This window comes from Pholis gunnellus (assembly GCF_910591455.1).
Source record: "Pholis gunnellus genome assembly, chromosome: 2".
NCBI classification, from domain to species: Eukaryota; Metazoa; Chordata; class Actinopteri; order Perciformes; family Pholidae; genus Pholis; species Pholis gunnellus.
The window spans coordinates 1,156,485-1,228,573 of record NC_136536.1 but is presented as its reverse complement, the minus strand read 5'-3'; the positions used below and the strand labels follow the sequence as shown (position 1 = coordinate 1,228,573).

The window sequence follows — 72,089 nt, the reverse complement described above, 5'->3', positions numbered from 1 at the left end:
GACCGGAGGTCCAGAGTGGCAAGTTAAGTACAAGTTGTACTGGTTTGTGGATTGACGTTTTGAAGACTCGAGTTCAGTGATTTGGCCGTCGCCATCTTGTTTTTTTTTGCAACCAGTAAACAGGAAGTGAGCACATCTGGACTGAGGAGGAGTGACGTAGAGACCTGTCAATCACTGTGTAGCCCCGCCCCTAAAGCATCCCCTGCTTTATGGTCTGTTTGACTCTAAATGGACCATCGTTTACTAAATGAACATCATGCTGTATTGAAGAAGACTTGAAACTAGAGATTGAGACCATAAACTCATGTTTACAATGTTTACTGAGGTAATAAATCAAGAGAGAAGTAGAGTCATTTTCTCATAGACTTCTATACAACCAGAGGAGTCGCCCCCTGGTGGACACTAGAGAGAATGCAGCTTTAACACATGAAGCTTTGGCTTCACTTTAAAGAAGCTGCAGGTTGCTACAGCGGTCGCTATGACAACAGTACACATAAAAAATGGCCGCCACTCCGACCATTATGCTCCTCTCGTTCTATTTCTATGTAGCCTCGGAGGTGCACGTTAGCATTAGCATCAATCACATGTTTAGTGACGGCAGCTGAACAGATACTGTGGTGAGTTATCTCATCAATGAGAGAAACAAAAATCAGCTGTTCAGACCGAATGACCTCCAGTGTGGAGGACAGAGTGTGTGTGAGTGTGTGTGTGTGTATGTGTGAGTGTGTCTGTGTGTGTGTATGTGTGAGTGTGTGTGTGTGTATGTGTGAGTGTGTGTGTGTGTGACCATGTGCATGACCCGAGAGTCATAACAGGGACCAGATGTTGAGAGAGCCTGGAGAGAGACAGGAATGTGGAGGAGACCCCTGACTATTGTTTGTGTTGTGTGTCATCACTGGACAAATAAACACACACACACACACACACACACACACACACACACTGTCCATTATATCGGTATCTTAGCAACAGTGACAAACCACATAATGGACATAACTGCCTGAGTTAAATACGTCAATCTGTTCCGGATGAGTCCACGTGTCGCTCTAGTCAGTGTTGTGCGATAGAGTCAGAGTAAACAACAGTGTGATGATGATGATGATGATGATGATGAACAGCGAGGCTCATTGATGAGCTGCTGCTTTGAGGAAAAACTCACCAGTTATTTAAATAACTCGTATTAAAATAACAAGAGTTAACTTACCGATGAGCGGACGTTTTTCTGAGGCGCGTCCTGTGGACGGAGGTCTGGCGGTTTGTTGCAGCTGGTCAGACACAGATAGACATCAGCAAACAGGATGAGCACAAGACAGACACCATCCAGTCACTACGATCGGCACTCACGTTTGAGCCAGATGTTTCAGTCTAAGTGAACGCGATATAGAATGTTTTCACCTCTCTACGCTGCTGTCAGACGGAGCTGCAGCTGTCTACTCTCTCCGGTCTCCTGCCGCCTCCATCGCTTACTTAGTGTGTGTTGTTGTGGGTCTTTGGCGTTTTAAAAGGGTGAGTTCGGTCTCACCAAAAGTTCCATAATAACTCAAACTAACTGACTGACGGAGGCGGCAGGAGACCAGAGGCTCCTGTTCTCTGACAGCTAAAGGTTCTGTCTCAGTGGATGGAGTCTGGTGGTTCTGCAGAGAGCGCAGATAACAGCTTCTCTTCCCCGTCAGAAAGATAAAAAGGGGAAAATATTCTAAATATAACTGACATTGATTGTTTCAGGAGCCTAATATACGTCCACAGCAGCACATTACTTTGTCTGGAGAAGAACCTCCTAAAAACACTCTTCTGAACATCACTACCATCCATTTAACCTGACTTCAGACAAACTGTAGCAGCAACAAATACCACGTTTTAAATAGGAAAGCAAAAATAATCTGTAAATGAATATGTTTCCTAAATTCACAAGAAATGAATATTTATAAGTTCAGTTATTCCTTCTGATAATCCCTGCAGCTGGATTTAAATGTTTCCTTCTTCCTGCACATCTTTTGCACATTTCCTCGGTATGATATGAAATATATCATTTTTCTGTTAAATTAACTAAATGTCTCACAAATCAAACTTCACTGAATCAGCGCCACGGATCTGTGGTGGATTTTACAACATTAGATAAATGATATAAGTTATAAAACTTGTTATAAAATGAAACGTTGCCACACAGTTTGTGTTGGCGTGTTCCCCGAGAGAAGTATCAAAACGTAATAAATCAAAAACAGCTACGCAATAAACTCATCATGATAATTAAAAGCAGTTTTAAAAAGGAGGAAATAAAATACAGATGGGATATGAACTGTAATAAAACAATCAATTTAATCTCATGAAGAACGAGTTTAATTGAGTCACTTCCTGTGTGAACACCTGAAGCTTCATTGGGTTTTTTAGTCAGATAAACGACTTAATGCTTCTTCCGCACACTCTCGTATCGGCGTAGGAAAGCACATCGCTATCGCCAGTGTAGCCTCAGAGCACGGTGAAATTAATTAGCAAGCTAGCTAGCTAACTAGCCAGTCACTAAGTGAGTGAAATTAAACAACTTCATACCAAAGACTATTGTCCAAAGCACATTGCTGTCCCCAGACAATCTGCCAATCACAGCACAGTAGTACTTGCCAGGAGTAACCAATCACAGCACAGTAGGGCGGGGCCGGCAATGCTGCATTCAATGATCAGTTGGAACTTGTAGTATTTTCAGTCGGGGGTTTCGGCACAATTTAAATATCTGCTTCACAATATTTTCTAGAAAAGAGGATTTAAAGTCTGGTCGTTTAGTCCACGCCAACATTTGTTCTCCTGAACTTCTGCTGGTTCTCTGCAGAGATGGGACCCGAGCCTGAAGGTGATCGCAGAGGGCTACGCCGCCAAATGCATCTGGAACCACAACCCAGAACTGGAGGACACCGGAGAGAACCTGTTCGCCGGTAGCGGGCCTCTGGACCTCCGAGAGGCTCTGGAGAAGTGGTTTCTGGGTGAGTTCCCTTGTCTGTTTGTAGAACCAAACTCTGCAGAAGCTGGTCCTCCAGCTCAAAGAGATATCTTCCTTCTGCACCAAAAAGACTAAGTTAGCATCTAGCACTCAGGTGTGTTTCTCAGTGTTTGGTGGAGACCAAAACTAGAGCTAAACTAGAGCTAAACTAGAGCTAAACTAGAGCAAAACTAGAGCTAAACTAGAGCTAAACTAGAGCAAAACTAGAGCTAAACTAGAGCTAAACTAGAGCTAAACTAGAGCTAAACTAGAGCAAAAGTAGAGCTAAACTAGAGCTAAACTAGAGCTAAACTAGAGCAAAACTAGAGCTAAACTAGAGCTAAACTAGAGCTAAACTAGAGCTAAACTAGAGCAAAACTAGAGCTAAACTAGAGCTAAACTAGAGCTAAACTAGAGCTAAACTAGAGCTCAAAGAGAGCGAACATTGGACTCAAACAAGCTAACAGGTGTAAAACACTACGTTTAATGATGCATGAATGTGTTTGAAGGTCTTTACTTCGCAAGTTAATGCATCAGTAATAATAATCCGACGATATAATAAATATGTGATGACACAACATTCTGTTAAGGGGCCATTCTGCATCATTAGTGCTTTAACTTTGAATACCTTCTACTCTTACTTCAGTACAATTATGAATGCAGGACTTTTACTTGTAATGTAGTATTTTAGTGTGATATTAGTACTTTTACATAAATAAAGGATCTGCTTCATTTTAAAGATAATTAAATATATATATATTTATATATATATAATATTGTAATGTAATTGATTCATATAGAACATCTGGACTATGACTTCCAAAACAACAGCTGTGATGAAGACCAGATGTGTGGACACTATACACAGGTCAGATACAAATACATAGACGTATATATTTACACACACATTTGTATACCTGGACAGGATCTGAACTGTGTGTGTGTGTGTGTGTGTGTGTGTGTGTGTGTGTGTGTGTGTTACAGATGGTGTGGGCAGACACACACAGGGTCGGCTGTGCCTTCCATCTCTGTAACAACATGGAGGGTTTGGACTGGGAGAGAGTCTCCTACCTCGTCTGCAACTACTACCCAGCGTCAGTACTACTACTACTACCACTACCACGACAGTACTACTACTAAAACTAGCACTACTACTGCTGATACTACAACTACTACCCAGCGTCAGTACAACTACTACTACTACCACTACCACGACAGTACTACTACTAAAACTAGCACTACTACTACAACTACTACCCAGCGTCAGTACAACTACTACTACTACCACTACCACGACAGTACTACTACTAAAACTAGCACTACTACTACAACTACTACCCAGCGTCAGTACAACTACTACTACTACTACTACCACGACAGTACTACTACTAAAACTAGCACTACTACTACAACTACTACCCAGCGTCAGTACAACTACTACTACTACTACTACCACGACAGTACTACTACTAAAACTAGCACTACTACTACAACTACTACCCAGCGTCAGTACTACTACTACTACTACCACGACAGTACTACCATTAAAACTAGCATTACTACTGCTGATACTACAACTACTACCCAGCGTCAGTACTACTACTACTACTACCACTACCACGACAGTACTACTATTAAAACTAGCACTACTACTACTGATACTACAACTACTACCCAGCGTCAGTACTACTACTACTACTACTACCACGACAGTACTACTATTAAAACTAGCACTACTACTACTGATACTACAACTACTACCCAGCGTCTATCGTGCTGCTGTTAATGATACTACACAGTACCAGTGGTAGTACTGCTGCTGTTAATGATACTACACAGTACCAGTGGTAGTACTGCTGCTGTTACACGTCTGGTAGAAGAGCTCCACCTTGTGGAATAAAAACCTTTCTTCACAGTGTTTGAACAAACTTAATATATTTAACTATAATGTATTTATGTATTTATATTTTGGTTTATGTTCAGTTTGTTGCGGTGGTCAATTTAGAGATTTTGTTCTATTTTTCTCCCATAACTTCTTTCAGACTAAAGGAAATAAAACATTTATTTGTATTATTTTGTCTGTTTGTCATTCCTCTCTGTGTGCTGAAGGTTCACACAGAGGTATGGTTTTCTTCTTTCACCTGTACTGTCTCTTTAAATGTCCTCAGAGGGAACTACGAGGACGAGAGGCCGTTTGTTGAAGGTGAATGGTGCTCCAGATGTCCGGAAAACCTTCAGAAATGTGAAAACAACCTCTGTGGTACGACTCGCTCTCTTCACTCCTCCGTCTCTCTACATTCACCTCCGTTTTCTATTCTCTCTCTCTCACGCGTGTCTTCTGCTATTTTAACAGCACAAACACTTTAAAAAAAAAGGTTAAGTTCTGGTTCTGCAGGTTTCACGTCCAGACAGCTGCTTCTTGGCATCTATGTGGTCCTGAACCAGTCTCAGTGTAGTCCTGATCCTCTATATGAACCAGTCTCAGTGTAGTCCTGATCCTCTATATGAACCAGTCTCAGTGTAGTCCTGATCCTCTATATGAACCAGTCTCAGTGTAGTCCTGATCCTCTATCAGACCTCCATCAGTAAAGAGACCATCAGAGAGAAGATGGTCTGTTTCTATAGAGTTATTCTTGATGCTCGTCATCGGAGCCACCGGGTCGGATTCTGGTGAAACCAGATGAACTCATGCAGGTTCACCAGAACCTCCTTCAGCTCAGAGTCCAGCAGAGACCGGTCCACCGTGGACAGATCCGGAGCTCTGGAGGGAGGAGGAGAGCTTAGCTCCCGGCATCAGCAGCATCTCCTCCTCCTCCTCCTCCTCCTCCTCCTCCAGGAGCAGAGCTTCTCCTCTCTGGGAGCCAACACTGACACCACACTGCTGGAGATCCAGGACGTATTGCTGGACCCGCTGGAGGGAAGGGGGACATGGGAGAACCAGGACCAGGACTGAGGGGAGCAGACTGTCAGACCTGCTGCAGTAACATGAGAGGTTTTCTAAAGCAGTGATTCTCAACTGGTGGGTCGCGATGTTGAAGACATGTCGGATGACATAAAAAGAAATGTTCCTCGATCTTGGTCTTGGCTTGTCATCGAGGGGTGACGGTGGGTCCCACAGCCAGACCAGTTGAGAACCACTGTTCTAAAAGGACTCTGGTGCTCAGAGTCCACAGGGACCAACAGAACCAACAACACATGAAAGTTCCTCGTAGTAACTTTTAAAGTTTGTTCATCATCGCAAGAAGATCCGTGAACGTTTGGAAACTTATTTTCTTCTGTTGTTCTTTGTCTAGTTGCTGACACGGTGGACGACAACGATGATGACGATGACGACGACGACGACGAGATGGACGAAGAGGAGGGGACAGTTGTTCCTCCTCCAGGAACATCTGGCCCCTCCCTCCAGCCTGAAGAGGAGGAGGAGGAAGAGGAGGAGGCAGTTGTTCCTCCTCCAGGAACATCTAGCCCCTCCCTCCAGCCTGAAGAGGAGGAAGAGGAGGAGGCAGTTGTTCCTCCTCCAGGAACATCTGGCCCCTCCCTCCAGCCTGAAGAGGAGGAAGAGGAGGAGGCAGTTGTTCCTCCTCCAGGAACATCTGGCCCCTCCCTCCAGCCTAAAGAGGAGGAAGAGGAGGAGGCAGTTGTTCCTCTTCCTGCGACAACTGACCCTCATGTCCAGCCTGCCACCACCACCACCACCACTGCTGCTACCACCACCACAGCAGAAGGCCACTCTGAGGACCCCCAACATCCACATACACCTGCTCCGGGCACCCCCCCTCCAGACGTCCCCTCAACTCCACAGGAAAAGGAGGAGAAGACCAAAGAGAAGACGGAGGAAACTTTAGATAAGGTAGAGGGAAAAAAGGAGAAAGACGTAAAACAAAACATATACCAGAACACCAAAGTTATTGATGGCGGTGCCGACTCAGCATCCTCACCTTCTCTCCTCCTGTTAGTCGGTCTGACGGGGATCCTGACTCTGAGGCTGTGAGGAGCAGGAGGAGCAGGAGGAGACACCTTAATTGACTGCACATTACCGCGTTAACCTGCCCCCCCCCCCCGTGGTAACAAACACGATCCCCGTCTCCTCAGACGTAATGTGGGTCAATTAATAATTCACACTCATCAGAAAAACAGCTGCCATGTTCCTCAACATCTGCATGTAGTCTGGGCCGAGATCCGGGTCGAATGATGTGGTGCATAACCTGCTTCAACCCGCTCGGAATACAAACGATATTACTGCCAGTAAGTCACACTAGCTGTCCCCGTTAACCGTTGATCCCGCCTACAAAGCTCTTGATTGGTCGATTGGTGAAAAACAGCCTGATTCAGAGCTCTGAGAGCAGGCTAGCTGTTTCCCTTTGCGTCCAGTCTTTGTGCTAAGCTAAGCTAATCGTATAGATTTTCTCATCTACAAAAACAATCAGATTAGTGATTGTTTGTTGGCGACTTTAAAGTCCTTATTCCACGTTTATTTTTTTTTTAACCGAAGTGGGTTTTTAAAGTTCATCATGATGCTGTTTTTGTTCAGCTCATAAAACGACGAATAAAAACACTGAAACGTCCGAAAAACAGACGAAGCTTTTTCAACCACTAATGTGTTTAATTACAGAAGCAGGACGCTGACACGTGTTTGACATTGAAATGTGTTAATCTGGTGTCAGAGCTTTGACACAGAACGGGTTGAAGAGCTGCAACGAGAGGTTACTCACACAGCACCAATACAAGGAGAGCCTCTCAGATCGCCTCCTCGCGCTCCGCAGATATAAATATACTGTTTCATCTCATGTGTTTTGGTGTTTAGTGAATGCAGGAGAAATGATTGCTGAAAAGTCTTTGTTGTTGCCGACGACCCTGCTGCTGCTTCTTCATAATCTATATCTATTGTGCATCATTTACTCTCTGACTGGATCTGCAACTGGACGGAGTCTCTAATAATTTACATGATCTCTGTCACACCGTCTTCAATAACTTTAGCAAAAGACTGCTGTAAATGTTTGTATATAAGATTAATAAAGAAATAAACAAGATTTCTTCTTTTTGACAGTTTGTTTATTTTACGTATCATCTTTGTTCACGGTTTGATTCGCTGAACTGATGTCCAGCAGTGCAGGAAGTAATCAGATACTTCAGTAAAAGTACTAATACCACAGAGTAGAAATACTCTGACAAGTAAAGGTCATGCATTCAAATTGTTGCATAAGTAATTAGAATAAAAATATATTGAAAGTACCACGAGTGTTATGCAGAATATCTCAATTATATTATTGCATCATTGTGTTCTTTAAATGAAAGATGGAGCTCATTTTAACAACGTATCTGTAACAACACATCATCACTTATTTCTTGATGATATTTAGTTTTAATGATCTGAATCTGTACAGTAACTAAAGCTGATAAATGTATGAAAGTAGAAGTATAACATGGAAATACTCAAGTACCTCAAAACTGTAGTAATACTGTGAAGTTGCTCAAATATTCTAATTAATTATTCTCGAGATGCCAGTTTCGCTCTGAAGATATCACAGCGTTCTTGTCAACCTTGTGTTTCACGATAACTAACCCATTATTATGGGCTGTTATCCTCATTTAACGAGATCATTAATAACGAGGTAAAGGAACGTAGCTCACAGCTTCAGTGAGTAACTTCATGTAACATTACGTAACCGTGCCGCTGCTGCAGGTGTTGGTGGTTTGAATAACGGCGGATCCTCGTTTACTGTGATCACAGTGAGGATGATGATGATGGTGGAAACGGACCGACGACAGGATGAAGAGGGAGGAGATTGAAAATTAAAAAGTTTAAAGAGAGGTGGAAATAGAAAAAAAGGAGAAAATACAAATGTCGAGGAGGAAGAGAGTGCTTGAAATATTCATGGCTAACTGCTCTCAGGCTATTTCTGGTGCTACATTACTGCATAGAACTCAGAGTGTGAGTGTGTGTGTGTGTGTGTGTGTGTGTGTGTGTGTGCAGCTCTTCCCTGCAGCCGAACAGCATCTCTACTCTAATAGAAAGATCTTGTCTGATTGCATTTCTCTCTGGTGTGTCGCTCTTTTGTCTGCTCTATCAGTTTCTTTATTTCACTTTGTGCAGACGAGTTAGACGTGTGTGTGTGTGTGTGTGTGTGTGTGTGTGTGTGTGTGTGTTTGGATTCTTGCTAATTTGTTTCTGATGGAAGGAGACAGTTTGGATTGTTTTATCTTCTGTGCGGTGGAATATAAAGAATCCTCATGATCATATCAGGGTGGATTACAGCGTATTTTATTGGATTGTTTAAATGCAGAAATGCAGAAATAAAGCAGCTCAAACTCAGATTCTTTGTCTACCGACCTCTGCTGTGTGCGTCCACTTACAGCGCTGCTCTCCTTAATGTTTCCCTTCTATGCCAGTAGAAATGTGAGTGTGTGTGAGTGTTTAGTGGTGCAAGTGACTCTGTGAGCTGTGACATCCGGATCGACTAAATAATGTCTCACGGAGCCACAAAGCTGCAAACTCTCCCTCAATCCGCCACTTTCACAGCTGTCACTAATTAAAGATAATTATGTCGGTAACTTGATGGTTTAAAGTGCTCTCTGTACTCGTCAACCTCCAATACTGTCCACCAGGGGGCGACTCCTCTGGTTGTATAGAAGTCTATGAGAAAATGACTCTACTTCTCTCTTGATTTAGTTTCAAGTCTTCTTCAATACAGCATGATGTTCATTTAGTAAATGATGGTCCATTTAGAGTCAGACAGACCATAAAGCAGGGGATGCTTTTGGGGCGGGGCTACACATATGGTCACTTCCTGTTCATTGGCTGCAAAAAAACAAGATGTTAACAGACAAAATGCCGAACTCGAGGCTTCAAAAATGAGGTCTACAGAACTGTATCCGGTTCTCTTTATGTTCACATCAGCTCGTCATAAAGATTACGTCCATGTTTTATAAAGTCTAACGTCCTCGGCCAAAGATTGTGAGGGAAGAAGCTCCACTCTGTGTTTTCTGTCATTTCAACAAACTCACAACAGAGTGATACGTCGTCTCTCTAGCTGGTCAGGAGTAGCATCCTGTAGTGACCCTGTCTGGGTCCTCCAGCCACAGAGTGAGACTCCCACTGCAGTGGACACTCTGATGACCTCAACAACAACCACCTTCCTCCAGGCAGAGTGTGTTTGTACTGAAAGTGTTAGAGGAGAAAGAGAAAGAGAGAGAAATGAAGAGAGATGGAGGAAGAGAGAGATTTGGGTTTCGAGAAAGTTGAGTAGGTGAAGGAGAAACAAAAATGATTAATAGTGACGTGGCCTCTTCTTCTCCTCCTGGAGCTTCAAATCTACTTCGTTAGGTTCAGACAACAAAACAACTTAGTTAGGTTGAGACAACTAAACCACTTAGTTAGGTTCAGACAACTAAACTACTTAGTTAGGTTCAGACAACTAAACTACTTAGTTAGGTTGAGACAACTAAACTACTTAGGTTGAGACAACTAAACTACTTAGTTAGGTTCAGACAACTAAACTACTTAGTTAGGTTGAGACAACTAAACTACTTAGTTAGGTTCAGACAACTATACTTAGTTAGGTTCAGACAACTAAACTACTTAGGTTCAGACAACTAAACTACTTAGGTTGAGACAACTAAACTACTTAGGTTGAGACAACTAAACTACTTAGTTAGGTTCAGACAACTAAACTACTTAGTTAGGTTGAGACAACTAAACTACTTAGTTAGGTTCAGACAACATCACAACTTATTTTTTAACTTTAACTTTCTCCTAAATTCACCAAGAGTTACCATTAGATAATGCCTTCATTGCATATTTAAAACATTGTGACTTTTTGATTCTCGTTCACCTCGGAGACATGAGAGAGACATGAGTTTTCTTTATGAAGTCAAAGTGAGTAACTGATATACAGACTGTCATTTTGTGGGTGAAGTGGTCCTTTAATCTTTGTGCCCACTAAATAGAAGCACTGATTAATAATCAGTGTCCTGTATGCTTCACATAATAGACAATCAGCCGCTCTGAGTACCAATTAGACACAGTGCAAGTTCAAATAGAGTATGTGAAGACAAGTATTAAGAGATATAACTCATCATCTTTTCCTCTTAATTTCAGTGCAGTTATTTAGCTGTAATGACAATTAAATCCTGCAAAAACATCTACATTTACAAAGTTGATCTAATTTGATCTCTTTTTTGGTCGCTACCCAAAGCTCATGACTAAAGGTGAGAGTTTGAACCAGGAGACAACCTCCGGTTCTGAAAAAGTGAATCCATGTCTTCATGTGTTAAAGCTGCATTCTCTCTAATGTCCACCAGGGGGCGACTCCTCTGGTTGTATAGAAGTCTATGAGAAAATGACTCTACTTCTCTCTTGATTTATTACCTCAGTAAACATTATAAACATGAGTTTATGGTCTCAATCTCTAGTTTCAAGTCTTCTTCAATACAGCATGATGTTCATTTAGTAAATGATGGTCCATTTAGAGTCAAACAGACCATAAAGCAGGGGATGCTTTAGGGGCGGGGCTACACAGTGATTGACAGGTCTCTACCAGAGATGTATACGGCGTCTCTACGTCACTCCTCCTCAGTCCAGATATGGTCACTTCCTGTTCACTGGTTGCAAAAAAACAAGATGGCAACGACCAAATCACTGAACTCGAGGCTTCAAAACGTCCACAAACCAACGAGTGATGTCACCACGACTACGTCCACTTCTTACAGTCTGTGAGTCTGAACGTAGATGAAGTGGTAAATTCAGAGCTTTACTTCCCTCTTCAGCACAACTTTCAGCTACAACGCCCGTCTGTCCATTTCACCCTCATCAACGGTGAACAAGACCCAGAGATACTTCAGCTCCGGCTCCTCTACTCACGGAGAGAATAAAGATTCTGAATTGAATCAAATTATTATTATTATTCTTCTGCCACTCAAATATATACAGCAGTAAAATGTAGCAGCCCCACATATTCGAGGATGTGTACATGTACTCACAGTACACAGAGTTACTGACAAACACTGAATATTAAACGTCTTGTTTTACAATGAATCACATGAATGTCAACGCACACACACACACACACACACACACACACACACACACACACACACACACACACACACACACACACACACACACACACACACACACACACACAGAATAATATCAGCATCAGCGGAGGCTTTGGGGCTCAAACGCAGGAGGAAGAACGGTGACGAGTGTGAAGAAAAACGTAGACTAGAGGAAAAAGAAGGACGGATCAAAGGAGAGAGAGAGAGAGAGAGAGAGAGAGAGAGAGAGAGAGAGAGAGAGAGAGAGAAAAAAAAAAACCTGAATGGATGCTGAAACTGACTCCTGCTCTCGGCCAATCAGAGCATCCGGCTCCCCTCCTCCTCGCATCCGGGCTCTGTGATTGGCCGGCGGGAGCAGAGCTACAGAGATACAGCGAGAGAGAGAGAGAGAGAGTGGCAGGAGGGTAAGAAAGAAGAAGAAGAAGAAGAAACTGTCAGAAGAGGACGTCTCTGTTCTTCTCACCTCCGTCTCTCTCTCTCTCTCTTTCAGTTCATCTCTGCCTCTCTCTCTCTCTCTCTCTCTCTCTCTGCTGCCATCCGCTCGCCTGTGTTGCTTTCTGATTCCTGAGGAGAGAGAGAGAGAGAGCGAGAGAGAGAGAGGTTTAATGGACCTGCTGCTGCCCACCGACTGCTATTACCGCTGCTGTTTACACCGCGGCATCATGGGAGCTGTAGTTCACTGGGCGGCGCAGGAGCACAGCTGATTCACCGGAGGGGGATTGTGGGTTACCAGAGTTTGGAGGATGTGAGCTGGCGGACGAACGAGGATCATCACACTATCTATTCTCTTCTACGCGCTCTCTTTTTTTATAGCCTTCCTCTCCTCTACAGCTTCTCATCCACCCTCCTCATCTTCCTCTCTTTTCACCCTTCATCCCTCCATCTTTTCATCCTCTCCTCTCTCTCTCCTCCTAACTTGTGCCGGTCAAAAGAAGAAGTCAGGATGGGTTGTCGCCTCACTCGGACCAAGGTGAGTGACCTTCTGCAGGTGTGTTTTAGGGTGAGAGAGAGAAAGGGTGAGAGAGAGGGTGAGAGAGAGAGAGATAAAGGGTGAGAGAGAGAGATAAAGGGTGAGAGAGAGGGTGAGAGAGAGAGAGATAAAGGGTGAGAGAGAGGGTGAGAGAGAGGGTGAGAGAGAGACACAGATAATGAGATGTGATGGTTGCTGAGATGACCTGCTCTCTGTTAGATCACTGTAGACATGCATCACACACACACACACACACACACACACACAATGGCTGAGGGAAACGCTGTGATGACTGAAAGCTATTATCTGGTGTGTGTGTGTGTGTGTGTGCGTGCGTGGAGACAGAAAGAAAAGAAAAGTACATTTACTGAACTACTGTACACAAGTACTTGTAATTTACTTCGATGTATTATCCATTGTGACGGACTAAAGTACCAAAAGTCTTATGAAGTAAATCAGTCATTAGTACTGAACTTATATACTAATACATCAACAGTAATAATCCAGTTTGTAAAAGTAAAATACTGCATTATGAGTACTTGTTCTTTTGGTATTTTAAAGGAACAGAGTGTAACATTTAGTGAACTCTACTGGCAGCACATTTAAACATGACATTTATTTTTTATAATGTATAATCTAATTTATATCTACATACGGAGCCCGTCCTCTTGTGCCGCCATGTTTCTACAGGAGCCCAGAGCGGACAAACCAAACTCTGGCTCTACAGTACAACAGCTGTATACTGACTGTATTCATTCCAGTTAACTTAAAGCTTTGACACATTGATACATTAAAGTGTGAAGAGACGATCTTCCCCCATTTAGTTTTCTTTTAATGATCTCTGTGTTCCTCAACCGCTACACATCAGCATGTTAGCAGTGTCACTGTTAGCATGTTAGCATGCCATGCGAGAGCAAGCTGCTCTCTCATTGGTCAGAAATGTTACCGAGAAGATTTGCCTCAAAACACTTCCTCGGTTTCTTTCTTCTTCTTCTTCTTCATGGAGCACCAGCAGCGTGTTGGTAATGGTTCAGTAATTATGTGTTTAATAAACCAGCGTTCGTTAAATGAAACACACATCGACTGAGACTAGAAAAAACCCTTCATCTTATGAGAAGACGAAGAGTTCACCGTCTGAATACCGGCAAACACTCGAGGATCAGCTGCTTCAAAGAACCGAACCATGTTTCCAGACCAGCTAGCACCCTTAAAGCTACAGTGAGGATCTGTTACCTGGTCCTGAACCAGTCTCAGTGTAGTCCTGGTCCTCTATCAGACCTCCATCAGTAAAGAGACCATCAGAGAGAAGATGGTCTGGTTCTATAGAGTTATTCTTGATGCTCGTCATCGGAGCCACCGGGTCGGATTCTGGTGAAACCAGATGAACTCATGCAGGTTCACCAGAACCTCCTTCAGCTCAGACTCCAGCAGAGACCGGTCCACCGTGGACAGACCCAGATCCTCCAGCAGAGACCGGTCCCCCGTGGACAGACCCAGATAACCATCTTGGACCCGTCTTTGTATTGAACGCAAAGAGCCAAAAGTGATATCGATCTACTTATTTGATTTTTACAGAGAACATATATTTTTTTTAATTATTTCAAGCAACAACAAGCAGAGCATGACTTCCAGCGGTGACTAATCTGCAGCAAAGCAAGCAGTTCCGTCTGAAGAGCAGAGTTACTGTTGTTCTATTCAAACACATTACGCAGAGCGCTGCGGCCTCGCTTCACTGGGAGTTTTTCTTGGAAAGTGTTTGTTTTGTTTCCCGTCTGTCTCGGTTACCGTTCACTCCTCTCTGCTCGTCACACAGCGAAGCCACATCGCAGTAATTGATGTCTGTGGATTTTTTAAAACATTTTTTGCCTCCTCGCGATGATCAGCGGCGAGAAGCTCGTATCTCAGCCATGCTTTTCATTTAGCGCCACCTTTTCCTGGCTGAACGCCTCGACGATCAGAAGGCTGGAGCGGAGCTGCGGATGTTAGACGCGCTGAACAAATCGGACGGATGTTTTCTGGCACGTTTTGTCTCTGCACGCCGGAACACACGATTATCCGGCTACGCATGTCCAGAGGAGGTTTTTATCCTGCATGCGTTGATGCTGACACCTTATCAGATGACTTCCTGTATCACACACACACACACACACACACACACACACACACACACACACACACACACACACACACACACACACACACAGTCCAGGACTTGTGACGGACCAACACAGGACAGGAAGATCATAACTGAATCTGATGGCTGCTGAGGTGACGCCATGCGAGACGTGAAATACAGTCACTGTACATATCAGTCCACATATACATAACACATCACTTCATATAGAGATGAGAGAGGAAGATAAACAGAAGCACACACTTCTACAACTTACTCAATGTGCAAAATATTCCTTCATCGTAACCTGTTAAGAGTCAAGTCACATGGAGAAGCTCGCTAAGAACAAACCACCCACTGCTGATAGGATGACAATATGTGCTTTTGATCATTCTTCTTCTTTTATTATAAACAAATATTATGTGCAGACAAAGGCTGAGATCAAATAGTAATACAAACAAAAAGGCCTTTAACCTTAAAGCCTTTAACCTCGATGGAAAACGTCACAAATTCGTAAGGACTGAGGAAACGACAACCGCGGCGGTCAGAGAATCCGACTGCACTAGGACACGTCATCGTGCACGTTATCGACTCGAGTCTGCATCGATGCTGCCGCAAGGAATTGTGGGGCAGCGTCATCTCCTTTCCTTTTGGTAAAGTGTGGTCCGGTGTATCCTATGCCAAAGGAAATATTATTTAAATACGGCTGAACTTTACGTACGATACGTTACTCATTTCTTTCCAAATAATGTTCCGCCCGGTCCCGCTCCACTGAGACGTGATTGGGTGTTACTGGCTAGTAGAAGTGTGCTGTGATTGGTTGGGATTATCTGGTGATAGCAATGTGACAACAGTATGTTAATGGCTGTTAGCTAGCTAGCTAGCTTGCTAAATGGGAGAAGTTTTTGTCTCTTCCATCGTGGCTGCTGAAGCTGAATGTAAACGTTTGGAGCTGGAGGACCACTCTTGGTTTATTGGCCTGTGATGTGAGGCAGTAGAGCAGGATGTTGATTATAAAGAGACAGTTTGATATAAATGGGTGGCGGTGCAGGACTAACAGCTTCTTATCGCCCTGTGGATGTACGTTAAAACGTTGCATCCTCACGGAGCTGCTGAAAAACTTGGATTGACTAAACTAGTGGCAACATGTTTTTAGGTTGTGTTGAGTTATTTTGGTTTTTCTGTGAATGAATGAATCATTGTGGCCCGCATGAGATGTAAAGACTCCAACGTTATTATAAACCAGACTAGAATGCAGTATTCTTTAACCAATAACCCCAAAAAAGTAAAGAAAAAAACTATTTTCACACTCAAATCTTCAGACCAAATGCCAGAAATTCATGAATCACAGTCTGTAACAATGGTAACTTAAATAATAAGACAAATTAAATAGTCAAATTACCACTCACATTTTTAATCAGCTGTGCGCCGGAACATTTCAGGGTGAAAGACTGATGTACAAAAGAAAATGTGACTCATTTTCCATTCAGCTCACACGATTCATTTCCTCCTGAATGCTGAACGCGTCTGAGCCTCAGTGGTCACGGGACGAACACGACGAGCTCTTTGGCTTCTAGATGAAGTAGCGTCGTACTCGGGATCAGCTGTTTGTTTATATGTCCAAGCTGTTTTTTCTTCAAACTCGGGTATGAGTATATTTCAAAAGGGCAGTCGGAGGCGTGTTCGAGTGCTTTCATGACCTCGACTGTTTATAATAAGTGGTCTCTCGTTGGTTTGTGGACATTTTGAAGCCTCGAGTTTGGTGATTTCGCCGTCGCCATCTTGTTTTTTTTTGCAACCAGTGAACAGGAAGTGACCACATCTGGACTGAGGAGGAGTGACGTAGAGACTCCGTATACGTCTCTGGTAGAGACCTGTCAATCACTGTGTAGCCCCGCCCCTAAAGCATCCCCTGCTTTATGGTCTGTGTGACTCTAAATGGACCATCATTTACTAAATGAACATCATGCTGTATTGAAGAAGACTTGAAACTAGAGATTGAGACCATAAACTCATGTTTACAATGTTTACTGAGGTAATAAATCAAGAGAGAAGTAGAGTCATTTTCTCATAGACTTCTATACAACCAGAGGAGTCGCCCCCTGGTGGACACTAGAGAGAATGCAGCTTTAACACGTGAAGCTTTGGCTTCACTCTGCAGAACCGGAGGTTGCCTCCTGGTTGTAATATAAAACCTCACCACTAGATGCCACCAAATCCTTCACACGGTCCCTTTAAAACAGTACGTTGGTGGTGGCGGTGAGACAACGAAGCAACAGATTAATGTGTTTAAAGTTGTATCAGACGCCAAAACCAGCACAGGGGGTTTGTAATACTTTTTAATCTTTCGTCATGACGACAGTGAGATAAATAGCAGAAAAACAGCGTTCGCGTTTCAAAGTAAATCACCGGAGACGTGTGTGCTTGCATGCATTTGATTGGTCATCTCAGCTCCTTGCAGGAGGACGCTGGTTGCAGCAAAGGTTGTGCTGCGTTAAACTTTTAGCCGGTTTAGGGTTAAACACACTCAATGGTATGTGTGTACGGAGGATCCGTCATTTCCAGGCTTCCTATTCATTGCCTATGTAAGCCGCTGTGCGATGCATTTGGTGGCTTAAAGTTGAGGTCTAGCATACTTTATGCAAATCAGGAAGGCGTCCAGCGAGACTCGCAGCTCCTGAAAACACTGACCGTTGTCGATTTCTAAAATGAAACCAGATTCAGCAACTGCACTTTAATTACCAATAATAACCCCAATCTTCCACTAACCCCGTCTCTGTCTGTACAACTTGATCTCACAGAAAAAACACGTGAAACGACCCCGAACCCGCTAACGGCGCAGGTTCCTGGTCAACAGCGCGGTGGTGGACTTTCCACCAGACGACCGGTGTTCACGTCCCGAAGTGACCTCGACCTAACGGAGTGGTTGTGTTGCTTAAACTCAAGTTTACGAACTTATTTTAAACCGTGATTATTTCCTCGACCGTTAAGATTGTTTCCGTGGCGCAGACGCTTCATCTTTACGAGCCGCCGCCACAAAACGGTCTGTTAGAAGGTCGTCAGAAGGTCGTTAGAAGGTCGTGGTCATTCCATGTCTCTAACATGACGTCCATTTTAAAAGCCTCGTCTGTCGTCGCAGTCAGCTGACTGCAGTGATGCATCACCGGATGTGTTTGGCACCGTTTATTAATGTTGAGACAAACTCCTCCTTTGTTGTAGGTGTGAGTCTTAATATTTACTGCACATTAATTCAATTCATTTCAATTGAATTGCTGAGCTCCACGATCACACATTATTTTAAAATTCTTTTGTTGTTATTATCTAGTTTGCAGTGACTGAAACTCACAGGATCAGATCAAACATTCTGAGTGAGTTTTGTAACACTTTTATTTCATGTAACACGCCGACTGATGACTTTGTGCTGAGAGCGAGGAGAGCGAGGAGAGCGAGGAGAGCGAGGAGCGTCGCGTTTTGCAGAGTTTTGCACTTTGAGTGAAAATTGAGTCAAAAGCTTCGTGAAAAAAAAAAACTGACAGAAAGAGAGAGAGATGGAGAGAGAGAAAGAGAGAGAAAGAGAGAGAGAGAGAGAGAGAGAGAAAGAGAGAAAGAGAGAGAGAGAGAGAGAGAAAGAGAGAAGAGAGAGAGAGAAAGAGAGAGAGAGAGAGAGAGAGAGAGAGAGAGAGAGAGAGGGATCAGTCTTTGTTACTGTCAAAGTGCAGTGGAGCACAACACACATCTCCAGGGTTCATCACTCTCATCTCTGATTTGTGTGTGTGTGTGTATGTATGTGTGTATGTGTGTGTATGTGTGTGTGTGTGTATGTATGTGTGTGTGTGTGTGTGTGTGTGTGTGTGTGTGTGTGTGTGTGTGTGTGTGTGTGTGTGTGTGCATGTTAGTGAACGTATGACTTAGAGTGAAGCAGGTTTCCACACGTATGTACCAGTGTGTTCATGTACATGTGTACTTTCTATCAGTGCTTGTGTTTCTATGTTTGCGGTCTCGGCTTGTGTGTGTGTATACATGTGTATATATGTGTGTGTGTGTGTGTGTGTGTGTGTGTGCGGCCCCGGGCCGTGCACTGAGAGTGTAAAGACTCTCCGGTCCTGGTCCCGGGCTACACTGAGTCCTGACCTACATCCTGCTGAGTGTTGTCTTGACTTTCACACGTGACGTTCGGACACAAAGCTCCACGATCGCCCTCATGACGACACGACGTCCTTCAGGCCGTCCTGCTGTCCTTTAGCGTCCCGAGCTGACAGAGCGGTGACACTTCAGAACCTCTCTAGTGTAAACGGACCTCAGTGTGCAGCAGAGGAGCCACACAAAGAGACAAACAGGGACATTTTGATCATGATGATCGATTATCGGAGAGACTTCACCCGTTTAATCGCTTACAATGAGACAATTATGTGTCGTGAAAATGGATCTTTAAGTGTGTGAATGATGTATTGTCATATTAAATATGTTGTACTTTTAATACATTTCTAGAACATGAATCTGAACATGAAGCCAGGTTCAAAATGATCGTTTCACTTTGTTGACATATTGGAGTCAGAAGGTTTTTGAATCACCCAATAAATCGGAAAATACAACAATACAAAAATTCTATTTCCTCCATGTTTTCATTAATAAGATGTCTAAATGAGTGTGTGAGTGTGTGTGAACCTTCAGCACACAGAGAGGAGTGAACGTGTAGAGTTTGGTGTGTGTAAGAGCTGCTGAAGATTTATCATCAGAGTCTGAGAACAAACTCATTGAGAGAAAACGTCCTTTAAAGAGACGTTTAGTTCATTACAGACGTTTAGAGACTCTACAGGTGAAGAGTTAACACATGAACTCATAGATTCACCATGAAGCTTCACCACTTCATCACTCACACTAAGAGGAGGAGTTACTGTGTTACACGTTTTCTGAAATGTTATATTTAAATATGTAAATGAGGCATTATGTATCGGTAACTTTTGGTGAATTTAAGAGAAATCTACAGACGGACAAAGAAGTAAAATAAATGTTTTCGATCCACTAGTCTGAAAGACGACGTGTTATAGATCAGAATCAGAACTATGTTTTTACCGGTTAGTGTCTGGCCTTAAATGAATGTTATAAAACAACAGATTCCTCCTTTCACATCTATTATTGCTAAATTAATACAGTTTTTCAGCTAAAAATCTCATTTAAATTGCTTGTAACCCCTGACTTGGATAAGTAACTATTTCATTTTATTTTATTACAAATTTTCTTCCAGGAACAAGAAGTACAATGCAGCGAAGAAGTATAAAGTATAAACACGTCAAACATGTACTTCAGTACATTACTTCTGTAAATGTACTTTTTTATTCTTTTCAATGTGTCTTGATTGAAACATTATATTTACAATGTAAAGCTTCACACTGTAAACTATCCCACTGAGCGATCGACAGTAAGTTAGTGAGTAAGTAAAGTAAATGCTATTTTAAAACACCGCACACGAGTCGTCCCACACGAGTCATGGAGGGTCAAAGGTCGGCAGAATTTAGCGCTAAAGCAGCTGTTTCCACTAATTAACACCTTCAGCCTGAGTGAGAGGAAGTAATCTCTGATTTTAGCTTCTGTTTAGCTGTTTCGTTCCTGAACTGCAACTTACACTAAAAGGCTCCATCTTTTATCTTTTTATATAAAGAAGAGAGTGAATCATATGCCACGTTACGTAACACAATTGTAGTCAGGCATCCCAAAAAAGTTAGAAACCAAAGCACTGACTGACCTCGCATTGGAGGCTAAACACCCACTTTTCCACTGTGCAGCTTTGCCGCCTTTATCCTTCATCAATACTTCAGATAATACGTTAACGTTACACAGAAGAAGCAGGATGATGTTTATCTAATATCTCAGATCTTTAAACTAACCTACCGGCCTTTTCTTAAAAGCTAAATCTTTGAGAAGATATACAAATAAATTCCTCTTCTACAAATGGATCCAAGTTGTATTTAAAAAGAAATAAACTACTACTGTGCTGCATGTGTATCTATAATATGTGCACAATGTATGATATGTAGTGTTCCCTCATCAGGCCAAGACTCATGAACCTTCTCATCACCGACACCGGGAGGAGGTGCACTACGTGGACGAGTATGGCCAGCCAATCGCTGTGCAGGTGGAGGCGAGAAGAGGGCGTGGCCACAGGAGGCGGCGGTCTCATTGCACGGTTGACTGCAACATCCCGACGGAGAGACACTGGGAGGCCCTGAGAGCCATGGGACTGATGGAGGGAGAGGGAGGCCAGGGAGACGGCTACAGTGCCGGGTGGGTGAACTGGGCTGGAAGGCTCCGCGGTGGTGACGTCAAGAGTTTGGGGATTAGTTCGGGACAAGAACAGAAAGATGGGATTGAGGTTTCAACCAATGCTTTTTCTTATTTGTGTTGGTATTTTACGAGTTTCAGTATCTTAATGTGAAGTGAAAGCAAAAGTAATGCCACTAGTAAGACTTTGATGAAGCTTTGAAACAGGTTGGAGACCAAAGAAGAGGATTTAGGGTTTTGGGTAAAGAGTTTGAGTTGTGGACTTGGTAAGGTTATTAAATGGGTAAATATTTGGTAGAGGCACAACAGAGTGGAAAGGTGGTTAAATGATAACATTTTGTGAATGGGATAAAGACTTGGGATGGAGGGTACAAGGTAGACAGATGGGATCATTTGGGCGGAAAGGTTTGATGAAAATAAAAGTTTGGGAATCAGGTAAAATTGCAGGACTGTGAAATATTTCTTTTTAAATCAGAATTGGAAACAACAGTTGGGACAGGGTTAGAATTGTGAACTGGGTAAAGGTCTGTAACTGGTGGAAAAAGGAAGGAGTGGGCATTAAAAAAGTAGAAAATAGGTAGAAGTTTGGACATATAGATACACTTTGGGAAATGGAATAAAGAGTTATGACTGCGGGTAAGAAGTTAGGAAGATGTAAACAAACAAAGACAGAACAGAGTAAAAACCATGGGTGGGTTCTAACCAGGGTAAAGTTTGGGAAAAGTGAAAATATTGGTATCAAGGAATTAATCTGAATACGTGGTACCGGGTAGACATTTGGTAATTAGATACAATTTGGGGATCAGGATTGAACCCTCCTACCTGGGTAATTTCCCAGAAATGATGTGAATAATTAATAATCGGATGAACAAATGGACCAGTAAAGGATTGGACTGGGAAAAAGCTTCTCTCTCTGGTCAACAGTTTGGAGTAGAGTACAAAACTTTGGGACTGTGTTCCAAGTTTGGGATTAGAGTAAAAGATTGCCGTTGGGGGTAAATGGTTAACAGTTCGGTAAAAAGTTAGATAAGGGAAATATTTTGGAAATGGAAGGAACGTTTGGAACTAGAATAAAAGTTCTGGATTCGGTTAAAGAATTACGGACCAGTGTGTGAAGTGTGAAAACAGAGGAGAAGTTTGGGATAAGGGTAAGAAAAAAAGGCTAGGACTGCCGTAAAGGTTTGGGAATGGTCTAAAGTGTACGGACTGAAGTGAAAGGTATGAAAAGAAGACTTCTACTTCTGTCTATCGATGATTCAAATCGAGGGACGACAATTTCTGTACTTGACGGTTCAGTTTGCAAGGTCAGCGTGACCGAGTCTCTCGGCGCTCTCATTAATATTCAGGGTTGGAAGGTTGTTCTGCTGAGACAGCTGTCAGTGCAACGCATGCTATTATTATAATACATGTGGATAAAGACTTGTGAATATTCATAGATTCATTTACATACCAAGGATCCTGCCATTTCCATTCATGCACATTTGAACACTAGATAGACCTACATTCTCTCTCCCTTCTCCTCTCTTTGACTTATAAAACATGACCCATCGCTTCCTCTTCACAGGCCTTACTATGGTCACATGACCATGTCACCTGACCTGTACTCCACCAATAGTCACATGATGATGTCGCCCGACGTCTATCCTCCCAATGGCTACCTGCCCAGATCGTCCAACGACCAGCACCCGGGTAACAGCTACCTGCCCAGCGTCTCTTACAGCTTAGATCACCTGGACAGACTGGACTACCAGGTGATTTATTCTATTCTGAATTGATGTTTGTGGGTGACTTAAATCTATTCTGATAAAGTTTTTCTCTTCCAGGGCCAAGAAATGTTGCCCTACCAGCCAAACTCAGAGAGCTGTCTGATTGGCTGCTACAACACTGAAGAGATGGAGCCAAAGAATTTCCCCAGACAGGTAGATCATACTGTTTTACTGCCTTCATCTTTTTGCCCTTCAGTCATTCCCTTTTTGTACTTCTTTCTCTCTTACGCAGCCTCTATAACAATATCGTTTTTGAAAGCAATAACGCTGGTTTGGTGCAACTTTTGTACTTTGAATGAATTCAATTGAAATGTTCTCTTACCTTCTCTGTAGTCCGACTATCGTCCTCCTTGGCAGTCTGATCGTTTTCTTGGATACCTTCCCCTCAGTGAGCTGGACAGCGGGCTGGGATGTGGCCCCGACAGCCCCCACCACCGGATGGCACTCTCTGAGGCCGAGACGGACGCCATGTCGTCGCTGCCGGGCCACACCCCTTCCTCCCAAGGCTCCTCCTCTTCCTCCGAGTCCCTGATCTCCTCAGAACCCAGCGACTCCGGGTTCCACAGCGTCAGCACCGGGGAGCACCGGCGACTGCACAAGATTCACGGGAGCAATGCCCACCGTCAGACTCACAATCTCCGCTCAGGCCACTCCCCTCGAGAGCAGAGAGGACGCTGGGATCTGGAGTCCATCCCCGAGACGACGCCGATGAATCACTCCGGGGCGCCACAGGCGTCCCGCTGCACTGTGGGTAACAGCACGACCACAACGGTTCACTTCCACAGAGCTGAGAGGAGTCCCACGTTACCTCGCCACCGCTCGCCGCCTTCCCCTTCCATTGGTGAGTAAAGCTCTTCAAATCATTCTCTTTAGCTACTAATCTAATGACATACTGATTCTGAAGACAAGAAGATCACAGAGATGTGATTATTTATCCAAAACAGTCCTGGAAATGGATCTGGAATTTCAGGGATATTTGAGCCAAAAATTTCAATATTTTGTCTATTGTGTACATGAAGAATATGTGAGTGTCAGGGAATACACCTCATAGGTCATAGCTAGCGATCACATTGGATCCAAAAAGTGAGGTGCACCAAGATCTGTGGTGGGTTATTTTGTCTTGCTGTTACTCGGCAAACATTTTAGCAACAGCGGCTACATTCAAGTCCGTTGCAAATATCTCTGTCTGGTCAGCAACGAGAGCAACTTGACTTTACTCTTTTCTTGCTGATGTTCCAGTTATGCAGGCTTGTCGCTGCCCATTATCTGACATGACAGTACAGGAAAAGCCAAGGAGAGGTAGTGTGAATAGTGTGAAGTAGTGAAGTGAGAGTGCTCCTCAAAATACATGAGGCGTTTGGCTATATCACAAGTTTAGTCATCGTCATCTTACGAAACCAGGCTGATGCACTCGTGGTGATTATGTGACTTCAAGGGGATGAGAAACATTGGTCACTGTAATGATGCGTTAACACCAAAAAGGAAGCAAACTTTTCGCTGCTACAATGTTAGCATAGTGTAGCACATATCGATCCAACCTCCATTCAGAAAACAAGCATTTTAAAAGTTGTTTGCTTATCGTCTTGTGGCCAAACCTTTTACTCTTTACAAATCTGCATCCTCTTTGTCTGTTTATTCTGATTGAATTACAGCAAAATCAGTTTATTTTGGTTTCATACCGCTGCAGTAAAACACGCAGACGTGTGCCTTGCTAGATACACTGAATACAGCTGGTGAAAATCAACGAATGCCTCCAGATGTTGACAACGAGTTGTTTCTGAGACTTACACAACATGTACAAAAAAAACAATATTTGTTATTCCGTCCATGGTTGATGAAACGTTGTTGGTATCTACACAGGGGTAAGCCACCCCCCTCGATGATCTGGCAGTCAAACCAGCGTGACTAACGCAATACTGAAATGTTGCTTCCCATTTGTTGTGACCAGAGCATTATAGTGCAACAACTCAGGTGAGATGACAAACTGGACGCCACGATCCCGTGATATATAATTCACCTTTAGGATGAACATGAATGAAAAAAGTATTTATTGGAGTGAGAACATAACAATAAATCCCATTAACCCTTTAGGCAGTTGTGTGAAGCATCAAAGTCTTTGTGGTCTTGTTTTACACCAAGGACCTACAGCTCCCTCGTTGAAACACTCCCACAGTGGAAGGAAAATGGCTAAATGGAGGTTTATGTATCGAGATGTCATGTAACCTGGTGACTTTCTGTTCTGCAGGTTGTCATACTGAGCCCTGCCAGCGGAGGGCGCTGTGGTTGGAGCAGCAGCAGCAGAGTGGAGGCGGCATGATCGAGGCTCCGGGCCGGAGTCAGACATTAACAGATTTGAGCGAAGGGCAGCGCCCCCGCCGGGCCAGTCACCCCAACATGGCCGACCCAAACAGCCTCCAAGACAGCCAACCAGGAAAACCCAGCAACACGCTGGGGCCGAGGAGCAGGGCCAGTTATCCCAGTAACTATCAACCCGCCAGTCACCTCGGCATAGACAGAACCAGTCTGACCAATCACCAGAACGCACTGAGAAACAGCCAGGGCGTCAGCCGGAGCCGAGAGGAGGACGCCCTCTCCAAGAGTCCTGGATCTGGCTCCAGCGGAGCGTCGGACTGGCGTGGCTTTCAGACTCTCGGGAATCGCCCCCGCATCCCTAAAGGTTCCCCGGTTCCTTGTTACGGCACGCTGGGGGCCCCGCAACACAACCCCCACTCTCCGCCGTCTCCCCGCTCCAGACTGTCCAATCAGAAGTCAGTCAGGAACCAGCTGCTCAGAGCGCGAGCCTACCGGTTGGCCAGGGAACGCAGCGAGGTCACGACGGACGAGGAGGTGCGAGGAGGCGGGGGGAGAGACGGCGAGGACACGGGAGAGGACGGCCCGTGGGCGGGGCGATACTGGAACCGGACCGAAAGGAGGCGCCACCTGGCGTTGTCGCGGCAACACAGGGAGAGGAGAGGAGGAGGGGAGGAGCAGGCCGGAGGACTTCAGGGGTCCATGTCGTCTCAGACGGTGCTGGAGCTGAGCCACATGAAGCAGAACCGACTGAGGAACAGCAAGCTGCTCGATGATTGGACGACTGTGGAGGAGCTGCTGACTCATGGGACACGAGTGGAGAGCGACGGTCAGCTATGTCCCAGCCCTCTGCTATCGGTTACTACTGTCTGAGTGTGGGGGGGGGGGGGACCTCTGACACACAGTCCCAGCTGTCGGTCACTGCTGATTGAACCAACACTTCAGGCTCCAGGTTCATTAAAAGGTCTGCGTTGTGAAAAGTGTAAACGCCCGCGACTGAATGAGAAGGACGAGTTTGTGTTTAGTGTGAAAGAGATCTATCGATTACATAATCACATTATTTAGAGCTGTGTATGTCAAGGATACACTCAGTCGACAAGCTCACTGAACAACTCAACTCAATAACTATTGTAGTGAATCTAGGGTCTTGTCAAAGGAAGCGTCTGCATAAAGAGACGGTTGTGGACCTTCACAGTCTTGCCGTTTTTTTCTCTTGCCACAGATATTCATAAAGACATTGTGTTTACTGTCAATCCTTCGAGAGAGTGTCAGAAAACGAGGTTTATTTGCTCAAAAGTGTAGGTGTTCGATAGGAAACTTGCTTGCTAGTTAGCTGTAATTACTTAATGTAATGAGGCAGACTCAGAGATCTAGATCTCTTTTTCAAGAGAGACCAGCTGTGCGTTCCATACTAACGTGTTATTTAGAATGCCAGAAAAAGATGTAGTACGTCTCAATAGAGAGGCGAAGTCCCTCCCCTTCCAGTGTCCCCTATAAAAGGAATGCGTACAGTAGTCAATGGCAAGAAACCTGCACTTTGCCATAGTTACACCTATGTATGTCACTTTGAAAGATCATTTTGCACATCAATAAGGTGCATTTTGTCTTAAAACTGTTGGAAATATAAGACATTGAAAATACGCAATTAGAAAAACAACACACCCAAAAGGTTTTGTGTCTCTGAAGCTACGATGCCCGTCTATTTCGTACCAGGATGTTTTCACACCAACAACAACGAGGTCTCACTCGTTCTTTCTCTTCCTGGCTGATAAAAAGAGTCGCTGGATGAAACACGTCAGGTTAGATAACGTTACATTTTTGCATGGCTATAGCTAAGTTAGCTAGCTAGCTAGAAAGGTAACGACCGTGTTGGTGACGTATACTGTATGAGACCGGAGACGTAGTTCACTGAGCGGTGACGGAGACAAACTGCGACTTTCTGGACTTGCAAAATGATCTTTTAAATTGACAAACATCATATGTGTAATTCATGGCACAATTTAAACGGGATCATAATAATGTTTGTCTCTCGCCGCTGACTACCGTACATATCTTTTTCCGAAATAAGGTCCCATGGACACCGGACAGGTCCTGACTTTGCCTCTCTATAAATAGTACGTAACATGCGTAATGCCAAAAATACCAGGATGTACTACATCCAGAGCCAGCATGCTTTTCTAGCTATTCTGACCTACAATGTGATTTAGATAAAAGAGCTTGTCTGCTAGAAACTGCTGCTGCAATTTACATTTATTTGGGCAGTTTGGTGAGAGCCTGATGGAATCAACCATCCAGTCGATGCGTAGCTGGAGAAACAAAAGCTAAAAGATGCTAAAAGATGTGTAGAGATGCAGAGTTGGTGTTAACCTTCACTGGGTTTGACAATACTAATGTGTATTGCCCTCTTCACATTGCATTGAAACATGTTAAATAAAATGTTAAAATGAAAATATATAAGTAGATGGTCTCAGACAAGAGCTGATGATGAAAATGTACTTGAAAATACGGTTAAATTGGACGCTCATTGCATTCTAAGTGACTCTGGATCTCATAATTGTAAGAACGACGTGGCCAAAGCTACAAACTGGGGCTCAGGAGGAAAAATCACCAACTAGCTTAGCACAAAAAAAGGGTTGAAATCAGCAGAAATGTGCAGCGATTTCATCAACTCTGGAGAAACGGATTGAATCTGAACCGAGTTAAAAACCAACACTACTGTCTGACCAGAACCTCCGATCTGAACGCTTGAGTTCCTGCAGGTTTGTAACGGGACACTAAAGAGCTGCGTGAGCTTCACACTGCAGCAGCTAACAGACTCACTGGGAGTACTGGTCAGACTCTTCACACGCCAGACTGCCAATGACTGGGTCTCAGATATCACACGATCGGTTTGTGTTGCCTTGTGGGAAAAGAGTCTCCATCTTTCTGGTTTTACTGCCTTCGTTTCCGTCTCCGTGCCATGAAATGTCCCAAGGTCGACACTCTGAAGTTAAAGCTTGTTATGCCGGCACCTTTCTGATCAAACAGCCTCTAAATCCTCTAAGACGCCGTTTCACCACGATGTTGTTCTTTTTTTAGTCTCCACGTTCACCGCTCTCTGCTGGGTGGTTTACAATTTCAATCTCACACAGGCTTGTAAATAAATGAGACGCGATAGAGAGGGCTCCATGAAGCACTGTGTGCAACCGGGTTTCTATTTCTAAAGACTTCTATTTGGTTCAAAATATTCTGATATATTTAGTGATTATAGCGGCCTGAAGAGGATTTAAACATCAGTTTAGCATTTGTCATGAATCAGAAATCACTAAAAACTATCTTTAAAGGAATACACATTAAATAGTTAATTATTAACATAAAATTGACATCATGATTACGTCGCGATGTTAGCTGGAGGCAAAGGACAAAGAGAAGAATGGAGGCTAACAGGAATCCAAAATGGCATCTGGATGTGTTGTTGGGTGCCAGAATTGATATTGCATAATACTTTTAAGATGATGAACTCGTGATTCGAGACTCTAGCGAGCTACAATATCGCGGAACTGTTTGACAGATGGAGAGATAATGTTGATAATAGTTTAGCTTAGTCTTCTGCTAACCTCCTCCAGGATAAACTATTAGTGAGATGAAGAGATGGCCCGCTGTTGGGTCTTATTTTGTGCAGCCAGTGTAGCTTGAAAGCATGGTGGGATAAAAAAACAACAACTACTAAGTAGCGGACAGGTGGCTCCTTAGCTATCTTGCTAATTCCACCATGCCTTAATGCTACACTGGTTCCAGAAAATCAGCCCAACAGCAGGTTGGAGGCTGCTGGGTCGAACGGTCCCTCTGCCTCATTCCTCTTCACTAGGAGGCTACTTCTTCGGAGACTAGCTAGCGAGCTAACTAGCCAGCTTTGTAGATGGACAAGATAGCTAGTTAGCTAGCAAGCTGTCCTCTCTTGCTAGCCAACGTTAACTAAAATGTTCAGAGAATAATTCTGCCTCTACCTACGCTTTGCCAACAAAAATACATCATCATGTTTACTAACAGAAAAGGGGTCTATGTGAAGCTCCACCCAAGAGACGGTTAGCTTAGCATAACTGAAAGCTGAAAGCTAGCCTAGCTAGAGCAGATCAAAATCGTCCGTCAGGTAAAACTTTAACTAACAAGCTATATTGTGTTAATTATTGAGCTTTAGAGGAGCTGGTGGGCCGATATTATTTACCTTTGGACAGAGCTTCATGCTAAGCTAAGCTAACCACCTGCTGGCTGTAGCTTCTTATTTAAAGCTGGGACAGGCAGTTTATTTTGGGGTGTCATTAGATACAAAAATCCATAATAATCTTTCAGTAAATTGTAATTCAAGTGGTCTGAGGAAGAAAAAAATTACACGAAATGTTGAACTATTTTTTTAATGTATTTATATACATTTGTGAATAGTGAGTACACGGAACGTGAACGATACTCGGCACAGATCACTTTGTTTAGCGCTTAGTTACAAAATGAGACATCAGCAGCAAATCCAACCAAACGATGGAACTTCATCTTTTAATCACTTTTAGTCAAATTCAGGTAGTTTCTCTTTTCCAAAATATCAGATTCTTTTAATCACCGGAGAGGTCCGTCTTTACCGTTGTAGTGAGATTACACTGGAGACTAAACATCAACATCTGTGTCGTCTTGTCACATACACGCTATAAACCAATATGGGTGGTCGGATTAATCTGTGACTTGCTAATCAGGGTTAAATGTTATGATGTAATAATGTGTTCAACAATGAAACTGTTCAATGCAATTTTGTTAAAGATGAGAAAATGTTCATTTATTTTCATATTCTGTGGAGGTTTTCGTGTCATGAAGTTGGACTCGTCAAATGAATATATTTAAGGGTTTCTTTTTCTAAACTGTGTGTGTGTGTGTGTGTGTGTGTGTGTGTGTGTGTGTGTGTGTGTGTGTGTGTGTGTGTGTGTGTGTGTGTGTGTGTGTGTGTGTGTGTGTGTGTGGTCATGCAAGAGAGACAACATGAAGTTTGATACTAACTTGTTAGTAGTGTTTAGCCAAAGATTATTGTGTAACTTTGGTTTGTGGACAATCTAGAAGAACTATCACTGTATGACGTAAAGGTATATTTTATAATCATATTAGTTTTTTATATTCTTTATCCTTATATATTATATACTTTGCCTTCAGTAGGTTACGTCTGCTTTCTCACCGACATCCTGCGTCGCTAGTGTGCGTAGACGTTTGTGTACGATCAACTGTTAGCATCAGCACGCTTTTATTATCGCAGTCTCAGCCTAAAGCATGCTAACTCCCGATTAGCACAGAACGAGCATTTCAATGATTGCCTAAAGTGTCATAAGTGCTAAAAAATATTGTCTTGTATTTATTTTCACAGACTGGGCTTTTATTTTGAAAAACATATCTGAAAGGAAGAGATGCTTCTAAAAAACATTTATAATCTGATTTGTTGAAATAAACAAGTGGAAGTTGGAAGTGGTCGTTCTGCTGATTACAGACGTTTGCATTTAGAAACATATGACAAACAAGAATCTGACTAATGAATATACATTATTTAACTAACTAACCTGTCGATCCGAGGTCGAACCAAAGTCATTAAAAAGGGAAATACGTTTTTACGAAATGTGATCTTCAAACGTTTGTTTATTTTGACGTAAAGAATTTAGGTTAAATGTGGTAATGATGAGTCAGAAGAAGAGATAGGAGTATTTTTTGAGTAATGATCTTTAATTTCAAATCATAGGAAAAACAAATGTCCTTGAAATGAAAGCTCTACTTATTAAAACATGTATTCTCTATATAAGTTCATTTAAACAGAAGAAAATCCAACTCCTACATCTTAAGACCTTCTAGATTACACAATAAACTAACAAAGGAAATGTCTTTATGTGGCACCAAACTACAGTTCAAACCTCTGAATCATGAAAAATCATGTTTGATGAGATTTCTTTGATTTGTGTTTTAAAGTGAAGTGAAGTCACTTCTCTGTGGCGCAAACTAAATATACGGAATACAAACAAACACATTTGAATACTAAATACATAAAGTGTTAAATGAAATCCGGAGTTCTCATCCTCTCCGCTGTGAGTCAGAGGACAGCTGGGTCTGAACACATCCACCAATCAACAGCATGATGGGAAAACAAAAACTCCCATGATGCCGAGGGTGGAAATATTAGTATAAAAGAGACTAAACTGACGTGAAGCATGAAGAGCTGAAAATATGAGACGTGTGTGAAGAGGAAGAGGAGGAGGAAGCCTTCCTCACATTAACACAAATGTCGTGTTCTCAACATGGTTTTTCCATCATTTGACATTTAACTGGGAGCTCTTTTTCATTCTTCTTCTGCAGAGATTTAATGGCACCGGACAGGAGAATTAGCTCCACCAGCTGTTATAAATAAATATATATAATTATATAAAAAAAGAAATAACAAAATATATAAAATATATATATGGACGGAAACAAACATTTTCATTTGATTTTAAAAGTTTGTTAATTCGTATAAAATCTGCACAATACTTGGAACCCTTGAATCAACATTTCATCATCGTTAACTGTGTTCTTCCTGCTGTTAAGATGAATAAATGTAAACGTCTGTTAAATGTTATTACTGACCTGCTGAATGCAACACTAGACTCATTGTTTGGGGTTCTAGAGGAGGAACGTGAGGTTCCTGGTCGAGCTGTCGTTTGGCTGTGTGACGTATTACAAGTGAAAAGGTTTTAAAGCTTTGATCTGCATCTTGTTGCGTTTCTTGTGTTTTTGTCACAAACTCGTCGACACCGTGACCGTTGCCATGGCAACTGGTGTCTGTACGTCAGCTGATCTCTCAGCTCTTGGCCTTGTCACCATGGTGATGTTTTGTGGAGGATGACGATGATGATTGGATTTATTTATTTACAGCTAACAGCGGTCAGCTGTGCAGAGACGTTTAACAAAGCTCCCTGGATGTGAACATCTGACCTGAGATCTGTTCAACCAGCGGAGTGACGTAATGTAGGCGATCGACTGTCAGCTGCAGGCAAACACTCCACAGCTGACCGGAGGAATCTGATGACATCAGCTGCTGCTGCTGCACGGTGACCTCTGCTGGTGAGACTGAGGAATTACAACAAAGAAGAGAGAAATATAATAAATCAGAAAAAATCAAATCAAATCAGGAAACAAATCAAGAAAGAGAAAAATCTAGGGAAAAAAAATCTGAAAGAATTAAAATCCGGAAAAACTAAATATAAAAAAATAAAAAAATCTGGAAGAAAATCTGAAAAATAAACTGGGAAAATAAACTCTGGAAAATAAGATCTGAATCTGGAAAGAAATCAGGAAAAAAACAATCCGAAAAAATAATGCAAAAATAAAACAAAGATGCATGAAACTAAGTTTGAATCTAATTTGAAATTAATAAAAAAATGACTTGAACACTTAAGTACTAAAAAGTGGAAACGTTTTGCACCTTGAACTCGTTGAGTTTGTTCTCTCGGAGCTCCACGAGTCACTGGTCTCCATGGAGACGGGACGGTCAAACACGAAGGAATAACGACGGAGAAATCTGGAATCTGTAAAAAACTTTATTCCATAAAATATACTTGTATTTCGCTCCGTGAAGCAGTTTCTGCTGTAAAAATATCCACTGAGGAGAGAAAGTGTTTAAATTCAGCTCAAAGACAAAAACACACAACTCCTATAAACTACACTATAATAAAAAACAACTCCTATAAACTACACTATAATAAAAAACAACTCCTATAAACTACACTATAATAAAAAACAACTCCTATAAACTAAACTATAATAAAAAACAACTCCTATAAACTAAACTATAATAAAAAACAACTCCTATAAACTACACTATAATAAAAAACAACTCCTATAAACTACACTATAATAAAAAACAACTCCTATAAACTACACTATAATAAAAAACAACTCCTATAAACTAAACTATAATAAAAAACAACTCCTATAAACTAAACTATAATAAAAAACAACTCCTATAAACTACACTATAATAAAAAACAACTCCTATAAACTAAACTATAATAAAAAACAACTCCTATAAACTAAACTATAATAAAAAACAACTCCTATAAACTAAACTATAATAAAAAACAACTCCTATAAACTACACTATAATAAAAAACAACTCCTATAAACTAAACTATAATAAAAAACAACTCCTATAAACTACACTATAATAAAAAACAACTCCTATAAACTAAACTATAATAAAAAACAACTCCTATAAACTACACTATAATAAAAAACAACTCCTATAAACTACCCTATAATAAAAAACAACTCCTATAAACTAAACTATAATAAAAAACAACTCCTATAAACTAAACTATAATAAAAAACAACTCCTATAAACTACACTATAATAAAACTAAGTGTTTGTCTTATTGAAATCCATTTAGAGAAACTTTGCATCGTAATTGTGAAATGATCACAATTATTATTATTATTATTATTATTATTAATGAAATGAAAGCACACTTAAAAAAATAACGACTCAGATATTTGTCCCCACTACAGAGGAATATTCCTTTATGGAAATATTGGGCCTCGTGCGAGAATCAGTGGCACAAACAGAATCAGGTGGTTTAGTGGATGTCTGAGCACATGAGCACATGAACACATGAACACATGAACACATGATGGACCGGTTTCCCCGAGTCAGCAGCTTCTGAACGTGTCTCATCAAGTTATCGGCATCTTTCACCGCTTTAGAAGTTTCTCTTCACGTGACGTCATCAATGTGCGTCGTCCCTTTTTAATCACTTGTTTTACACAAAAAAAAAAGAAAACGTTCCATTTTGTTTCCTGCTGATGTGAATCCATTTAATTCCCTCATCCAGTCATCTAACCCCGACCCACAAAAAACACACATTCATCGGTATAAAAGCAGCCGGATATGATGTAATGCCTCTTTAACGGCTGAATATCTCACGCGGCCAACAGGCGATGCTGATTTACGACTCAAGAAAAGTGCAATAAAATGTCCCTCAAATGTAAATCTATGTAAGTGATACGTCCAGTAAATAGTTCAGAAACATAAAGAGTGATAATAATCCTCCAGATGTAGTTTGATTCTTTGTGAAGCGATTACAGTGTTTTCACATGAATGTAGTGAAACACCCACAGAGGCAGAGAAGAAGAGTGAGACAGTCAACACTAAACCTGTGTTTTCTTCTTCGTCTGATTCTCAGAGAGAGCTGCAGGGACGACGTAGGTTTGTAGCTTTAACAGGAAGTTAGCATCACTGGGTCCCTCCACAATAAAACAACAGGAATTTTGGCAACCGGTGAACAGGAAGTGACCACATCTGGACTGAGGAGGAGTGACGTAGAGACGACGTATACGTCTCTGGTAGAGGCCTGTCAATCACCGAAGTAGAGTCCTTTTCTCATAGACTTCTATAGAATCAGAGGAGTCGCCCCCTGGTGGACACTAGAGAGAATGCAGCATCGACCCCGTGAGCGCGGACGAGTCGGCGTGAGGACGTCTAGTCGTCTCATTCAGACTCCTTTAAGACACGCAAAAAGCTTCTTTACTGACCTATTTTATAAATCATCTCGTGTTAAACACATTATTTCAAACATCTGAACAAAATCACATTAAAATAAAAGACTTCCAGTCGAGGGAACCAGAAGAATAAAAATGCTGACTCATTCCTGCAGCTCTCTACAGCCTCATTATAATATATATATATATATATATATATATATATATATATATATATATATATATATATATAGATAAAAAAGCTTCTTTTTATTTGTATTTATAAGCTTCTATAAAATATTCTTATTAAGTGCCAAGATGCTTTGTGAATAACTTTAGTTGGATTTAAAATAGTTTTTAAGGGTTAAATTAGTAATGTCGTCCCTTTATGAATTGTAGTTGTTATGAACTGTTAAAAGTAATAAAGTACATTAAATACGGCTCCGGGGTTATTATTTTAGGATTACTGTGAAGTCGGAGCAGCTCGTCTCACTGACCTGGTTTAAGGCTTTAAAGGTTTAATACATGAACGATCGGAGCGTTGCGGCCGCTCTGAAGACAACATGACAATAGAGACAGAATAAACAGCGGAAATATTTAAGAAAAAGAAGTTGTGATTAATATGAAGAGAAACAGTCAAAACATTGTGACTTTGTTCACGAAATTATCCATTTTTTCACTGAAATTGTTTTTTTTAATATTACTTTTCTTAAAAAGCTTAACTTTATGGCCTTTCTGGTAATGTTATGACTTCTATTTTTTCAAAATAAAAACGTTATTATTATTATAATATAATTAATATTTACTCATAAATTAATCTTTTGCTCACAATGTTTGACTTATTTATAGAAGAACTGAGAAACAGGTGAGATACATAACCTGCTAACAATATATTTACGTTGTGTTTAGTGGTAGTGGTGCACGTCGGCCTCTTGTGGCCATAAATGGGTATTACAACCAGAAACCCTTTAGCTTTGAATGTGGCCTCTCAGGGCTTCCGTACTTATTTCTCATAATGTTGCAAAATAAATGTATTTTTTATGACTTAATTCCTGAAATATTGAGACCTTTTTGTTTCTCATCATATTACTATGGAAGCCCATTCCCGCCAGCAAAATAAAATAAAAAATCCACCCGAAAAAAATAAAATAAAATAAAATCCACCCAAAAAAAATTTTCTCCACCCAGCAAAAAAAAAAAAAAAGATTATGATGGTTTTTTTTGCCGGAAAATATACGACATGCAATTCTACACAAGGTAACTATTACTGGTGACTTTTGTAAATGTTATATATCATTATAAGTATTAATATGTAGAATTGCATGTCGTTTTCATGGAAAGACTGGCGAGGCGCATGAAGCACTTGCGCACTTGTTAGCAAAAAAAAACCATCTTAATCTTTTTTAAACTTTTTTCTGGCTACAAAAAAAAACACAAAAACAAAAAAATATTTTTTTTCTGGGTGGATATATATATATTTTTTTTTTTGGATGGATATTTTATTTGTTTATTTTATTTTGCAAGCGGGACTGGGCTTCCATATGTTACGGCTTTTAAAAAAAATATTTAAACTTAATTCTCTAAATCTCATAATTTTTTTTTTCTGCACAGCGGCCGCAGCGCTAATGTTGTGTAGTGATTGTACTCTGCAGTGTGTGTGTGTGTGTGTGTGTGTGTGTGTGTGTGTGTGTGTGTGTGTGTGTGTGTGTGTGTGTGTGTGTGTGTGTGTGTGTGTGTGTGTGCGTTCTATCCCTCCCCCTCACTCTCCTGCAGGTCGTGTTTGACCAGGAACTCTTTAATGGTCGGCTGATTGTCTACTAGCCCCGCCCCCTGCTCCTCCAGCTGCTGCAGAAGCTCCTCCCACTGCCGCTTGTCCCGTCCCGTCTGCCACGACAGCCGAACCACCACCCGCAACAACGGCAACAGGAGTGGGTGTGGCCTGTCGGCGTGCTGCAGCGACGCTTCCTGCTTTTCGGTCAGTGGGTGGGGCTTATCCGGGAGTGGGAGGGGCCCGTCCTCCGCCTCGGGGGTCAGGACACGGAGAGCGTCGTCACAGTGGTCCCGGGCTTCCTCCAGCTGGTCCACCTCCTGGAAACAGCTCGACAGACCCACCAAGGTGAAGAACCAATGGGAGGAGGCCGGGGGCGGAGCCTGAGCCCGATTGTCATAGTAAGTCGCCCAGCCCAGTTTGTGTTGCAGTCTCTTGGCGTTGAGCAGCGGACCCAGAGCCTCCTGGAAACGTCCCACCCTCAACGAAACAACAACACATGAAGCTTCAATAACTCTATAAAACACGCCTCTTTAATTCTGTCACAGTACTCAAGGAAGACAATTTCTGCTGAAGCAAGAAGTCAAAGTGTAAACTCTTTACTATAATTTGAAATCACTGTCAATGATTCCAACTAACCGGCTGTTTTTGACAAACCATTTCAGTCACCGTCTCAGGAGGCGTTCAGGGTCTCTGCCCAATCGAGGGACATCAGAGCATCAAAACAAGGTCCACTTCTCAGTTTTTATCTTTACCTCATCCTTTAAAAAGGACGGGTATCTGTAGTGACCAGGAAGCGACCACATCTGGACTGAGGAGGAGTGACGTAGAGACGCCATATACGTCTCTGGTAGAGACCTGTCAATCACAGTAAGCCCCGCCCCTAAAGCATCCCCTGCTTTATGGTCTGTTTGACTCTAAATGGACCATCATGTACTAAATGAACATCATGCTGTATTGAAGAAGACTTGAAACTAGAGATTGAGACCATAAACTCATGTTTACAATGTTTACTGAGGTAATAAATCAAGAGAGAAGTAGAGTCATTTTCTCATAGACTTCTATACAACCAGAGGAGTCGCCCCCTGGTGGACACTAGAGAGAATGCAGCTTTAACACATGAAGCATCGGCTTCACTTCTCAGAACCGAAAGTTGCCGCCTGGTCGCTTGCAAAACTGTTTTTTTTTTCCTCCTCTGATTCTTAACTTTTCAGCACCAGCTCGTCAATGTCACAATCGACCGAGGCGGCCAATCAAATCAAGCTAGAGGCGGGCTTTGCTACTGTACCCCTGACTTCCTGTTTTGATGCCGATAGATGTGGATGGAACGGACATTGACATGCGCGGTGTGTCAGTGTTACCTGATGAGCAGCTGTCCGGTCTGCAGGTCGGTCAGGTAGAAGAACTGTCGGACGCACAGCGCCCCCCGCAGGGCCGACAGGGAACACAGGTGAGACAGGTACTGCTCGAACGCTCGGCTCCGCTTGGCGATCGTCTCCGCCGTGAAGTTCCTGCGCAGCTTCTTTCCTGCACAAAACAGGAAGCCGGTTTAGCAGTTGCACCAGTTTCGAGATGAGACGACAGGACTTCTACTTACGCGGGAAGCAGACGCGCTCCATCTGGTCTCGGTGGTTATGACGCAGCGTGGCGTGGAGCCGCTGGAAGTCGGAGTATCGGCGGGTGATGACGGCCGGAGTCTTGTCGCTGCCGCCGGACTGGATGACGTGGATGGTGTACAGCTGGAGGGAGACAAGAGACAAGAGACTCATACCGGTTCATAAAGAGTTTCTATTTGAGTTCACCAGCCTGGAGTCTTTGGCTGCGTATGATTTTCCATACTTACAACGCTACAAAATGTTCATCATGAGGAATGTAAACAGCAGCGACAGAAACAATTCTGTGGTCAGATAAAATGGCCGACATCTTCACGTTAATAATACAACACGAGGACAAACGTTGTCCGTTAGCTCTGACGAGCATCGTGATGTAAACACAGAGTCCTGCTCTCTGTCGTATTTCTGCAGGTTTAGTGGAAACATCACTTTGTGCAGATTGAGAGACGTTTGCTGAAGTGGTGCATTCAAGACCTCTTTAATGAGGTCACAGCGATGCTCTTTCGCTGTCTTGACTTTCAGTGAAGGAACATTTTATTTGACGGAAGCGTTTGTCACACACGATGTGTTCAAGGACCGTCGCAAAGATGACAATCTGATGATGATGACGGTTTTTACAGCTTCTGGCTTTGATGAACGGTTTAGTTTTGGCGACTGTTTGAAGAAAACACGCTTACAAATCCTGTCGGCGGGTTTCGGGTTCTTAACCTAGACTCCGTAACACACACACACACACACACACACACACACACACACACACACACACACACACACACACACACACACCCGGCTCTTTGAACTCACCACGTATTTGGAGGAGGCGTCCGTCACCACGCTGGCGTCCGTCACCTCGAACAGCAAGTCGTCCGTCAGCTGCCTCCCGGTCGAGGTGGGACTTCCTCCGCCGAGTCCACGCAAGGTCCTCCAGCTCTCCTGAAGCTGCCGAGTCAGCAGGAAGGACGCGGGGGGGCCCACCGGGGACACGCCCACAGGACTGGTGTCTACAGGTGAGACGGGGTCAGGTGACATTAATCTACTGCGACTCTAATGTACGACACGTGTATTTCTTGGCGATGTTGCAGGTGTTAAAGAGCAGCTCACCTGTGCTGCTAAGCCCCTCCTCCATCGACTCTCCCAGGAAGTCGGAGTCGCTGTCCAGCCCCGATCCTTCGCCCTCGCCTCCGTCCTCGCCTCCTTCACCTCCTTCACCTCCTCCTCCTCCGCCGTCGAAGCACAGCGTCCCCCCCAACCGATCGGTCACACACTCCTCCTCCTCCTCCAGCTCCGCCTCCCAGCCGTCCTCTTTAAACTCCTCCTCTTCCTGTCCACACGGGGCTTCCTGCTCAGGTCCCGCCCCCTGACCGTCTTTAAACAACGAGCGCTTCAGACGGTCGAGCAGCCGGGACGCCATGACGCCGCCGGGGGGGGGGGGGGCTGCAGAGACAACAGGGACGACTAAAGGTCAACTCTCATCAGGATTATTTAGGTTTTTTTGATCAAAGATTTAAACAAAATAGCGAAGAGCTCCGAGGTTGAGCTGCTGAAGGAAAGAGTTTAATATCTCTGAAACTAAAACCACAGATCCTCAACCTGTGGACACTCCCAGGAAGGGATGAACGTTCCATTTAGAACTACTTCACAGAGCCAAAGGAAGAGTTCATTACGCTCTGCGTTCATAACGAGACGCTAGAATGGAGTAAATAAGGAAGACACTCGGTGCTCGTTCGGTCAGAAAAGGTATAAAGAAAAGTTCGAGAGAGAAGTTCGACCTTTGATCAGTTTCTGTGTGAAGTGAAAATCAGATTTCAGCAGAACTTGTCAGACTTCTCGGGGGGGAAGCCAAGCTGGAGCGTCTGTTTCTAGCGGCGTGTCTCTGGAGGTGAACGAGGCCTCCAACTCATCCCTTCATCCGTCACTACCGTCGTCTTTTAAAATCCCCTCATACAACATATTAGATACGATGCATAATTATCAACGGTTTGTATTTAACGGTTTTAGTTCATAAAGTTTTGGAACAAACGAGGAGTAGAGCAGTGCAGCCTAAGATGACGGCGTGTTGTGTTTTATACCTTTGCTCTCCTGGACTGACAGCAGAGATCAGCGGGACATGGAGCTCAACTTTAAAAGCTCCGGTTACAGAGTTACAGAGCGGCTGATTAATAATGCAGCGGCTCGCTGAGTCAGCCGGGAAAAACCCAACGCACGGCGAGGCCCCCGGGGTGAAGACGACGAACACCTGGAGGTCATCATCGGCAAACGTTATCGTCCCCAACAGCTAATCACACACATTTAAGATCTACAGGAGGACCGTGTGAACCGGTCTGGACCCACAGCAGGGTGCAGCGCAGCGATGAGCATCCTGATCACCATTCAACAGGAAGGTTTCCTCCGGTTTCATTCAATGAAGGCACTTAATTAAAGGCGTTTGATATTGTGGACCACAAACAAACACACGAGTATTTGATCAAAGAGTGAAACTACGGATTATCTGTTTTTACCGTATTTCAACCTGCATAAAAACGTATAAACGTACCTTCAGCTGGTCGACGGTCAAATCTCATTTTCTGTGTTTTCTCCAGATAATTAACTTTCCCTCCACCGTCAACATCATCACGAACAACCTCCATGAATGACCCGCTTACACTGAGAAACACTCTTTATTACAGCACCCTGCACACGTGTCATTGTTTATATATATATATATATATATATACACATATATTTTATTCATTTTATATACATTTATTTTATATATTTTAATATATGTTTATTGATATCTGTACATAGCAGTTTTACCTTTGTTCCAGCTTTGTTGTTATTTATTTTCTGTCTAAGTACATCAACAACAACAACAACAACAACTACAACTGAAATAAATCAGCATGAGAGGAAACAAACAAACAATAAAGATAAAACAAGTGAAGAGAAGAAGTGTTCAACGTTAGCTGGTTATAAAGTCAATAACTGTCCCAACACACACACACATTTAGATAAAGTGCTGTGGAGTCGAATGCTAACGCTGTTAGCTCAGCGCTCAGCGGTGTAAAGTTAGCGGACGAGCTAACACGTTTGTTTACAGTCGCTGTTCCGATCAATCGGAGAAACTCACCGTGAAGCTCCGGCAGCACGCTGTCTCTCTCCGGCTCCTGTCAGCGCATGTCGGCGGGGTGAACGTAACGCTCGGTCCGGGAGAGGACCTCCGGGGCTGTCCGGTAGTGAAGGGTCAAAACGCAGCGGACTGGATCCGGATTTATGAAGCTATCCGCCGGCTGGAGGAGAAGGAGGAGGAGGAGGAGGAGGAAGTAACCATGTAAGGGAATGTAGTTCACCACAACCGACAATAGGGGGCGATAGAGAGATAGAGAGACAGACAGAGAGAGAGAGAGAGGGAGAGAGAGATGGAGAGAGAGAGAGAGAGAGAGCGAGAGATGGAGGGTTGGATGTGAACCCTGATCTCTGCTCTTTGGTAGACCTGCTTTTACTCTAGAAATGAACTTGTGCGTTCTTGTTCTTGATGAACAAAACAATGAGGAGCAGAGACCAGAGAAATGTTGCTCACTTCATTTGAGTTAAGGTGGAAAGTCAGTTCAGGAACAAAGACTTCACTCAGTGTGCTGCTTGAACATAGAATCATATTTTCAGTCAAATCCAAACAGGAAAGCAGCATTGAAGCTGTTCTTGAGGCTTGTTGTTGACCCGACACGTTACGTCTGTTAGAGTCATCACTCTATTGGACCTGAAGTACATGAAGAACTGTGGTGAAACAGGAAGCTGATTCAAATGTTTTATTGAAGCAAAAGAAGCATTATCACCATGAAGAAACACAACATTACAAATAACAAGTCCTACATTTTACAATTACAGAACAAAGTTCTTCATTATCAAGAGAAACACTCCTCATTCTGCAGAATGAACTCTGATAGAGCTATACTATAATAACCATGTTATTGGATCATTATTACTGATTAACATGTAAGTAGCATTTTAACGCTGCAGCAGGTTGAGATTCTACAAAACAATGCGTCATATTTAATAAGCTCATCACACATTTTATATTAAATATCTTAGTGTGCAAAGAAACTACACTCTTAGAAATAAATGTGCTAACTAGAACCATGGAGGGTTCTTTGGCTCGTTTCCTGGAACCCTTTCAGAGGGTTCTAGCTAACGAAGCATAAAGAGTTTTACCCAGAACCATATGTGAAAGTTTCCACCCAAAGGTTCCACAGAGAACCCTCACATGGTGTCACGGTTTCACCCACAATCTTCTCTGGAGGTTCTATGCAGAACATTTCCACCTTCTAAGGGTGCAAACAAGAACCCACCTGCGTGTCTCCACCAGGAACCCTTTCGTATCCCAAGGGTTCCATCTAGAACTCACTATGGGTTCCTCATGAGGTTTATAAAGAACCGGGGCTGACGTGGTGCAGCACAACCCACATTTCTGACTTTTTTTAACACCTGTGCTTTCAAAGATCCTTGAAGAAGGAAAAGGTTCTTCAGAAGCAAATGGTTCTGGGTAGAACCTCAGCCCTTCAGGAAGAACCTGTTTGGAACCTTTATTTCTAAGAGTGTAGAACCTTTAGCTGACAGATGAAGTGGAGTAACAGTCTGAAGTAGCATGACATGTAAATACGTTACTTCACAGCAAAGGGTCAGTACTTAGGTACTTTGGTACTTTCTACCATTGATTGAGAGGAGGAAGAGGAAGAGGAAGAGGAGGAGGAAGAGGAGGAAGAGGAGGAGGAGGAGGAGGAGGAGGAGGATAAAGGAAGCCTCTGACCAGAGTGGATTCAAACAACATTAAAGCTCATCTTTTCCTGCACACGTCTCCTTCTTCTTTGTCTTCTTCTCTTCCTTGTGGAAGACTTTTCCATCCGACTGCTTCCTCCAGCTCAGCTTGATGTCGTCATTCAGCCCCTGGTCCTTCAGCCTCTGTTTGAGCTGAGATACAAAAACATTTACTTCCTGAATGTCGCTGACAGAGAAGAAGTCTTCACTAAACGCTGTTGTTCATTTACATCCTGCATCCTTTCTCACACTGTCCTCATGTGGAAGCTCTGCTTGAGAAGAACTCTGGTTCCCACTAGAACAGCTTTGTTGTTTGCATGTTCTTTGGACACGAGTCTACCTTCAATAGTGACGTATACACGTTTGCACTGCACATAGCACATTTACATTGTTCTTAGTAGTCCACTAAATCACATGTATCACCTGTTGTTCTGTTTTTAATGTTAGAAAGATGTACCTTCTTCAAGAGCTCCTCCATCACCACAGGGTCATTCAGAACCAGAGACGAGCTGCTTGTCTGCAACCTCACTTTGATCACTTGCTTTGAAACAACATCTAAAAAACCAACAACCTTCATCAGTCACAACATTTCTGGTTGATAATAATCTGCATCCTTGAATTTTTAACACTTTGAATGATAAAATAGAAAGTATGGTAATTTTCCATCAGCTCAATCTTTAAATATGGCTGGTGGAAGAAAACCTTAGCTTAGCTTAGCATGGTCTTAGCGTTAGCATTCTTGCATCAATGAGGCGATCACTCTCCATCATCTGCAGTTGATCTGCATACACAACACTGAGTGAATGATAGCTTACCACTGTAGCAAATGAACGCTCTCATGACGTTACAGTTCAGGTCCTCCCATTGTCCATTGGCACTAAAATCTGCTGCCACACAACTGTCAGAGTAACTTTTAGGCTCATTAGGTTTCCAGTTTGTAAATGAGGAGTCACTTCCGTCAGACCACTTCCATCCATCTCTGAAAAGGCCGATCCAGACAAAATGTCCTGAGGGTACCACATTCTGGACCTTCTGGTTCTCTGTCATGTTTCTCACACTGGCCAGGTCTGTGTGGTGTTCTCTGCAGTAGCTCTGGGCCTCAGTCCACGTCATGGTGTTGTTAATGAAGACAAATGTCTCATTCAGTCCTGAAAATAGACCAGAGTGAAGTGCTGTGAAGAGGCACCATAACAGACAACTTAGATGCAGACCAGTTTTATTGTTGCTTAATGAATCTCAGCATGAAGGTGAAGTCAACACAGAGCTGTGTGAACATGAACATTCAGGCGTCCATTGAGTCACACATTCATAAAGACACATCAGAGCTATTTTCCCTCCAACAGACATTATACAAACCGTCTTAATGAGCCTGCTCCCACAGTGACATGAAGGCAGGACTCACATTAGTCTGCTTTAAATGACATTCATGTAGCCCAAGACTAGTTCAGGTTACCATGAGGAACCTTTAACTGGCTATGAAACAGTGTAGTCCTGATCCTCTATCAGACCTCCATCAGTAAACAGACCATCAGAGAGAAGATGGTCTGGTTCTATAGAGTTATTCTTGATGCTCGTCATCGGAGCCACCGGGTCGGATTCTGGTGAAACCAGATGAAATCATGCAGGTTCACCAGAACCTCCGTCAGCTCAGACTCCAGCAGAGACCGGTCCACCGTGGACAGACCCAGATCCAGGCCGTATTGCTGGGAGGGAAGGGGGGCACGGGAGAACCAGAACCAGGACTGATCGGGGCCGACTGTCAGACCCTGCTTCAGTAAAATGAGAGGTTTTCTAAAGGGACTCTGGTGCTCTGAAACACGACCACTTATGTCCACAGGGACCAACAGAATCAACACAACATGACTGTTTCTCGTAGTAGCTTCAATATTCTCACCTCTGACATCGAAGCAGACTGGCTTGAAGCGTTGATTACAAAGGAAGTCGTCCCAGTACCCATTTGTATACATCAATGTACAGTTTTCTTTACTGTAGCGGTTGTTCGGTTTTCCAGACCCCCATCGTCTGAACTCCGTCTCTCCGGGTTTGTAGAAACTTGTGTTTGACAGTGACCACCTCCAGTTGTCCACGTCATCGTTCAGTCCTATCCAGGCTCGCTGAAAGCAATATTTCATTGTGATACAAAGAAATAGACTTTTAGATATTTTAGCTTACCATTGTTTTCAAGTCTGTCTTAAAACAATATTCAGATGCTGATATGAACATTGAAACAGGTTTTACTTTCTGTAATCACTCCTGCTGTTCATAATGGACTAAGCGTCTCGTAACGTGATGGCTGAGCTGGCGGCTAGCAGCTAATGGTGCTAACAGCTAACGGTGCTAACAGCTAACGGTGCTAACATTTCAAACAATGACAACATTACTCCTCTATATCTTTACATGGATGATATTTGTTTGATGAGATATTAATGCTGTAAATATCAAGTAGAGATTATCAGTATGTTGCATTAAATCATGTTTTGTTTGTAAAATATTAATCTGTAACTCTGTCACATAAATGTCCCTCTGAAATGTATTAATAAATAGCATTGAATTTAAATACTCAAGTAAAGTACAAGTCCAGACTTCAGTACAGTTCATCTGCAGACTTTTCACCTCTGTGTGAATGTAAAACCTTCAGACCTCCTGTCACTGATATAATATTACTCACAGAACTGTTGTCGACCATTTGGCTTGAATCCACCATTGTGTTCAGGGTGTTCACGTCCTCCATGTCCCGTATGGAGGCCAGGTCGCTGTATTTCTCTCTGCAGTGACGCTGTGCTTCAGTCATGTTCTTCGGCTCATAAACAAAATGGTAGCGACGTTCAGCAAGTGATGAGACGGCACACAGCCCTGGATTGACAAACAGCATATTGATTATATTTAATATTAATAACTTTACTCACTCATGCAAATGATCATTTTACATTAAAGTAAAAAAAGATGAAGAAAGAAGGAGAAGAAGAATGTCACAGGGAGAAATTATTAAACAATATTATAATGTTAAAGATGGGAAAATAATAACAAGATATGAAAGTCTTGCCTGACACGACGACGATGCTCAGAAGAAGTTTGTCCATCCTCGTCTCTTCTCTGGTCCTCTCTGTCAGTCGCTGACTGTAGATGTGCAGCTCATGCAAACTGATGGAACCATTATTTGCATATATATATATTATAATGATGTAATAATATCTGACTGTCCTCTGACGTTTGGTTCATTGTTTTAACACAATGACGAAAAAATGACGAGCCGAGAACAAACGAGATGAATGATTATTATTCAGATAAATAATAATAATTATAATTATACGAATAATAGTAATAATGACAATAACAGTAAGTTGTATTAATTAACATTATAGCAATTATTGTTATTAAAAAAGTAATGCTAATACTATTATTGATAATAACTGTAATAATAAAATAGTAGTTGTGATACAAATAATACTAATAACACAAATGATAATATTACTAATATTTATGCGATTGGTTGTAGAAGTTTTAATAAATATAAATTAAACTAAACAAAACATGTAACAATTATTAATAACTCAATTATGAATCTTAAACTCATAAATTATGATACAAATAATGATAGTACATAGCTTCAGTGATACGACACCATTAGTTTAACTAATATCATTTTAACATAAGATTACATTTAGGTCGCCACCCTTTTTGGAGAAATAGGGAAAATTTCCAAATTTGATATTAATTAATTAAATCTTAATTTTAGGATTTCTACGGAGTTCTTCACATGACGTACAGGAAACTATTATTTAATATACACACAAATCAAATGATCAAGTTCTTTATAATTTAAATGTTTATTGGACTCACTACATAACTAAACTATTAAACAGAAAATAAATGAATAAACGATAAAATGGAATAAATAAAGAACATGATGAAGAGTACAATGAATAACAAAAACAAGAATATTCACTTCTGCTGTTATTACTAGTAGTCCTAATTTTTCCATAATTTGTATACTACTCTCATTATATGAATCATTAACATCATATGCATTGAATGTGTGTAACTCTGTACACATGACATCTATCACACATCTGTCCATCCTGATAGAGGATCCTCCTCTGTTGCTCTCTGAGCTTTCTTCCTCTTTTCTCCCCGTTAAAGTGGTTTTTTGGGGAGTTGTTCCCGTTCTGATGTGAGGGTCCTGGGACAGAGGATGTCACATGTGAACAGATTGTAAAGCCCTCTGAGGCAAAATTGTGATTCTGGGCTACAGAAAATAAATTGAATTGAATTGAAATTGAATAACAATAAACCACAATCAAATGAAAAGGACTGCATGTGAGCAGGTTTAACATTACACTTCATCATACCTGTTTATAATACTGTTATCTGTTTGTTGTGCACTTTATTTGATATTCTTTTATATTCTATTGTACATTTTTATATGTTTCTATTTCTTGCACTGTGTTGATTGTTGTTGATTGTTTAATGTTATGCACCACCCGCCATGACAAATCCCTTCATATGTGCAACATACTCTGACAGTAAATGCTTTCTGATTCTGATTCCTGTCTATCGATTAAATCTGTCGATCGACGTTTTTACGTCATTTTGTTCAAAAGATTGATGCACCTTCAGCAGTTGAGCGTTTGAGAAGCACCAAGGAAGCTTGCGAATACATTTTATATTAGTTTTCATTTAAATTGAATTTAGATCTTTAGGTCTAAAGCTTATTGATCTGTTTTATTAATAATTTTCTATCTAATATTATTTTATTATCTCACTTAAATTGATTTGGCCTCGGAAGATTTAACAGCCTGATGTTCATTTAGTAAATGATGGTCCATTAACCATGCTTTAGGGCGGGGCTACACAGTGATTGACACTACCACGGGGTTGTCCGTTCTGGGAGTTATCCTGGTTTTCATCTTACAACTGTGACCCTTTCACGGTGAGTTTTCACTTCATGAAAGTTAATTGTAAGATTTCCGTCACCTAAATATGTCTTGTTCAGCCTTTGGTTGTACTTAGCTCCACCCTCTCGTGTCACTTCTGGTTGCAAAGAAACAAGATGGCGCGGGTCATAAAACAAGATGGCGACAGCCAAAAACACAAGATTGGTGATGACAAAAAACAGAGATGGCTACGGCCAAAAACCAAGTCTGGGACGTCCAAAAACTGAAGTAAGGACACCTAAAAGCAGAGATGAAGAGGTCCAAAAGCCAAGATGGGAACTGCCAAAAACTAAGATGGCCCAAGATAAATTACAAAGAGACGCAAGATATTGCGACTTGCTTAGCCACAGTCCTTCTGGCTCTCCGGTACTGGTCTGCTGCTTCGGGACCCCCGACCAAGCCCCAAAAGGTCTCCTTCTTCAGCTCGACGGCGTACTTCACCAGCAGGTTTTTAAGTTGACGCAGCAACAGGCACCATTGACCTCCCGACCACACCTCCGAGCTGACGACTCCATAATGGAGGTTTAGAACATGGCCCAATCAGATTCCATGTCCCTAATCTTTCCTCGCAGACACTCCTTTTGATCCAACTCCACACGACCCGATGATCAGCTCTGCTCCTCTCTTCGGCCGAGTGCCCAAGACATACGGCCACAAGAAGAACATCGGTCTCTGGCGTAGGGTGTTCTGGTACCAAGTACACTTATGATTCACCTTCTGCTCAAACATGGCGATTGTATCGGCTGATCCATGACCAACAACAGAGGTCCAACAGCAAAGCCCGCAGGCTCAGATCAGACAAGCCGTTCCTAAATCAGCCCGCACAAGGTTTCTCCACCGTTACCCACGAGAGCGCTGAGGTGTCCCAGTAGACTATAGGGTCCCTAGATGGGATCCTTTCCAGGATGCCACCCAGAGACTCCAAGAAGGAAGCATACTCTGCAGCTGTTTGGTGCTTCAGCACAGTCAGAGATCCTTGAGAGTCATGAGGTTTCCAGTTAAGGAGTCACCTCCGTCAGACCACTTTCCATCCATCTCTGAAAAGGCCGATCCAGATTCCTATTCCAGATACCAGATTCTGGACCTTCTGAATCTCCATGTTTCTCACACTGGCCAGATCTGCGTGGTGTTCTCTGCAGTAGCTTGGGGCCTTAGTCCACGTCATGAAGTTGTTAATGAGGACAAATGTCTCATTCGGGCCTTGTTTTAAACCCTAACCCTAACTGAAAAAAGTCAAATCTATGAGCCTCTGCTGCTCTAAAACACGCCATCCATGTTTCAAAAACCCAACCATAGCTACAACTCTGATAGCCTGGTGGAAATACCACCAAATAACTAACAACACAATCTCACCTACTGAATACACTCCCATTTGGAACAACACTGACTTTTTAATGAATAGATAACCACAACATTTTGTATGCACCTCCAACACATCTTCCATAATAACACCATACATGACAGTATACCTCGGTTCAGAAAAAAAGGGAACAAGACCTCCAAATCATCCCCAGTGCCGACTTCTGGAACCAAATCTGCAAGAAATTCCTCTTTATATCCTCCAACAGAAACATGCAACTCATTCAACACAAGGTTCTTCACAGAGTGCACTACACAGGGGAGAGAATGTTTAAAATGGGATTCACAGACTCTGAAATTTGTCTGGATTGCACACAAAACACCACAGACACCGATGCATGCCACATGGGACTGTACACCAATTAAGTTGTGACATAGCGGACAACCTCTCTCTCCTTTTGGGCTGCCTCATCCCACTCTGCCCTCCTCTCCGCTTACTTGGAGATACATCCAACAGAAACAATGCATCCAATAGAATACTCTCCATAGAAAACAATCCTCATTTTATTCATATATTTATATTTGACCTTCATTTAACCGGAGGAGTTCATTGAGAACCAGTTTCTCATTTACATAGACGACCTGGCCAAAAAGGCAGCAACAGGAGGCAAGTCGTTACAAAACTAAATATCAACAGAGACACAACAGAGACTCACAATCTCATGCAAAGGTTACAGCATCATAATATGCAAAATATATAAAAAGAACAAACAGCTGACTGCGACATAATCTGGAATCCTTTTGTCATTAACGTATAAACTCCACACGGTCTTCATTCATCACCTCTTTTTGCCTGTCCACCATCAACCATCAACCATAAACCATGACACACACAGTATAATAAATTATACAAATTGTAGGTCAAATTTGTGTTTTTTAAATATAGAATGCACCCAGTAACATGTGCATATGTATATAATAAAATATGATGAAATATCTGCTCCCTGCACGTCCTCTCTGCCTGTCTGCACGTCTCAGAGGCCCGGACCCAATGTCCCCTCTAGAGCCTCAAACCCTGAACCCTCAAGGACGCAGCTTCTTTCAGCTGAGACTCTGAGCTACAGTCAAAACCGTTCTCTCCTCGAAAAGACCTGGAGGAAGTTATTCATGCTTTTATCTCCTCCAGGCTGGACTATTGTGATTCTTTGTATGCTGGAATCGGCAAAAAACTTCTATCACGCCTTCAGTTGGTGCAGAACTCTGCAGCGAGACTTTTAACTGGTACATTTCACGGATCTCAAAGTCCCTTCATTGGCTACCTGTAGAGTACAGAATTCATTTTAAAATGTTATTTGTTTTTAAGTGTATCTGTCTGACCTGCTGCTCCACCTCACCCACTGAGGTCTCTCGGCCAACTGCTTTAATTAAGTTGTTCCAAAAACAAAGAAGACACCCGGCCCACCGGTCCTGCTCTGTTGCCGCCCCTAAGCTCTGGAACAACCTTCCCTTAAACAATATTATAATGTTAAAGATGGGAAAATAATAACAAGATATGAAAGTCTTGCCTGACACGACGACGATGCTCAGAAGAAGTTTGTCCATCCTCGTCTCTTCTCTGGTCCTCTCTGTCAGTCGCTGGCTGTAGATGTGCAGCTCATGCAAACTGATGGAGCCATTATTTGCCTTATAATTAATATTATAATGATGTAATAATATCTGACTGTCCTCTGATGTTTGATGGTTCAAACACAACGACTGACCATTAATTATGATTTCATTTCTTTCAAAATAACATTTTCTTTGATGTTTTCAAGAGTTAAAAGTCAACCTGCTTCATACAATGACGACAGCGTTTTAGTTTCATTATAAAAACTTTACTGAGCATTAAGAACACAAACAACAGACTTCTTACAACATGCTGACATATACTGATAATATTTACACCAGTTTCTGTAAAAGTGGAACAGACCTGAAGTAGCAACAGAGAAAACGATGACGTCTAAAATAAGTTTCCTGATTCACCTGCTAGAAAAGCCAAACGGTCACATATTAAAGTTCATTGTACAATATTTACATTCATTAAGAAAGCGTAAAATAGAAGAAGACTGCTTTCTGTTCAGCACAGAACGGCACTTTGGATAAAAACCTGATAAATAACCTGAGAGCCAGAAACCATGTGGACCAGATCACTGCTCACTCATTATTACCGTTAAAATAAAAACTAGGATCGGTGTTTGGCGTCTTCTAAACGGCACCAGAAGGACGTTTTACTGAGAATGTTTGAGTATAAATCTGATGCTCGTTATCAGTGTAGTTGTTAGATGACAGTTTAAACAGTTCATACGTCGTCTTCACTGCTATAATTCATAATGATGCAATAATCATTTGTTCACGACGGCATCATCTGAAGACGTCAAACATATTTTCTTGCTGATCAGACGTTCCTTCCTTCGTCCCAGCGTCTCTGAACCAACCAGAGCTACACAGGATGTGATCAGTGTTTGATATCTGAGACAACAATGTAAATTAATTAGGATTAGAAAATACACACGAGCCCCCCGTTACAATAAAGAGAGAATGATTATGTCTCGTTTCATCCTTTCCTTGCTTTGGTCACATGACACAATAATCCAGGTGAAGGGAATCTGTTAGAACGTCTGTGTTACTCTGAACCAGGTCGACAGAAACCAGATCCCCCCAGAGGTGAACATTTAAAAAAAGGCCTTCAGAGACAGAAGCAGTCGATCACGGAGCGGACAGGAAGGACTGGACGATCGCCGAGACGCCGATGAGGAACAGGAGGGGCGTGGCCTGAAGGAGAAGGGCGGAGCTCCTTAGCCTCACCTCCACAGGTAAGTTGTTGCTCACCTCCTGCGCCTGCAGCAGACAGAAGCAACAGAGCACAGAGTCACAACATCTCCATCCACCTGTTTCTACAGGATGTGCAGTTTGCAGAACAATTGGAGGCAAAGATGACATTTTACAATAAAAATTGTTGGATTAATAAAAAGACTCTGAATTTCTGTCACACAGGACGTCGTTTGACGACGTCTGATCAATCACCTGATCGACCAACGATCCGGCTCTCAGACCATCGGTTGGATGGAGTCTGTCAGAACTTTTTGTCGGCTGTCTTCCGCGGCCTGTTCTAAACTGCAGTAGTATTTCAATGGTGCGGTTGAACTTTAGTCTTGAGACTGTTGTAACATAAACCTGAACAGACAGGTCTGCATCCATCCAGTTGTGGCTGCACATAATCATTTTTTTCCCCTTTTCATTTCCGTTCATAGTAGAACTGAACAAAGTTGCGCTGCCTTTCTGTCTGTCTGTCAACACCGTAGAGGACGCGGTGGTCTGGATGAATAAACTTTACTGTCACCGGACCGAACCGACCAACGGTTCAGTCGACTGATCCGGACGGCGTAAAGGTTGCAGCTTCTGTTTGTGCATGAAGGCAGATTAAAAGTTCACACAACGTACAAGATGAATCAAAACTAAAGTCGCTGTCCACGTCTCAGATTTCTTTCTGCAATTTAGATAAGGTGGCGACTCGTTGACGAACATCCAACCAATCACAGCTTTGCAGGCGGAGCTTGATGCAGCGGGGTTGTTGCTTTCTGCACCTAATTTGCATGAAGACATATTTTTTCGATCTGAACACAAAAATTATGCAAAAAAAAAAAGAGGCTTATTTTTCTAAACAAGGTTCATTTTTCTGAGCTTTCGCCAGACGACGTGAGGAACAGTTTGAGGAGAGTCAACATGTACGTTGTACAAAACCTCACAGAGGCTCTGTGGACAGAACCACGACGGCTGCGCCGGTCAGGATATGAAAACACTGACTACCCAAATGTGGTCAACCCCCACCTTTGTGCTGCTGCTGCGCCACTCAGCTCAGCCCCCACCTTTGTGCTGCTGCTGCGCCACTCAGCTCAGCCCCCACCTTTTCTGATTTTGGATCTCAGCAGCGCTCGTCCCCGCGTCCGCGGCCACGCAGCAGGTGCTTCCTGCCCACATCCGTTTCTAGCGGAGGACTGGACATAAGCAGTGACGTTCGTTCTGTCTTCTGTTCAACTGTTGCTCTCTTGCTTAAGCTTTGGACCTCACGATTTAAATAGGTATTCTCTATTGTATTGTGATTTCACACTTCTCTAGCGGTATTAACTTACATTTCAACCTAACACGACTCTCTAGAGGAACTTTCCCTCCAGTAGTCTGACTATCCACTTATGTCATACTTGTATGTTGTGTGTAACACAGAACGGTTCTCTGCGGGTACTTCCCCTGGTAGGAACCTGTGTGTGACATAACTTGATTAATTTTTAATAACCTGTATTTTACTTTCATAAAATAAATCCAACAACCTCTGAAATAAGAGGTTGTAAATCCACAAAACGAGGGGAGTCCAGTTTTTTTTAAAAAGCACTTTTAAGTGCTTGGTCCACAGCATAACAAGGCGCAGAACGCATAGTGGAGACATTTAGTTCAGACAGACAGACAGACAGACAGACAGACAGACAGACGGACAGACGACAGACAGACAGACAGACAGACAGACAGACAGACAGACAGACAGACAGAGAGACAGACAGACAGACAGACAGACAGAGAGACAGACAGACAGACAGACAGACAGAGAGACAGACAGACAGACAGACAGACAGACAGACAGACAGACAGACAGACAGACAGACAGACAGACAGACAGACAGACAGACCTTGCTCCTGGGTAGTTTGAAGGCTTTGACGTAGTTGAAGACGTTGGCAGAGAACGGACGGATGGATTTCAGGAATGGTAAACCATGAACCACGATCCTGAAACACACACAAGGAATGTAGATACAGTGGAGCAGAAATCTGGTGCTTAAAAAAACTTAAAATATTATAAAAAGATAATGAATAAAAAAAACATTCAGAAATATCGAACAATATCGAAGATTTATTTTCTCTCCCATCACATCTCGTGCTGCTTTACACTTATTTCTCTTCACCACACACACACACACACACACACACACACACACACACACACACACACACACACACACACACACACACACACACACACACACACACACACACACCTGTCAAAAGCACAGTTGGTGTCACTGGAGACGGTGGTGTCCACTTTGTCTTTGATCAGCCAGTAGAACCTGGAGCTGTTGAACAGTCTGATGTGTTTCTTGTCGCCTCGGGTCACGTAGGCACAGCTGGCGTGGAAATCTCCCAGGAACATCACATTCTACACACACACACACACACACACACACACACACACACACACACACACACACACACACACACACACACACACACACATCAGAATTGTCATGCTAAAAGTCGTATTATCATGATAATAAAACTTTCCTGAAACACTACTATTTGTGCAATAATCTAGTATAATTACTTCTCACCATGAAACCTTAGAGTTATAACAGTGATCTGTCTCTTGCAGCATTGAATAATGAACCAACATATAATAGACTAAAAATACTGTAAACAAACAGACAGCATAATAGTTGTATTTTAATACTGTATTTTTGACGTTTTGGTCCTCATTCATGAGGTAAAAGCAGGCGGCATCCTCCGGTTCTGAAGAGTTAAACCTGCATTCTCTCTAGTGTCCACCAGGGGGCGACTCCTCTGGTTGTATAGAAGTCTATGAGAAAATGACTACTTCTCTCTTGATTTATTACCTCAGTAAACATTGTAAACATGAGTTTATGGTCTCAATCTCTAGTTTCAAGTCTTCTTCAATACAGCATGATGTTCATTTAGTAAATGATGGTCCATTTAGAGTCACACAGACCATAAAGCAGGGGATGCTTTAGGGGCGGGGCTACACAGTGATTGACAGGTCGACACCACAGCGTTGTCCGGTCTGGGGTTTGTCCGAGCTTTTGTCTTACAACTTCAACCCTTTAGTTAATTGTATGATTTTAGTCATCTAAATATGTCTTATTCAGCATTCGGTGGTACTTAGCTCCACCCTCTCGTGTAACTTGGCGACGGCCAAACACCGAGATAAGGAGGACCAAAAACCAAGACATGGCAATGGCTTTAAGTTGTTCCTGTTCCGATGTGAGGGTCCCGGGACAGAGGACGTCACATGTGTACAGATTTTAAAGCCCTCTGAAGCAAATTTGTGATTTGTGATTTTGGGCTTTACAAAATAAATTGAATTGAAATCTTACGAAAAGTTAATGTTATGTTTTGTGCGCTCGCCTATGAATGTCCATCAGAACAAGCAGTCTGTGCGCCGACACGAGCCCCTGCAGTGCTGAACCTATTGTTTAGGCAACTACCTCGTTGGGTTTAGACAGAGGACCAGAGACTCCCCCTCACCACCACTGACGTAAAGCAGATGAAACTTTCGTTCATATTAAGTTTGAGATCTGACGTCTTCAGTTCCTCACCGTGTTGTTCCATTTCTCGCTGACTTCTTCAAAGACGTCGTAGAGCCGGTCGATCTCCTGGACGGCCTGATTGGGATCAGAGTGCAGAGGAACCAGAATAAATGTCTTGATTGCTGCAGGACGAGAAGAAGGAAGAAAGGGAAGGAACAACAAGAACAGGGAAGGAAGGAAAGAGGAATGAGGAAGGGTAAACGTCAGTCATGTACACCACTGTTGAAAAGTGTTACATTGATGTTTGTCTTCTTACAATAATGACTATTCTAGCAGATAAAAACGGAATAATTCAGACACTAAATGTTTTGTTTGAATGTGAAATAGTTTTTCTTTCCCACAGTGTTACATGACGGCTGGTGAAAACTGTTGAATTTCTCGTTGAAGTAGTTTCATTATTGAACTCTAAATATTTGTACACGGTCTGTTAATTCCAGCTTGTTCTAGGCTGCTTTTATTGTGAAACTCTTGCCACTGAAACAGGAAGCTGTTCCCGATTAAATCGATGCTTCCAGGTCCTTTATTCTCCTCTCAGGAAACTGTTGCTCAGAGGTTCTTTGTTCTTTTTCAGTTGTCAGCCTGCTTGAACCATTGAACTGTGTTTTGTTCTCCATCTACTAAACTAAGAGACTTTCTCCAAGATAAAAGCATCAAAGACCATTTGGATGTAGAAAGTCTGTAAAATGAGTTCTGTTTTGTGTCGACTCACCAGTTTTATGGCTTTGGAACTGAACGGAGAACGGCTCTCTGACGAAGGAATTTTTTTTTTGGTACTGATGCTGCCCCGTCACGTTCACATTCTCCACCCTGTTTGGAAAGAAGAAGAAGAAACAGAAATCATATTCACCAGATTCACCGGCAGCAGAAGAAGAGAACTGCAGGTAAACCCAAGAAATGTTTCTTCTTCATTTATTTTAAGAACATCACTAAACGAATATCTATTTTATTTGTATCTGACTCAGATCTGGCTCCCAGACACACTGGAAGGACTTGTGATGTCTTTTCATTGATTGTCATGATCGTATTGTAATTCATCCCACAGGCTGGGAGACTATCCAGGTGTGTGCAGGTGTGTGTTTCTCCTCCGGGACTAGCGCTGCGTCTTACCTGTAGATGAAAACGTAATGCTGCATGTCGACGGCAGACTTTCCCAGACTCTTACTGGACACTGACCGGTAGGTGTACTCGTCATACCTCAACACAACACATGGACAAACAGAAACAGTTGATTGCTGAAATAAAGCAGGAAGTCAGCGCTGAAAACAGGAAACAGTCCCACAGGGGGGGGGGGGGGGGGTGATATATGCTGTTTCACTTCTGTTTCAGGCTGTTTGTGTTTAAAAGTTAAATGTAAAGTAAAATGTATTTTCCACAAAGATCACCCCAGAGACAGATATTATGGTGTGTGAGTGTGGACACAAGTCAAACACCAACCTGAAATATGACCAAACCTAAATCCTGATCTAAGACGTCCTGTTTAAGAGAGGGGGCGTGGCTTATCGGCCTGAAAGCCGTTGAACTGTCCGTGATATCTGGGACTTCCACAACACGTACTGAGCAGAAATAGAGGTGGTTTTTTCCACGGTTAATGGCGGACAGTGTGTGTTCACACCAAACGCGATGCACGCTTAGAGGGACGAGTGGCGTTCAGCCTCACGAGATCAGCAACAACAGGTCTGTGATGCTCTTAGAGGTCCGGGGCTGCAGCGCCACACTGATGGATCAGCGCGTGTCTGCCCTTCACTGAGAGGCGTGGGTAAACCCGCTGAACCCCACTCCTGATATTAGTCCACTTATTATTTTAATTATGACTTTAACAGCTCAGGGATGTTCAACCTGTTTGTGCACTTTGTGAAGATGTGTTGCTCTGTGAATGTGCACTGAGGCTCTGTTTGTGATTAAAGGGTTGGAAATTAATGCTTTTTAGTTTTTAGTTTTTTTTATCCGATTCATCGATTAATCGAACAAATAATCGACAGATTAATCGATTATTAAAATAATCGTTAGTTGCAGTCAAAGTAGCCTCTCTGCACGGCCCCGTGGAGGACAGGAACTACATTTTGTGTTTTTGTACTTTTTACTGCACTACAGTTATCCAACAGCTGGTAGTTACTTTGAACGTAAAGGATTGATGAGATTACAACATATTGTTAAAAAGTTAACCAGGGGTTCCTGACTGTTTGGGCTTGTGACCAATTACAAAAGAATGCCTGTAGTAATCGGTAACACTTGCTTGTGTCTCGTCGTCATGTTTCAGATGTTCCTCCAAAGAAACGTTTCTCACAACAAGCTTCTCACGTGGTTTAGTTTCAGTAACAACAAATAATCTGATTTATTTCAGAAACATCAGAAAAAGTCCAAGTTTGTTGTTCTTCTCTGGATTAATCATCTCACGGGGCCTCAGATTTATCTCGTGACACTTTGGAGGGGCCCGAACCCTCGGCTGGGACCAACTGGACTAAACCAGCTGACTGTATATAAAGCAGTGTTAACTGGCTCCACCTGGAGCAGCTACAACAGTAACATTGATGTTTCCGCATTAAGATATCAGTCACAGGAGACATTTTACTGACAATGACTACATTGTTCTATCGGAGTACTCCCCCAGTTAGCTCCAGCATTAGCTTTAGCATGTTTTCCTTTAATAATGACCAGTTTGACAAGACGTCTCACACGGATCCACACATGCACAACAACCTCTGTATGTGTAGGAATCATGCTTTTTATCACATGTGGATTTATGGCCTTTACCTTCAGAATGGTCCCGGGGACACCAACGGACATGCATTTGTTCAGTAAGACGAGCGCTTGCAAAATCCCACGTTTTCCATTAGCGTAGCCAACTAGCTCAAATCTATGAGCAGCCTGGAACCAGCCACCAGAGATAGCAAATAAAATGATATCCCAACACATCAAATCAGAGACAAAATCAGATTGTTCAATGTTAGACATCACCAGAAGGAGAGCAGCTGCCTGCTGAGAAAAGCAAACCTTCTTCCAGTCATGCAATTGGGGTTAAATTGGGTCATTTCTAAGGTGGAGCCAAAAAACATTAAATGTACTTTAGAAATTATTATTTTTTTGATATTAGGAGTATGGCATAGAGTAGAATTAGTACTTGACGGACAAATAGAAACAAACGGAAGTGTGGGCGTTAAATATCATTCCAGAAGATTACTTTCGTTAATATACTCCAGTAAACGTACATACGAGTAGTCCTGTAGGAGTAACAGGGACTTAGTATTTCTAACATCCTATAATACACCTTTTTTTCAAATCTGTTCATCCACAAACATCAAACAAATGTCGGACACTTTCTAATGTCTCCGCCATTCCTGCTGTAAACTGTGAGAAAAGTCTGTTCAGTGATCGTCTTTCTGATCCACCTCAGGACGGGTTCACGTCTCATCAGCCTCACCAAACATGCATTCAGCGTAAGTTTGTGAGTTCTGATTTAATTTGTTGCTTGATTATATTAATTGAGTTCAGCGTCTGCCTGTCCTGGATGTGGAGTCCCTCTAGGCGTCGTACCTGGTCCACTACCTTTCACACTCTGTGTGTCTTTTCCCAGCTTTGGAATATTGATGTCTGAATGAAAAAACACCAAAATGTTGTTTGTTCATAAGATGCCGTGAGATTGTACAGATAACCGTATTCATGTAATGTATATTATACTGAATAGTCAAATAGATGAACTGAATTGTGTGTATAGTATGTAAACTAATACCCGTTGGCTCAATCATGGCACAATTAGATGCATTATTATAGAAACAAATATCCCAATTTAACCCTTTCATAATTAGGTGTAACACTTTATTTTGGTAAATCTGCTCAGTTGACTCGTCCAGTCGTATCTGTTGAAACAGACGTCAGCCGAAGTGTTGCAGAGTTACTGTGACAGCAGCTACACAAAACAAAGTGTTACCTATAGAGTGCTGCAGAAATGAGTCTTAAAACCCTGAACTGAGTCTTCTGGTTCCCTCGTCTGGAAGTCAATGAGTTGTTATTTGTATCTAGTTTCTGGTTGGACGACTGAAATAATGTCCGTCATTCACAAAGCTTAAGCTTCTACATTTTTGTTCTACGATGTAAAATACGCAAGTAAATACCCCAGTGGCGACTTTTGAAGCTCTTACGTGTCGTAAAACTTCGTGGTCGCTAAATGAGACTACAGAGGTCGTCGGTCACATTAAACATCATTATTACGCCGAACACGGAAACTCTTCTACTCACTAATCCGCCTTCACAGCCTCGCTGTGTTTATAGTTGCACTCTTAAAAAACATCTATTCCTAAACATAACCAAGTGTTTTTAAAAGTTTTATTTCACAATCTTAAGCTTGTTTAAAACTGCAAACATAGAGGAGCGTCATGGTTTGACGCATAAAGCTATGTTAGCTTCTTACTTCTGGAGATTCGGTGTTCATTTGTGGAGATTATCTTGCAGAATAAAAACGTGTAAGTAGCATGAACTCATATTTGCCACAGAGCTTATTTTTGGCCGTAACGTGATGAGAACACGTCATCCCTGCAGCACTCTATTGTTACAGGCATTAAGGTTAGTAAAGGGGGTAAATAAAGGTGACTGAGATGATTAATAATGATTAGATGATCGTTATACATGCTCATAAAATCCACTGTACCTGTCAGTATCCCTGTTGGAGGCAGACAGCAGACACACAATGATCACCATATTGTATTAATACACATGGTGTTAGTATTACTGTCGGAGTACCTTTTATAAATCCATTCCTTTAGTCGGTGACGTTTTGTCAGCATCCAAATAGTCAAACATGAGAGAGAATTTACATTTGATGCTCTTTGCAAAGTGCCATTTAAATACTTCGGCTGTTGAATAAAGAAGCATTTTATAAAGTATTTCGTACTTTCATCTGTTCTCTGAACGAACAAGGATTTTGTATGTTGTGTTGTTTTTGAAAGACTTGTAATTACTGACACTGACTTGGTTGGTAACGGTCTAATTAATGAGGCGAAAGACTTCCTAAATGGTTCATAAATGAATCATTGTGAATATGAACTATCAACCAAGAACAACTTCATCTTTTGTAAAACAAAGTCAAAGGAAATGTTACACGGTCTATTAAAAGATGAATTATAGGTTGTAGCTAACGGCTCTAGAGCTCCAGACCTCCAGACTACAGACCTCCAGACTACAGGCCTCCAGACTACAGGCCTCCAGACTACAGACCTCCAGACTACAGGCCTCCAGACTACAGACCTCCAGACTACAGGCCTCCAGACTACAGGCCTCCAGACTACAGACCTCCAGACTACAGGCCTCCAGACTACAGACGTCCAGACTACAGACCTCTAGACTACAGACCTCCAGACTACAGACCTCCAGACTACAGACCTCCAGACTACAGGCCTCCAGACTACAGACCTCCAGACTACAGACCTCCAGACTACAGGCCTCCAGACTACAGACCTCCAGACTACAGGCCTCCAGACTACAGGCCTCCAGACTACAGACCTCCAGACTACAGACCTCCAGACTACAGGCCTCCAGACTACAGGCCTCCAGACTACAGACCTCCAGACTACAGGCCTCCAGACTACAGGCCTCCAGGCCTCCAGACTACAGACCTCCAGACTACAGGCCTCCAGACTACAGGCCTCCAGACTACAGGCCTCCAGACTACAGACCTCCAGACTACAGGCCTCCAGACTACAGACCTCCAGACTACAGACCTCCAGACTACAGGCCTCCAGACTACAGACCTCCAGACTACAGGCCTCCAGACTACAGACCTCCAGACTACAGGCCTCCAGACTACAGACCTCCAGACTACAGGCCTCCAGACTACAGGCCTCCAGACCTCCAGACTACAGGCCTCCAGACTACAGACGTCCAGACTACAGACTTCCGGACTACAGACCTAGAGACCAACATACCTACAGACTATAGAACTACAGACCTGCAAGCTACAGACTGACAGACTACTGGCCTCCAGATTATAGACCTCCTGATTTACAGACTTTTGACCTACAGACATACAGATTAACAGATTTACAAACTGCAGATTAACATAATACAGACTAGACGCCGACAGATTTACAGACGTTCAGACTACTGACCTCTAGACCGTCAGAATTACAGATCAACAGACGAACAGACTACATACCTACAGATTAATAGATTTAAAGATTTGCAGACCACATACTACAGATGTACATACTACAGACCTACAGACCTACAGACCACAGACCTACAGACCTACAGACCTACAGACCTACAGACCTACAGACCTACAGACCAACGGTCCGTGCAGAGAGAAACAGGGAAAAGCAGCAACGAGTGAGCGTGATCTGGTTCGGTCATTTTCTCTGTACCTGTTGAGAGAAGCCAGCAAAGTGCTGATGGCTCCAGAATCCATCACATTCTGCAGGAGACAGATATCACAGCGAGACACAATCTGCACACACACACACACACACACACACACACACACACACACACACACACACACACACACACACACACACACACACACACACACACACACACACACACACACACACACACATTAATGCATTGGACCAGTGGTTTTTATTCTGAGTTAGTTTCAATGAACACAGACTCTATAACATTTGCAATTTGCTGTAAGTTTTTAGATGTTGTGTTCCAGGACAGCAGGAGATACTCATTTATCTTAAAATCCCGCTAAAGAACATCAGGATCTTGTTTCAGCTTTTCAGTAAGAAAGTATCTTTTTAAATTCACTTTTTAAACCAACTGTCTCCACAGAGTTTATCTCCAATAACGACCTCCTCGAGACAGTCGATGTAGTAAAAATAAAAACACAAACAACCTATAAACAATATATATTTGCAAGCTGAAATATCCTCATCGTGTGTGTGTGTGTGTGTGTGTGTGTGTGTCCTACCCGTTTCACGGTGTGTAGCACTCTGGAGTCGGATGCTTTCGCGGAGTCAAATCTCTCCACATTGTAGGCGCAGATCTTGAATTCTGAAGCCGTGAATACCTCGACCAACAGGGTGAAGAAAGAGAAGAGGAGGAGGAGGGGAGGAAGACGAGGAGAGAACATCCCCATGGTTGGACTGTGGAGAGAACAAAAGACACACAGTGTCAATGATGTGGTTTCATGTGTAGAGGACAGAATAACTAAATAAAGCTATGAAGTAAAAAAGGTTTTTCCTGAGCTGGAGCGTGGCCCTCAGGACAGACAGAGAAAAGATCGTAAAGCCCAAAGTGACAGTGAGGAACCTTTAACTGGTCCTGAACCAGTCTCAGTGTAGTCCTGATCCTCTATCAGACCTCCATCAGTAAAGAGACCATCAGAGAGAAGATGGTCTGGTTCTATAGAGTTATTCTTGATGCTCGTCATCGGAGCCACCGGGTCGGATTCTGGTGAAACCAGATGAACTTATGCAGGTTCACCAGAACCTCCTTCAGCTCAGACTCCAGCAGAGACCTGGTCCACTGTGGACAGACCCAGATCCTCCAGCAGAGACCTGGTCCACTGTGGACAGACCCAGAGGGAAGGGGGACACGGGAGAACAAGGGCTGAGAGGAGCAGACTGTCAGACCTGCTGCAGTAACATGAGAGGTTTTCTAAAGGTGCTCAGACACACTACCGCTTTAGACCACAGGGGGCGACAGAACCAACACATGATGAAGGTTTCTTGTAGTCATTTTGCTTTAAATGAGCGTTCTTATACTTAAACTACATTTTACTGATTTCTACAATAAACTAGTGTCCAAAAACCCCAAACCGATGAAATAGTAGGTTCACTGTCACTGATGGCTGGAAGTCAGTCTGTTCCCTGAATGTGTGAAAGAGGAACAGAGCGGACTCACTCACTAAATATAGAACCAGAGAATGTAGAGAAACCTGTTTTTTGTGTTTGAAGGTTGTATTTGTCAGCAGCTCACACTGATCCACATGTGCAGCGAGTGTGGAAGAAAGATTCACATTAAAATCAGACTTAAATGTTGTAAATGCTTTAAGTGCACGCAGAGTTTATTTGGGCTTCTCAGTGTTCAGCTGTATTCACAAATGTTATGGTAGTAAAGCTACGAGTCACAACTTAAGTATACAAATATTAGCATCAAAAAATAAAGTACTAAAAGTAAAAGTACTAATAATGCAGAATACTACATGTTCTATTATAAACATGGATGTGTTGAAGTTTCATTTGAATGACTTTATATACACGTCTGTTGAGTTTCCCTCCGTGATCAATAACGTCTTATCTCAACCGATACAAACACAACGTGAGTTATTGATCTGAACCTGCAAAGAACTTCTGTTTCTATGAAGAGTTCACGTCGTCTTCCTGTGAAGGACGATCGACCCTTCAGGGGTTTTAACGTGTTCCCCTTTCAGGACTCTGAAGTCCTCCACTGACACAAAGCGCTTCACAGACAGGAAGTGGAAAACTACTTTGGACTGATTAAATGTAGAAGATGAAAAGGCGTTCTGCAGCGGAGCAGAAACACACACAACCACAGCGGTGAACTTTGACAGCGTTTCTCACGGGTTACCGGTTCGACTGGTCTGGTGGAGGAGCAGTGTGAGCGTGCTCAGACCTGCAGGGTGAGAGACCGAACAAGCTGAACAAAACCACATCATCTCAAAACAAAGAGATCATGATGTCAAGTGTTGGAACGAAACCACGAAGTCAGTTAGAAATCAGTTTGACTCTAAACACAGAGTCTTCCTAAAAGAGTCAATGTCTTCAAAATGTCTCGTTTTTTCCATAAAGAAATGATTTAATGATTATTCAATTATCATAATATTTAGTAATTTTCTTTTCTAATTCACAAGTCGACTACTCGTTATTTGATATCTAGAGACAAGCACTTTAGATGTTACTGCAGCAGGTCTGCCAGTCTGCTCCTCTCAGTCCTGGTTCTGGTTCTACCGTGTCCCCCTTCCCTCCAGCGGGTCCAGCAATACGTCCTGGGTCTCCAGCAGAGAGGAGAAGCTCTGCTCCTGGAGGAGGAGGAGGAGGAGGAGGAGGAGGAGGAGGAGGAGGAGGAGGAGAAGCTGAGCTCTCCTCCTCCCTCCGGAGCTCTGGGTCTGGGTCTGTCCACGGTGGACCGGTCTCTGCTGGACTCTGAGCTGAAGGAGGTTCTGGTGAACCTGCATGAGTTCATCTGGTTTCACCAGAATCCGACCCGGTGGCTCCGATGACGAGCATCAAGAATAACTCTATAGAAACAGACCATCTTCTCTCTGATGGTCTCTTTACTGATGGAGGTCTGATAGAGGATCAGGACTACACTGAGACTGGTTCACATAGAGGATCAGGAATACACTGAGACTGGTTCATATAGAGGATCAGGACTACACTGAGACTGGTTCAGGACCAGGTAAAGGTTCCTCACTGTGACTGAAAGATGAAGCAGACTCTCAGTCCAGCAGTGAGTCAGTTGAGACCGTTTCAGGTCTCTCAGCCCGTCCCAGGTCTGGAGGTGGAGGGACCAGTAGAGCGACTTCTGTTCAAACACGCTCAGCTCAACACAGCGAGTCGGACCTCCACGTTTACTCCGTCACCTCCAGTCATCCAGCAGAGAGGATATGCAGAAGTCTGCAGGAGCTGTGAACACGCATTCTAACAAATACAGCTGCACAGTAGTGATAAAAATAATAACTACATATATACACACTGTAGTATAATATATACAGTATATATATATAATAATAATCTGTATTGTGTTCACAGTAAACATGATTTTACTGCTCATGGGGTTAAAGATCTGACCTGTGAGCAGCTTTGTCGGCACTATTCAGAGGAAGTACATGTGTTCTCTACGTCTTCAACACATAAATCATTCTTAATATTACACTAAACTAAACTAGAATTACCGTTACTCCACAAACCAGTCAAAAGTCATCACTTCATCATTTCATCCTGTATGAACTCTGAAGCTCACGGTGAGGTCACCGTTGAGCTTTGACCTCCAAAACCTAATCAGCTCATATTTTGAGTCCATTTGTTTGAAATCTGAAGAACGTTCCGTTCCAGCTGCTCCTCCGATTTCACGTTCATGAGAACGGACCGGACGGACGGACAGTTACACTTTTAAACGTTTCTTTACATTTGTCCTCACTCATCTCATAAAACAGGTCACAAAGTGTGATCCCATGAATTCTCTTCACTCTGTTGTGAGCTGGAGGACGATCACATCAAAGTGCAGCTCGCTTTAAAAGCCACTTGTTGACGCGTCGCCCACACGTACGTTAACGCAAGAATATAACGAGGCTCAGAATACATTTCTCATTCATTCGAACATTAAAGTCTTTACTCTCTGCACAGAGAAGGTTCAGTCATCACAACAGAATGCGTACAGCCTCCGTGAGGAGGAACCAGGTGTAAAGAGAACAAGCTTTCTTCATACAGAAGGAGCGACGGTGGGGCCGATGTTACAGACGTTTAGGTCTCAGGTAGAAACGATGAAGCACAGGACGGCCTCGGTGCTGCAACATTGTCATGCAACACAGTTAGTCATCTCCGTCTCTGCACAACGGAGACACGGTGTTCAAGTTCAACTGAGTTCAGAGCAGAAGTACTGATGTATGAATACAATAGACTGAGTAGAAATATATACTACTTAGAAATGAGCTATTCCCAAAATGATTTTCTGATGGATTAGTTCTGTGACTGAACTATTTAGAACTGAATTGTGGCGTTTGACTATTTGTTTGTATTGAGGATGTCGCCACAGCCTGCAGTGGGCGACTGTGGCGAAGTGGATAGCCGGCCCGCCCTACAATCAGAGGATCAACGTTCAATCCCCGGCTCAGGCTCCACTAGTTGCTTGTTGATGAGCAAGACACTTAATCCCATAATTCTACAAGCTTACGGTGTAGAACTGTTCAATAACTGTGACGTCTGCTGGCTAGCAGTGGTGGACTGGCCAGTGGAATTTTAAAACTGTGGACGTAATCATCTTGATGTCATCCATCGGTTTGTGGACGTTTTGAAGCCTCAAGTTCGCCATGTTGGTTTTTTTGTACTGAGGAGGAGTGACGTAGAGTCGCCTTTTACGTCTCTGGTAGAGACCTGTCAATCACTGTGTAGCCCCGCCCCTAAAGCATCCCCTGCTTTATGGTCTGTGTGACTCTAAATGGACCATCATTTACTAAATGAACATCATGCTGTATTGAAGAAGACTTGAAACTAGAGATTGAGACCATAAACTCATGTTTACAATGTTTACTGAGGTAATAAATCAAGAGAGAAGTAGAGTCAACACTCACTCCGTGAAGAGGACCTGACCTAACGAAAACACAACGATTCTTAGTTTCAGGTGATTCTACACTAAAGAAAACATAGTTATTAATATTATATTCTGCTAAGAAATGCCCCTAAATGCTTCACACGGCTCCTTTAAAGCCTTTTCACACTTTACAGTTCAGAACTATGTGAATGGGTCACTTTGCTCTGAATGTGCCGGTTGTTGAGGCCAAAGTCACCAATTAACACGGAAACAAGTTAATCTTTAACACCGGTTGACTTTAAACATCTGAAACCGCAAGACTTTAAAGTCCGTCTTGTAGGCTACAACAGACTCGTCATAGATTTGTAAATGCTGCTGGACTCATTCTGGTTGTCTAAACACTATTTAAACCCAAATGACTCAACAGCTGAATCCGTAAAGAGAAGAACTAAACTACTACTTAGTTATGTGAAAGAACACAAGAGAAATGTATTTGCACTAAACCAAACTATCTGGATGAGTTTTTTAAGCAAAATTACAAAAATATTCCCAAAGCTTCTTAATTCAGATGATTTGCTGCTTTACCTGGTTATGTGATAATCAATCAGTTTCATCTCTCTGACAGGCAGTTTGATGGCGTCGCCATGAGCTACAGGAAATACCAAAGACTGTATATAAGAAGTGGGCGTAGTACCGGATCGGTTATCCGTTGGTAAGTGGACTGACGTTTTCAAGCCTCGAGTTCGGCATAATGGCCGTCGCCATCTTGTTTCTTTTTTAAACCAGAAGTGACACAAGAAGGCGGAGTTAAGTACTCCCAGACCGGACAACGCTGTGGTGTCGACCTGTCAATCACCGTGTAGCCCCGCCCCTAAAGCATCCCCTGCTTTATGGTCTGTGTGACTCTAAATGGACCATCATGTACTAAATGAACATCATGCTGTATTGAAGAAGACTTGAAACTAGAGATTGAGACCATAAACTCATGTTTACAATGTTTACTGAGGTAATAAATCAAGAGAGAAGTAGAGTCATTTTCTCATAGACTTCTATACAACCAGAGGAGTCGCCCCCTGGTGGACACTAGAGAGAATGCAGCTTTAACACATGAAGCTTTGACTTCACTCTGCAGAAACGCAGGTGACGATCAATTCTCACAATACTGACATTTTATAGACCGAACAGTTAATCAGTTAACAGCAAAAGCAATCTGTAGCTTAATGCATGATGAATTGATCGTCAGTTGCAACTCTACATATTTATTTTAAACATATTTTGTAACAATACCAAACATGTCAGGTGGAATTTTGAAGAAAGGTGTACAACATAACACACAAGACATCTACAACAGTGACGTCTTGGAACAAACTGATGACGAATGTATAAATAATAATGTACCAGTGTGTTGAATAGAGTTTAGAGGAGAATAGAGCTATGAAAACATTAAGACAAACAAACACTCCCTAATGTGGGTCACACACTGACACACACACACTTCACCCACCCCTTCAAACTTGAAATCGGGCCCACACACACTGAGCAGGTCCAGCAGATCCTACTGGTCCAGTCCCAGTAAGGAGTGCTGGTGCTGCTGGTTTTCTTACCTGTTCAGGTGAGCGGAGGGTCGACCGTGTTGTCTCTGAGTTTACTGCTGCTTCTGCTTCAGGGTGGCGGCTCCAAACCTGCTGCTGTCACTTCACACTCCTCTCTTTCTGCAACACCTTCCTGGTTTTGCAAGGTTGGCCACGCCCTCCCGTGCTGCTGCATTCAGGGCCCCGTGGGAAAGACAGGATGTTTGCCTTTGCGTTTTGTAAAAGTGGAAGAACAGGATGACACCCGGTTGCTCAACATTTCCCCACATCCACGTAAACTCCAGTTTGAACATGTTCATATTCGTCGAGCTATGAGCCTCATTCATCACGACATCACAGACATTTGTTTGGTCAAATTAGCTGATGACAAATTTAGAAATGAATAACAAGGAAATGCTTCAGTGGTCCATAGGCCCAACCACCATTGTGGTACCTTTATTCCTCGATATATATGTGACTTAACAGACGTTTATTTAATTGAAAATCAATTGTTATTACTTCCAAGTTAGCATGGTTTGCCTTTCATATGAACTCAAAACGTTCACAGTTTGACTGTGTGTAAGTTTATGATGGAGAGCAACAGCTTGTAAGAACGTTGACCTCCAAAGATGGAGAATGCAACCTAAACAAGTTGACTTTCCAGATCCCTGTGCTGTTAGTGAGCGGGTAGAATACATTAGCAAAGTGGCCCAATAATCTATATCTATATCTATATATATATATATATATAGAGGATGTCGTATGTGTACAGATTGTAAATCCCTCTGAGGCAACATTTGTGATTTTGGGCTATAGAAAATAAATTGAATTGAATTGAATGCATATCTCAAATGTCTACGCACCCTGTGAGTGCAATCACAATGAGGATGAATATCTAAATAGGCTTCATCAATTCATTCATTGAAGACAATACTTCTTCTAGTATATATGTCATTGGGGATATGAATGCAGATATCTCAGACACAAGCTCGGTATTTACCAATCACATGGCTCAGTTCTGTAAAGACAATCACTTTATATTGTCAAGCGAAGTGCTTTTAGCTACAGATAGCTATACAGACATTAGTGAGGCCTGGCCCACTACGTCATGGCTGGACCATTGTATTAGTACAGCTGATGCACACGCTTCATTGGGATGTATGGGCATCCTTTATGGAGCAGCAACAACTGATCATTTACCTTTTGCTATGTCGATACATGTTGAACATCTACCGGCGCTTTCTAGAAATGGAAATAGCGTCAACACAGAAAAACTGGACTGGTCAAGTCTCACTGAAGAGGACGTCTTAGTCTTCTGCTACAGACCGAGCCTTCAGTATATTCATCTACCTAGAGATGCAGCTGTGTGTATTGATGTTAGTTGTAAGGATGTGGTGCATAGGAGAGATCTCTGCTTCATGTACGATGATATAGTGAGCGTTTAAAGACAGTGAGCCCCGTAACATCAGACCTGTCTGGAACGAGTATGATGCTGAGTATCTGCTGAAGCCTGTGAAGCGTTCACATCACGGGCTATAGCTGGTAGACCCAGACAAGAGCCAGTGCTTGAGTACAAGAAGCTCACCAATGCTAGATATAAGTATGCCATTCACTTCATTTGTAAAAATGATCAAACCATGAGGGCTGACTCCACGGCCAAGAAGCTGCTGAGCAACAACGTTGTTGATTTTTGGAAAGAAGTGAGAGCTCTTAACTGTAGAACATCTGTATGGACAGCATTATAGCACCTTATTCAACTGTATCAGACGTGATGTGTATAAGGTGGACAATTTCGAGAGTACTGAGTCAATGGCAATGACGTCATATGAGGTGTACCAAGCTATAAATCAACTGCCTGTGGTTTAGACCACATTACCGCTGAACACCTTGAAGATGCTAGTCCGAGGTTAGCTCCTCTCCTCGCTGTTTGTTTTACTGGCTTCATGATTCACGGCTTGTTACAGACTCAATGCTGTCATTAAAAACAAAGCTGGTAAAGTATGGAGCCCAGCTCAGAGCTCTTCAACATGGGGGTCAGCGGAGGTACTGCAGGGGCTCCGCGAAATTGATTAGACTATTTAATTATTTTCTTTTTCAAAACATGAATGTGTCCATTACTGTAATAGTTCAGTATAGTATGCAAGATAACATGAGTGTCTATGCATGGCTGTGGCACTAATAGGCCATCACTCATTTTCGTTTCCACATTTATGTTTAAAATGAAAATATCAATTTGAACAGCTGGTATGCATGACTATCATGCAATTGACAGACAATGTTGATATTGTCATTGGTATCAGCTGACAAAGTCTGTTTCTAAATGTCAGTGGCACGGCCCCCCTACTCACTGTACCTCCACATGTTTAAAACAAAAACATGAACATATCAACCTGTGTGTTATTTGAATAGCTTAGTATTGAATGCACAATAAAGAGGTGTGTTTATACATGGCACTAGACCCAGTTTGATATAAAACACAATGTTATACAATATATATAGTCGGGGGTCCCTGCTCCATCTCTATCAGTTTGGGGGTCCTTGCGTACTGTCAAAAGTCCTAAAGAATCCTGCTGGACAGAATATATGACTTTATCACCTCCACAGAGAACCAGTTTAAAGCTAAACATGGCACTGACTTGTGTTTATGTGCCTTAAATACAGAGGTCAAAACTCATCAGTTCTGATGTGTTTTATTGATGCCTCCAAAGCCTTTGATCGTGTTAATCATAGTAAGAGGTTTCCCCACACACACACACTGAGAGAATTCTGGCTTACTGGTACGCCCACCAGACTATGCAAGTAAGATGGGGTAGAAGTGTCTCAGCCCCATCTGGGGTTAGCAATGGTGTCCGACAAGTTCTGTTTAATCTATACATTGATGATCTGTCCAAACAATTGAAAGCCTGTAATACTGGTGCATGATGGGTAATACTCTGGTTAACTACGTCATGTATGAAGATGATCTGGTGATTTTTAGTCCATGTAGCGCAGGTCTTCAGCAGCTCCTCATGTATATGTGAGTGTGTATATACATATATATATATATATATATATATATGTATATACACTATGTGTACTGTGTATGGTGTGGAACATGACATCAAATACAACGCCAGTAAGAGTTCTATCTTGATCTGTAGAACCAAAGAGGACAAATGTCTAAACTTCCCTGACTTCAAATTGTCTGACAAAAATCTTGGTGTCTGTGATGAAGTAAGATATCTTAATCATTTGATAACAGAACACATGACCGATGACAGAGACATTTCTAGGCAATGTCGTAAGATGTCTGCACAACAAGCAGTCTCTCACGCAAGTTGGAGTGAAGATGTCTCTGTTCAGAGCATATTGTACTCGACTGCACACTTGTGGTCAAACTACAAAAGAAAAGCTTCCAGAGACTTTAAGTAGCTTCTAATGACGCCGTGAGAATACTGCTGAAGACACCGAGATGGAGTAGTGCCAGTGAAATGTTTGTGGCTGCACAAGTCAATACTTTCCAAACTGTGTTAAGAAATCTCATGT

General features: G+C 42.5%; 4 protein-coding genes across 6 annotated transcripts in view; 1 reads left to right on the top strand and 3 right to left on the bottom strand.

Annotated features, from left to right (window-relative positions):
* The window catches only part of LOC306711000 (uncharacterized protein), a 14,401-nt gene extending 6,403 nt beyond the window's left edge, over positions 1-7,998 (top strand). Inside the window, exons 2-6 of the mRNA XM_079179766.1 lie at positions 2,822-2,972; positions 3,769-3,836; positions 3,953-4,062; positions 5,137-5,228; positions 6,262-7,998. Coding sequence (XP_079035892.1) covers positions 2,822-2,972; positions 3,769-3,836; positions 3,953-4,062; positions 5,137-5,228; positions 6,262-6,959 — 1,119 coding nt within the window. The 3' untranslated portion in view covers positions 6,960-7,998. The remainder of the gene's footprint in view (positions 1-2,821; positions 2,973-3,768; positions 3,837-3,952; positions 4,063-5,136; positions 5,229-6,261) is intronic.
* A 27,278-nt stretch (positions 7,999-35,276) lies between these two features.
* On the bottom strand, positions 35,277-41,604 carry snx21 (sorting nexin family member 21). Its single transcript, XM_079179778.1, has 6 exons — positions 41,461-41,604; positions 39,453-39,785; positions 39,156-39,352; positions 38,336-38,477; positions 38,100-38,265; positions 35,277-37,218 (listed from the first exon to the last, which is right to left on the bottom strand). The coding sequence occupies exons 2-6, from the start codon at positions 39,760-39,762 to the stop codon at positions 36,717-36,719; spliced, it is 1,317 nt and encodes a 438-aa protein (XP_079035904.1). The 5' UTR covers positions 39,763-39,785; positions 41,461-41,604; the 3' UTR covers positions 35,277-36,716.
* Positions 41,605-43,009: 1,405 nt separating this feature from the next.
* On the bottom strand, positions 43,010-45,977 carry LOC306711066 (C-type mannose receptor 2-like). The gene is made up of 5 exons (XM_079179842.1): positions 45,811-45,977; positions 45,037-45,256; positions 43,958-44,290; positions 43,600-43,697; positions 43,010-43,295 (listed from the first exon to the last, which is right to left on the bottom strand). Exons 1-5 carry the CDS (start codon positions 45,931-45,933, stop codon positions 43,155-43,157), a joined length of 915 nt encoding a protein of 304 aa, XP_079035968.1. The 5' UTR covers positions 45,934-45,977; the 3' UTR covers positions 43,010-43,154.
* Positions 45,978-51,233: 5,256 nt separating this feature from the next.
* On the bottom strand, positions 51,234-68,712 carry LOC306704550 (deoxyribonuclease-1-like). Of its 3 annotated transcripts, none has more exons than XM_079170941.1 (10): positions 68,598-68,712; positions 62,690-62,864; positions 62,136-62,218; positions 60,425-60,436; positions 56,890-56,976; positions 56,492-56,589; positions 55,792-55,904; positions 54,460-54,617; positions 54,094-54,190; positions 51,234-52,252 (listed from the first exon to the last, which is right to left on the bottom strand). In XM_079170941.1, the coding sequence occupies exons 2-10, from the start codon at positions 62,855-62,857 to the stop codon at positions 52,121-52,123; spliced, it is 948 nt and encodes a 315-aa protein (XP_079027067.1). In that variant the 5' UTR covers positions 62,858-62,864; positions 68,598-68,712; the 3' UTR covers positions 51,234-52,120. The 3 variants fall into 3 exon arrangements, with proteins under 3 accessions (XP_079027067.1, XP_079027068.1, XP_079027069.1); XM_079170942.1 differs by lacking the exon at positions 68,598-68,712 and adding an exon at positions 65,158-66,030; XM_079170943.1 differs by lacking the exon at positions 60,425-60,436.
* Positions 68,713-72,089: the final 3,377 nt, after the last annotated feature.

What these genes read in the sequence shown, in the direction of transcription:
- snx21 (XM_079179778.1), bottom strand. Translation starts at nt 39,762, where the DNA reads ATGGCGTCCCGGCTGCTCGACCGTCTGAAGCGCTCGTTGTTTAAAGAC. An exon ending in GGAGGGGCTTAGCAGCACAG is followed by an intron (nt 39,353 to 39,452) that starts GTGAGCTGCTCT and finishes TCTCACCTGTAG; the next exon opens with ACACCAGTCCTGTGGGCGTG. An exon ending in ACCGGACAGCTGCTCATCAG is followed by an intron (nt 37,219 to 38,099) that starts GTAACACTGACA and finishes TGTTTCGTTGAG; the next exon opens with GGTGGGACGTTTCCAGGAGG.
- LOC306711066 (XM_079179842.1), bottom strand. Translation starts at nt 45,933, where the DNA reads ATGACTGAAGCACAGCGTCACTGCAGAGAGAAATACAGCGACCTGGCC. An exon ending in AGCGTTCATTTGCTACAGTG is followed by an intron (nt 43,698 to 43,957) that starts GTAAGCTATCAT and finishes TTGGTTTTTTAG; the next exon opens with ATGTTGTTTCAAAGCAAGTG. An exon ending in TGGAGGAGCTCTTGAAGAAG is followed by an intron (nt 43,296 to 43,599) that starts GTACATCTTTCT and finishes TTTGTATCTCAG; the next exon opens with CTCAAACAGAGGCTGAAGGA.
- LOC306704550 (XM_079170941.1), bottom strand. Translation starts at nt 62,857, where the DNA reads ATGGGGATGTTCTCTCCTCGTCTTCCTCCCCTCCTCCTCCTCTTCTCT. An exon ending in GTTCCAAAGCCATAAAACTG is followed by an intron (nt 55,905 to 56,491) that starts GTGAGTCGACAC and finishes CTCGTCCTGCAG; the next exon opens with CAATCAAGACATTTATTCTG. An exon ending in ACCAACTGTGCTTTTGACAG is followed by an intron (nt 54,191 to 54,459) that starts GTGTGTGTGTGT and finishes TGTGTGTTTCAG; the next exon opens with GATCGTGGTTCATGGTTTAC.